This window comes from Centroberyx gerrardi, chromosome 13 (genome assembly GCF_048128805.1).
Source record: "Centroberyx gerrardi isolate f3 chromosome 13, fCenGer3.hap1.cur.20231027, whole genome shotgun sequence".
NCBI classification, from domain to species: domain Eukaryota; kingdom Metazoa; phylum Chordata; class Actinopteri; order Beryciformes; family Berycidae; genus Centroberyx; species Centroberyx gerrardi.
In genome coordinates this window covers 18,277,319-18,349,407 of record NC_136009.1, presented here as the reverse complement: position 1 = coordinate 18,349,407, position 72,089 = coordinate 18,277,319, and the positions used below count along the sequence as shown (strand labels likewise).

The following is a 72,089-nucleotide window of genomic DNA, read 5'->3' as shown; positions in this document are numbered from 1 at the left end:
AGTTGTTATTGTGGCAAAATAGTCACAGCATTAAATTGTTTCCATTTGAAAGAAGCCATATAACTTCAAATAGTCTCTAAATTCAAAAGGCAAATGCGTGTTTAAGTGATGTAATCATTTGTTGAATATAATGTTCTTCTGACTTAAATCAAGTCCAACAGTATGACACTGGACACGTCCTTGCTATGTGGTTTTGGAAAATACCAGGCTGGTATGGAAATGCTTGTAAAACTAGCACAGCTGAAGTAATTGTAGTGGCCATTGTACATGAGTTGTAGCTGCGGTTAACTTGAGCAGGAAAACATTTTTAATGTCAGAAATAATATAATTTGTGTTATGGCACAGGTTTCCAATGTGATTTTGAAAATTTAGAAATACAATAGATTTTAAATTTTCATTTTCGGAATGTCTTTCTCGACTGCACTGTCAAAAACCTGCCCCCCATAAGGATTGAATGGTGTTTGCTCTACATGCCTATATTTCTTAAGTGTTGTAAATGAGACACCAACTTGCTTCTCTTAGCTCTTGGAAATAAATGTGTCAGTTTGCTATTGTACCACTTAAGCCCTATTCGGATGGGATTAGTTTTACAGGGGAGACGGGGTAATGTAATCATGTTTGTAATTTAGTCCAATCCGAATCTGCCATGTCAGTAATTTGTACGGACTGTGTGCCTGCGGCAGTAAAAATCCACCTCCTACAAAATGCCCAGTAGAAGTAGCCTCAGGTAAAACTAGTCCAGTCCAAACTGACATCCTTGAGGTTGTTTGCAAATATTGTGTCATTTACTTTGGGAAAGGACTCTTGACATTCAGACCTAAAGTTTTAACTGGTCCAGAAGCGACTTGTCTTTGCTCTTGCAGCCGAACTGTATTGTTATTGTTCGAGCACATCACCGTCAATAGCAGAAGTTACGTATGATGCATGGTACATTTTTGGTGTGATGACAATGTGTAAATGAACACACTCCTCATCTCTGTAACTTTGGAGACTGATTACACCCACCTTTTATCCCATGGCCATTCACATTACACATGTCCTGTGTTAACAGTTACTTCACGCACATTTACTGAAAACTAATCCTGTCCAAATTGGGTTACAGTGTGTAGGCTTTTTACATCATGCCATTGCATTTTCCCTTGGTAGGTGTGAACGTCAGCACATCGCCCGGAGGCAATGAAACAGTCCTTGCCCTTGAAATGTGTTTACATGATCATTGAATGAGTGAATGACACTTGTATGTTCCTCTTGTTGTGAATTTGGATGTGGGTGAGGTTGCCAAGCCAATCACAATTTCCTTTGTAAATTGTGATTAAATATTTGAGTGAGCTGGGAGTGGGCAGTGTTTGTGTGTCTGTGTGTGGTGTGTGTGTGTCTGTGTGTGTGTCTGAGGGCCGGTGGATGAAGAGCATGCAGAGTGCTAGAATTATGCGCGGAGGAGGCGAGGAGTGAGGCTTTCAGTAAAGATGCGAGGAGACTGATTGAAAGAAGAATCTGTCTGTTCCATGTCAGTGTTGAGCTGCTCTCTGCTCCTCTCTGGTGACCCTACTGCTTAACCAACTGCTCTAAGGTCAGCCTATTCATTTCACTGCCAAGCAGAGACAGCTACTGAGCTCCGAGAGGAGAGGAGCCCGTAGCCTAATATTGCTAAATGAAACTGACATTTTGATCACTTTTTTTCCCCCACCCATTCAAATTTGTAGTCCAGGTTTTGCAGAATACATTTGGGCTCATTAAGCCCCAAGTAACCTTTACAAATTGGCATAGTGGAGAGCCAAAAATGGGTGTGCTACTGTAAGAGTGAGTTTCATGCAGTTTCCACAGTAACCCATTGGTTTGAGTGACATCAAGGCAGGTAACAAAGTTAGTAATAAAGTAGGTAATGCTAATTCTTATGGATGATCTCGGTGACGGAGATAATAATGATGATTATTATGGTTATGCAGATCAAATATTTTAGGCAGGTTTCACTTTTATCAGATGACGTTATGTCAGACAGAAACCCTTCACATCCACTTTAACCCTTTTTACACTTGTCTGCTCCTTCATACGGCTCTTTTCAAGACTACACACCAACCTCTCTTTATTTTGCTTGACACTAACCTGGTTGTTCAGCCTGGGCCTTCTTTGTTCTATTCACTTTTCTAAGCCTCTTTGCTCACCCCTCTCTGTTTCACCGTGTCCATCTGCCCGCTGGCACTCTATCTTATCTACTGCCTCAATCATTTGGCCAAGAGCCTTGGAACACACCAACTGTTGTACGCTCTCAACAAAAATAGTGAAACATAGCACCTTTAAGGGTTTCTTCGGTTTTGCCCCTGGATCTGTGAGTACAGTGAAGAACGTCGCAACGTAGAAGCATTTTTTTGTCAGAGGTCTCGGTTCCAGCTAGAACCATTTCCACATAAGGAAACAAGACATGGACGCTACAAACATTTCGTTTGCCAATATTTCTTGGCATCGAATGCTACACCTTTTTTTTAGTGAACTGCTTCATGTGAATTTTGTATTTTTAAGTGTTACTGTTGTTCTGACCCGAATATAAACAGAGGATCTTGTTATAAGTTTTATGTTGTATTTTTTACCATCTTAAAACATTACTATCTTGAACTAGCAAATTTCATTTTCTGAAAGGTACTGGAACAAGCAATGATAATGATGGGCTAAGTAGCATACACTGGCTCATATGTTTTAATTAAGTAACTAATGAACTAAAGCTAAAATTTCCTTCCTAAGCATAGTCTCATAGTCACATCAGAATATTTTAAACATGATGCAAACTCAAGCAAAGATCATCATCATTTTCACTTACTGATTCTTAGAAATGCCATTGCTATGAATCTCTCAGCAAAAACATTGTAAAAAGTTAATTTTTGGGAACCATAATTGTTTTAGTGTGTTCAACTCCAAACCATAGCCTGCTACCAGTTCTTCCTCATTCATTTCTGTCCCATCCCAATATATCTTATCAGCTCTGTGATGAGCAAACACGCTCTCCTGAAGACTATTCCTGGTATTCGCCCATCTCTGTCACTGGCAGTTGATGACAAGTGCTCTACTTCACTGGTGGAGCCAAGGAAATGACATCATGTCCCTAAAGGGGTTGAAAGCGCAGCCCTGACAGGACTGTCATGACAAAAGGGTTCCTTGGGAACATCAGGGTGCACCGAGGACGAAAAAAAAAGAAGTGTCTGGAGGCTGTATTTTCTTAGTTCCTGTAGTTCCCAACTCCCACTCTTAGACCATCAACCATCTCCTCGTGTTTGAAATTCCCTTCTCACATGTTTGTGTTTTTTCGTCCTGAATGTAGGGCATGGGGGTGGGGTAGAAAGTTCTCCAAATTAGCAGTTATTCAGAGAGTGGAAGACAAATCATTGTGTTGGCAAGGTCTAGCTCAACAGACCCACATCTCTATTTCACTTGTAGGTTTTCAGCTTACACTTGGACTTGTGCATTAGTTTTGTTCCAGTCTTACTTGATATGTATGTATGCACTCTTTATCTCTCTCTTCTCTACACTGACAATTGAAAATAAATTAACATTCCTGGGCTTTATTTTTTCTTCTCTAAGCCTGTGGAGAAAACTTGGAGGCGAACCCAGGAGGTCAAGCCATACTCACAGGCTGTCAATCCTCCTCAGTGACCCTACCGCCCCTTTCTTTCTCCTCCCTTCCATTCTTCTCCTCTTCTGCTCTCCCTCTCCCATCCATTCAGTTCCTCCCGGCTTAGAAACCCCAAACTCCCTCCCTCTCCCTCACTCTCTCTTTCACTGGACGCCTCTCCAGCTTGAGTGAGGCAGGCACAAGCTTTGTCAAAGGAGCCTCACATTCATTCAGCCGGCTGTTGCACACAGCCTTGTATTTCATGCTAAGACATGTGGGCTGTCTCTTTCTATCCATTTATTGTAATTATATTTTAATTGCTTGCCTTCCTTCTTAAATGCTTGCTTATTATTTCTATCATTCTGATGTGAAAAATTTGCTTTGGACTGTGATTTTCTCCATTATCTTAACTGATGATAGATTTGTCTCCTTGGGTTTCCACTGTGTATGGATGGGGAGAGAAAGAAAAACAGATGTTGTGAATGTTTGCATATCATTATTCATTTCTTTGGTAGATTTTTTTTTTTTTGTTTCCAGAATGATATACTGTTAATAGAAAGTGCAAACCTGAGGGAATATGCATGCTTGTATTTTCTTAGGGAAAAGAGGAGCCCTCAAGGTACAGATGAAAATGAATAAGTTTTATTCAGTCTGTGGTCCTCTGGTATATTATACATCTGAGCTCATTAGATTTAGTGTAGGTGGTGACAGTTAGTCATAACTATGTACCCTTTTTTCATATCTGCCTCGGTGGAACACGATGTGAACGTTATGTGAATATTATTGGCCGAGTAACAAGTAATCTCAACTCCCATGCTTCAGGGGGTCTGGTGCAGATAATTTCTCAGTACAATCTCTGAGGGGTTAACGATGCCTCACTTACCTCTTTAAATCATTTTCTGCTTGAGAACATCTCACCCCCCCCACCACCACCCACCCACCCCCACAACCATCACACCCCCCCCGTCTCCTGATGTAAAATTATGATACGTCTGTCAGCACTTGTACAAAGCATCTTAATGTTAATCAGTTAATCCTTTTATCTCAAGTCCGACCAAATTCAGTCCAGAAATCCCACCAAACAAAACGGTGTTTAGGAGGATGAGCACGCCCGGGTCCTCCGCCGGCTTAAGGGAGAAAGGAGACGTGTTCTACTCAGCGGGTCAACAATGCGGGTGGGGGCCGATCAGGAGGAAGAGCCTCGAGGCGGTTAGGGCAGGCCGGACCCCCGGGTCCCGGCAGGCTCTCGCCCCCTGGTGTCTGGAGGGGCGGAGTGGCTCAGTGGGCCCAGCAGGCCAGAAGGGCAGGGGGAAGTCGCCCCCAACAGTGTCCAATCTCCTCCTGTCAACCACCGTTATGGTCACCCCATGGCTCCAGGGCTCGTATTTGAGGATGATAAATGGCTGAGCACAGAGTGAGGATGAAGCCACGTGCGTCTGGAGATTTGAATGAAAAACATTTTTGGTCTCCTGCCCAATATGAGGCTGGTGACAGCCTTGTTGGAGGACTTGGGATTATTAACAGCAGCAGTAGACGTGGTGTGGGAGTTCCAATGCAGGGGAGCCTGTATAAGCCGCAGTTTGGCCTTATCTGATCTGGTGGTGCACTACTGCTAGATAAACAACTGGAAGACAAATAAAACCACAAGTTCTATAAAACCACCTAAGTTTAACTGATAAATTATACGTTGTTTTCTTGGCATAGACTGTGCAGTACAAGTGCCCGGCCAGGGTGACCTCAAATCAAAATAAATACCATTAGCCCGCGTCAGGCAAGGTGCAGACCCAGTTGGCATTTTTTCAACTGTTATTCCCCTGCCAGACGTAGGTCATTTAAAGAGTGGATCCAAAAGTGACTTAAATTATGACTCTGTATGCTAATGTGAAAGCTTCCCATGTTTTGTGGGTTTTCATGTTGCCAAAAATATCCAAGCGCATTAGTGGGGCCTGGAGAGCGATCAGAGCTGAGTGCTCTGCTGCTCAAATTTAGGTTCATTATAAAATAATCAGGGTAGTTGACGGGTGGCTCTGGAGGAGCGCAGACAGAAAGTGGAATCATTCTCTCCTCTGCATAGCATCCGCTTCCAAGTGAGCGATCCTGCGTAATATGTGGATGAATGTGTGTGCACAGAGGACATGCTGGATGGTAACCACATGGGAAGAGATACTGGTGTGTGTGCATGTGTGTGTGTGTGTGTGCGTGTGAGTGTGTTGTGTCTGTGTGTATGTATGTGTCTGTGGATGCGTTCTCTGCATGTGTGTGTGTCCACATTAGCAGGCATGTGCGTGTGTGTGGCTGCGTGCGTGTTTGTGCAGGCATGCATATGCAAGTGTTTGTGTGTGTGTGTGGTATTTCACATATGACACAACATATCATCCCTCCTCAGTGTTTGACTTTGGTAAGCAGCTTATCTGTCTGCCGTGTTATGTCTCAGACTCTAACCTTTCGCTGCTTTTGCAGACAAAGGACTGTTTTTGCCACCCCTTGATAAGGAAGGAGACAAAAGTAGCTCACAAAGAAGCTGTGTCTCTAATGGCGTCCTGTGTGAACGTGTCGCCTGAGCGACAAGCCTTTTCCCCCGGGGATCTGGTAGTAAATGGGGAAGGTGGAATAGGGAAGAGTGGGAGAATGAGGCAGTGTAAACATTCAGTTGTAACATGGCGAGGAGTGCCGCATGTGAACCAAGCACCACACTGTCCGCTGCGCTCTCATGTTGGTCTGCTCTCAGGCATAAAACATAGACAACAAAGAGAGTTGTACCATTGCTGTGAAACTCCTTGCTTTTTGAATCATTCCTTTGTTTACTCACTCAAACTGACAGCAGTCATGAATTTTGTGTATTTCACATACAAATTCACATGTGATTTTTTTTATGGCAATGCCCATGTGTAGATGTCAGATTAAGAATGACACTAGTAATGGCAAAGCAAAGGCAATGATGATGATGGTGATGATGATGATGATGATGATGTCTTGCAGTATCCATTCCCCCCCCATTCTTACGCTGTCTCTCCTCGTTCTTTCAGATGAGAAGATGACTGGTGATGCATCTCCAAGAACTACTGATCGTTGACATTCCTCCAGCTTTCTGCTCTCTCACTGCAACACATTGAACCCACTATTATTAGCCAGCAGGCGCCTGGAAACGTTTGCATACTGCACACAATGGCCTCTGCACTGTGGAGGTGTCCAATGTTCCACTGCCTCTTGCTCCTACTCTTTCACTTTCATTGTTTGCAAGGTAAGTTACCATGGAGTTGCATGGCGGAAAGTAGTGTTTATGTGCTTCTAGTCAACCTTTGAATAAGCCGCGATGCAGTTATTATTCAGCTTATAAATGTGTTGAATGTATTAGCACACATTGTTGCGGCCTCACAAAAGGAAGTGAAGAGCTGTTATGCAGCAAGGTTGCTGAATTCTCCTTCAGAGGTTTTTACCCTTGGAGTTTCAAACACTTCATACTGAACTCACTGAATATTCCTTGCAGCCCATGGACACTTTTACTGACACATTTCTTCACTTCCAGAATTTCATTCAGAAAGCATGTGGGTGTTCTGCACCGTTGTTGGCCCTAAAGTTTGGTAATTGCACCATTGCTGCATGATGAGCTTTATAACAGAATGTCTCAATGTACTTCCATGCATTGGAGCCTGAGAGAATAGATGTGTTTTTATGTGCAGTTAGGTCAGATCGTTCTGAGCAGCCAATATACCTGGTCCCATCTAAGCAGGGCCCTTGGTTCATTGCCAAATTCAGGAATTAGGAAAAATGTGCCAGTGTTTTTAATCGTCTGCAAAGACATCCCATGGCTCCTTTTTTAATCTTTCCTCACTTTTGATTTGTACGTTTGGCTGTAATTACAAGTATTGTCACAAAACACTCCCGTCTGTTACAGGCCCATCAAAACCACTGATGTCGGTATGTCTGCTTAATGACGATCATTACAGTTTTTTCCCTTTCAGTCCCATTGTACCAGGAAACAAAGTAACCCAAAATCACATGCTTGTGTGCCAAGCATTGATTACAGATAAATGTTGAAGCACGTTATTTGGGGGCTTTTCTTCAATTTGGGTTTTTGTAATTTTTTTTTCTCTTTCTCTCTATTTTATTCTGTAATAGATTTCCCTTCCAGTTTTATTTAGGTCTGGCTGTGGTATGTGATTTGTTAACAAAGAGAGATTGCAATGGAGCAGTCTATCCCGACAGTCTTTCATGCAGAGATACACTTTCTTTGTAGATTAGCAATTTTAGATAATATGGAAGACATCACTGAGTCTGACTCAGACAGAAATGTTTCTAAGGCATTTGAAGAATAGACCTCTGATTTGGTCGGGCTTAGGAACTGTCTGAGCTGAACAGTCCTGTTGAATTTCTTTAAGGGGAATACTGCTTTGGTATGCAGAAAGTCAAGGTTTTGGATTTCAGTTGATGCGAGGGCTCTCAGCCCTAAGAATGCATATTTGCCCATCCATCAATAAAGGAATGTGTGTGGGTCCCTCTGAAAACAATGTCTGATTCTATCCACATGCCACTCACCTTCAGCCTGTCCAGCCCCGAGCGCCTGCTGTTCTGGCCTCAGGATCTACATTTCCACCAGTGTCCCTAAAAAAAAAAAAAGCTCTACTTTATAATTACTCCTTTCCCTCACCAGGAGATAGTATCGTCAGCTTATCGTTTTCACCCTAAATATTCCTCTACGCTTTGAAATCCTCAGTGACATACTTATAAAGAAAATGATTTTTCTCGTGTCTTTTCTCGACTGCCCTAGCCATTGTTGTTGCAAGAGGATTGGTGCAGCACCAGCCAGTTCTCTATTTTGATACGCTTAATTAATCTATTTGTGCAAAATGAAATGGAATTTCATCACTACCTGAGAAGTTGTAGTAAATGCGTGCAGTCAAGCATGGATTATTTCAGCATATGTTATAAAATGACATTCAGTTAAATTATGTCACAATTTTATGGGCTTAATATTTTTTAATTGGGTGCAGAGAAGTGGTGAACACATTTCACTCTGCACTCTTTGCACTGCACATGATACAAAGTCTCTGTATAAGCTACTCTTAAATAGTCTCTCTGCTCTCATTATTTGTGCTCAATTTCTTCCATATCCTTGTCCCATTATATAAGTGATCTATAAATTGACACTCCTAGAAGAGTAAACTAGGTCACGGAGGTATCAGGTTTGTTAGAGATGCTTTAGACCGCCCAGTCTGCAGATATGAAAGAGGACGACCAAATTCACAGTGAGCAGCCACAAAGGTGGGGCAAGTGCACAGGCACATACCTGCCGAGACTGAATAAAAGCGGTAATCTTAGTCTTTAAAGTAAAGAAGCCCAGATTTAGGGGGATTATGTCTCGCAGTCTGTGTCAACATTTTAGTTGGCTGTTGTGTTTAAATGCCAGGAGTAGAACAGGCACCTCGGCCAAAATATCTTAATATTCTGCAAGAGGGAAATGTAAAGGATTAAGTGATTTGTTTTTGATAGTTATATCATATCTGAGGAGACAGGGATCAGGATAACTTAAGAAACAGTGTTTAATTCTTAGCAAGTGTTAGGATGACAGTTGCAAGTGTTGTTACAGCTCAGGCAGTGTATAAATGAGACATTAATACTCAGCTTTTTGAATTACCACCAGGAGACACAAGCATGATCTATGATAAAAATGTAACTGTTTTAACGTATTTGGGCAATGTAATCCTACCATATTTATAAGCTTTTCCACTCAGTTTTTTCTACTGAAACTGTGCATTCTGCCAGGCTTTTATGAGCCGTCCATTGCTCTGGATAGTACGCTGTACATTGCTCTCTAAGGGAGATTTTCTTGATTGTGAAATATTCCCGTGGTTGAGCATACCAGCATGCTTGTGTTTCTACCCAGAACGTTGTAAAGGTCAACAATACGTCTCAGCACAACATTTGTCTCAAGCAGTGCCATACATTGTACTGATGGAAAAGCCTCCCTTGTGCCACACTGGTATTTCCAGTCCTGGGGTTGAATGAATGGGGAAGCTATTGTGCTCTAACTCCACTCTGGCCCCGGGCCATAGACATCCAGTCTGTCATCCATTGATATGCTTGGCTTGGTGTTTTATAATTCATATTGAATGCTGAGGGTCTATGGCAGGGCGATCATGAATTATCAGCTGAGCCATGGGAGATTCACAGATGACTGGTCAATCTGTGTGGTGAGAACAAGCGTGGAGAAAAAAAAATCCGATATATCAGTCTTGCATGGACTTTCTGCCCCATTGGAAGTATTTCATGAAGCGAGGGAGGGGTTCATCATCTGGACTGGATTCTGTCCATGATGGACTTTCCTGGCGAATGGGAGCCATATTTAGAGACAGATAACTCACATTTCTCACTTTCATTTTTGTCTTTTTGACTTACTAATGACAGTTCTGTCAGCACTTTGCCACAGTATCTGCAGTGTGTAGCTTTTTAATTTCATAGTCAATACCAATAAGATTTATTTTTACATATAACAGTATGCTGTTTTAATGATAACTGAGAACCGGGAAAATTTGGTATTATAAGACAACATGAAATTGAAATGAGCCAGAGTCCAATGAATAGCCAGGATCAGTATTTCACCCAGAGGAAATGAAATACAATATGACCCTTGATAGGGTCATCCTAGATTTATTGCAACAGCGATTTCCTGAGTGAGTTTTTGGTAAAGTAAAAGCAGCAAGAATGTTCCCATTCGAGATGCGGATTTAAGAGAGCGCGCCATTGGGAAGGAGGCCTGCTTTAAAACTGTATTTAGATGTGATTGTAAAACTCCCTGTTATATGGGCAGCTGATGAACAGACACTTAATCTAATGGGCTAGGAGCTACAGTTTCTGACAGTTTGATTTCATTCGTTAAGCATGCCTTAAATCTAACTTGCTGGCAGCATCACAAAGCACTTCAATTCACACCCCTTATGGTCACAAGTTGTATAAACACTGGACCAGATGCCTACCTCACTCTTTCCGTTCTTATGCATGGCCTGTACTTGTTTTTTTCTTCAGGCAGCCTAATTCAAATAATAGATGAGTCCGGCTTACAACCCCAAAGTAGTTCGCCTCAGAATCTAAACTTTTGGATTTGCTCTGCACAAGTCACTTCTTCATAGGAGGTTTCAGCTGTCATAACAAAGTAATGCATTTGATCTTGAGAGGAAGCAGACGGGTTTTTAGTAAAATCAAGTCTACAGTATAGAACGCTGTTATAATATTGTTTTTTTTTTGTTTGCTAACAGTATAAATCAGGTTTGGAACAGAGACAAAAGTATACAAGTGAAGGCAACGAGACCATGTCAGATTTGGGTCTTGTTTAATTTCTACCTAATATGATTAAATAGCTCAGAGGCATGTCAAAATTAATTTGAAATGAACGAAACGATATCAGAGATAAACAACAAACACAAACAAAAGGCGCACATACAAGGTTTAACATTAAATGAACGTTATGGTGAGGCAATCAGAGTAGATTCTAGCTCGGACTGAGTACCTGCGGCAGTGAATTTTAAACGCAGCCACCTCAGCTGTTTTCAGCTTCATCATGACATACATTTTAAGCATTAACGTGTTAGAGAGAGTTCGGTTTCAGAGACTTATCCCGTTTGTAAAAGAACATGAAGGCCCTTAGAACAAAAAGCCCTTTGCTGATAGAAAAAAGAAGCGAGGCTACAATTATATTCACCCGGTAGAGGCTGTGTGAAAATTGTTCAAAAATTATCTACCACTTTGTGATGCATTTGTCTGTGGCAATCTTCCTCGCCCTGTATCAGAAATGTCATAAAGGATCTGGCACCGCATTTTTGTCAGTGCTAGGTATGATTTACACAGTAAATGCTGGTGCTAAAACTAATGTTGACAGTGCGGGAGAGGATGGCAATCAATAAAAGAAATTATGATGGATTTAGTAAATGTGCTTTTGTGTGCCTTCTGTGAAGTGAGCGAGCGTGTGTGTGTGTGTGTGTGTGTGTGTGTGCCAATGTGTCCGAGTGTTAGAAGCTAAGAGTGGGAGAAAAAAAGAAGAGCAGAGACAAATATAGGATGAAACTGGCTCCACGTCAGTCATGCGTAGCCTAGCTATAGCTCCTTGCTCATTTTACCTGTGAGCTTTTTTGTGTGGCTGCTGGTCGCATGTGATTCGAATGAGTGTATCGATGTGTGTTGGGGCGCTCTCTCTCCCTCTCTGTCCGCTGGCTAGCTCTGTCTACAGGGCATGAATGCAGCTCTGTTGCATTCACTGTATTAGTAATCTCCTCAGGCTGAGAGTCTGTGCCATAGAGCATGACCACACTTTTTTTTTGGGGCCAGGAATTAAATGTCACCTCAGGGTGGGTCACCTGCAAACAAAAGGCCACCAGCCGATTTGCAGGTATAAACAGTCAGAGATAAGGAAGCCCTCTCCCGCTGTGCAGGAAATTGAATAAGTACGCAGCGAGGAAAAAAAGTCAGAGAAACAGTGAAGCACAAAGAGCGTTTTTGTTTGCCTTACGTTATCGGTATTGACCTCCTCTTGTAGTGTATTCCCCCGCCGAGTTCGCGAGGCACAATGGCTTCATCGGAGACAAGGGCAGGAAACTGTCTGTCACCAAGGTCTCCCCATCTGCGCATCTCTTATCACCCGTCCTGTTTTCTGGCCGTATTGACCGGAATGCCGGTGGAAGGGAATGGGGCAAGGTCATCACGCTCAAGTCAATCAAAGTGGTCAGTGTTCCAGAGATAGCAGGGGGTTATTGCCCAGGAATGTGCCTGGATTTTGTTTTTCACTCACTTTCTTGGCAAAGAGACTCCAAATAGGGCCGTATCAAAGTCTGACTCCACACAGACCCTCTGTCTTTACATATACATTGTTCTTTTTTTAGAGGTTTGTGGATATACTGTGCAGCATGTATAGTACGCATGCATAGTGTGCTGTGTATGCTCTGTATGCATATATATATATATGTCTCCTATCACTTTTGTCTTTTCATTACAGTCTCAAGGCGCTGATCTCTGTTCCTAGTCATCCTTGTAGTCCCAGGCTCATTATTCATGTAATCCGTGTTCCAGTTGCAGCTTCTCCTGACACCCTGTCTGTGTGACGTACAGAGCGAGCCTCCTGGGCTCGGCTCTGTATGTACGGGGGTGGAGTGGGGTGGGGCGGGGTGGAGAGGGGTTGAGGCGGGGGGCGAGGGGGGGCGAGGGGGGTCTCTGCCCCAGCAAGCAAGCACAGAGACGCAAGCATGTGATGGAGACAACCCCACATCCTCCACCTCATCTCATTCTCCTCTTCTCTCCCTCCGCCCCCACCCTCTGGGAGGCACCTGACTTATTCTGAGACGTTTTCCTGAGCGGAAAATCCTGCAGGGGTTTAAGTGCAGGGGTAAAATATGGGCTTTAAGGGGAGTTAAGCATCACTCAGGGTAGATCAAACCTGTGAAACAATGCCCCTGCTACACTTGGGGGGAGAGTTTCTTCAACTCACCTCTTTCTGTGCGTTTCATCAACTCCACTGCAAAAGAAGGCGTGCAACAATATGCTAGACATTGAACAAGCAGTGAACTAATTCTGTCAAAATGACGCTCTCCCAGGAGCATATAGGTTTTTTCATCTTGCAAGTTGAACATTTTTTTCCTTTCAAATGTTTAGCCTCTGTGACAGTTATTTGTATCTTTCTGAAGGGGTTGTTTTCTCAGCAGACTATACAAGGTGTTGAACTGTACTGTGCTTTAATCCAAAAGATGTGACGATTGGAATTAACAACAGGAGGCATTAGATACAGTAATGTCTCCTCAACAGAATTATTCTTGTCATGACTCATATTAAGCACTGACCCCCTTTGCCTTTTGAGGATTATATGTATTAGTAATGTAATGATGCTCCCTTCTTTTTTCGCTGGGCTTCTTTGATGTGCATCAACAGGGTCAGGGATCAGCCAACCCATCGACAGAGAAGACCTTGATTTTGGCAGCCACATTAAAACATAGTCATTATAACCTCCAGTTTGCGCTTGTTTCTTTAGTTCTCACTCCCATGGGAGAAATTCTTCATCTGAAGTCTTAGGCTGCGGCTGAGGCGGCTGCTCTGTAGAACCAAAACAATCCTCCATGTAGAGACTGCATATCAGTTCTGGCAGAACTTAAACATTTCTGTGTGTTTTGCAATCCCAGACAACGATTTTTACAACGTCAAAATAGAGCGGTCCGTGCATTTCAAATATCTTTTGTATGTAGTGGGGTTGTTTGGTCTGTTTTAAGGGGATTTGCATGTTAAAATTCTCTGCGTTTACCTAAAACAGAAAAGCGGATGAAAAATAGCACCGAAGCATGTGGCATGATAGGATCTACTTCCTTCTAAATGGCCCCACCTGAGCAGTTAAGAGACAATACCAGGGGGGCTTGGGTCTATCATGCTTAACCTTCGCAATATGACAAATCCTCCCCCTTAAACCCCTTCTACGAGACATGCATCAACATGCAACCCATGTGATTCTCTCCTGCTCCCCACCCACTGTTTTTCAAAGCCAAGAAAACATTCAGGAGATGAACTGGAGAAAATGCCATGGCCATGAATACAAATAGTGGTTTTTGGAATTTGAAGTGCCAACCTGTACTCTTGTATCGCAAGAAAGAGAAAAGGGATATGACTCAGAGCGCTTCTTCTAACCACAAATGGACTCAGTTCTATATCGCCGGTTCTATTTTCGAATACTTATATCGGAATCAAGAGTGTCTGATAGCAGTTGTCTGGGAAAGGCGGGTGTAGCCCCGGGGTTTGTGGTCTTGTCTGACACTGTCTTTAGAAACAATTCCCAGCAAGGTGGACCAGAGAGAGGGCTAAGTGTCATGGGAAATGGTGCCATATGTCCAACTAGATTTTCAATGTTTAACCGCATCTTGGCGGTTGAAATGAAATACAAGCAGTTGCGCCATGGTCAAGAGTTCTCAGGGTATCATCTGTATTTGAAAAGCAGGTGTTATTTTGCAAATCCCAAATCTCTTTTCTCATCTCCCACCTCAGTCCTGTGTGTCTCTCACATCTGATGGGTGGCCATGTACTGCATTTGTGAAGTTGTATCGCACATTTTAGGCAACAACACATGGGTGTCTGGTATTTATATTGAGGGATATGGAAATGATAAATTGGAGTCTCTTTGTACAACACAGGTTGAACTAGTTCAAGAATTTACTTTAGTCTGTTTAAAGACATGTGAATGTACAGTGAAATGTACTTATGTTTTATTTAAAGTCGAGATGAAACGGCATTTCGAGAGTATCTAACTTCCGTATTGTGACGTATTTCTGAGTGAAACAGGAAAGACAGGCGGGACATAATGTTGGGAGGAATTTGATTTGAATGTTGAAAAGTGGGTGTGCTGTTGCTAGCTAGCTAACTAATGAATCTTAGCCTCTCTGTGCGCTAAAAGTTGAAGATTGATTGATGGGTGGATGTCATGATATTATTGGTTGAAATTAGTTACGGGCATGCTTACGTAAGCACACGGCATATTTTGTTTTACAGGAAGAAAACATGATTGAATTTTGATATGGATACATATCAACATATCATACAAGAATACAATGACATTGATTTTTGGTATTTTTTTTGGCATATATTGTTAAATAGGTGCACAGTATGACCGGGGATGTGATCTAAAAGGGTTAAAAAGGCATTTTTCTTTTCATCTCGTCTTTAATATAAAAAGAGGTTAACTGCAATGATCTCTTGAATCCTTCATGAATTTTTCGTGTTTACTTCTAAAGTAAGCTATTTTTTATTCTTTGGCCAGAAGTCAAGAAGTTCCACTGAACAGATTAGAAATACTGCAGTGAAGAACAAAGAGGCTGGAAAAAAAGAAGCAAAACCTTGATGGTGCTTTGTTCTCCAATATTAAGTATTCAAATATGCTTTTCATTTTTTTTCTCCTATTTTCTAATTCCCATTGGAAATCTTGACTTCATCGTTGGAAAACATGCCGTATGACCGCTCTCTCACTCCGGATATTGGATTATAGAGGCATCCACGCTGTTGGAGGAAAGCTTGACTCTGAGATCCGCTCTTTCTTCCAAAGATGTTGGCTACCAGTAATATTGGGAATAAAACAACATAAAAAGACAAACAATCTTGAAGCACTCCTGCTGTGACCACGGTGGGGGCACTCTTATTTGACTAAAGGCTACACCCTCCTTTATGCTGCAGAGAAAGCGTCCCTGTCAAACCCAAGCCCAGAACAATGGGGGCCAGCCTGGGGAAACAGGCCCATTTGCATGCAGCTGTTTGCCGTTTCCAGGACCACAAAGGCCAATCAAAGGAGTCTTAATGGAGGATGACAAGCGTCAACCAACGCCTTTGCTCTCTGTCTGTGCCAGCCCTCGCCACTCTGTCTCCCCTCCAAAAATGGCCCAGTTTTTTTTTAGCCTGATCAAACATTCCACTAGTGTTTTTTTTTTTCCTCCCTTCTTCTGATGTCCTGATGGCGGGGAGTTTTTAAGGTTAAAGGTTGGTTAGGGCAGGACCTCTCGAGAACAAAACAAATCTTGGGAAAGTACAGCAGATGAGTCTAAACATGACTGTATGTGTCATGGTCTGGTGCCTTCAGTTGCCACATGCCAATATCTTTATACCAAACCTCCATTATCTTTCATTTCATCTCCAGGGTTTTAAAAGCCTCAGACTGTATTTGCGTGGATCTGTTCGGATGCACCCATCTGAGCCACAGTGCCACTTCCAATTTCAAGGGTGTTGATAGAAAACAAAATATGTATTATGAGGGGGGGATTGTCGCCAGTGAATTATAGGCTGTCAACTGGAGAAGAAGAGAAACTCCCAGAATGCAACACATTGAGAGGCGGTCTTGGCCCTAGCTTTGCTCTCTTGAGCTCAATAGAGAGCTTAGCAGGCAGGTCAGGGGGAGGAATCTGAAAAGCTACTTTCCCCACAGTCACTCGCTGACCAGAATGCATGATAAGGCGTCGTGTCAACAAGGCCAGGAATAGGGATCACAGCCAATTATGGCAAAGTCAAAGTAGTTACCATGGCGACTTGATTCTATATAATGGATTATTTACTTGGCTTGGATTCACCCATAGTATAATTTTAGGTTAGTCTGAGATTCCGATAAAGAGAGAGCAGCCTGTTTTTTACACATACGGATTGTGTTATGGATTTTTCCTGCAGTTTTCTTGACACCGTTTTCTCTGCAGCTGGTGCCCTTCTGTCGCAGTCTTCGGCTGCTGCAAAGTTGAGCAGTCAAACAAAGCACGGAGCGCAAGATGAAAAGCTTTTCACACTTCCTTAAGACATCGACACTTGTGCACACAAACAATTTTATCTCTTGCCAAAACCTCGCGAGCTTGTTCTAACTTAAGAATCAACACAGAAGAATACCTGCATCAAAAAAAAACTTTTGTTGTCACAAGGGTTTTCCATCTGACGACAAAAAAAAATCTTAAGATCTTAAGCAACATCCAAAATGTCAGCCAAAAATATAGTGCCTTGAATGCAGTCCTCCTCCCACTGGCTGAAAAAAACTCCTTTATATACATTTAAACTTTTTAGACAGATTTGTCATTACCTGCGCAATTACAAATTGGCAAGATAGTCATTAATAAGACCAAGACTATCTGCAGTTTGGAGAAGAGGCAATTTGTTCTTTTGGGCCGCCGGTACAGTCTAGATACTCCCCTTAATTGATGTAGTGTTAGCCTATGACCAGAGAGATCTATACCGGCTAGGGAGGAGGAGGCTGGCAAGGCACAGGCCTAATCAATCGCTAGGCCTGTGTTGACAGCAGCATGCGATCATGCCATAGTGGTCTGATAGATGGCCAGAGTCGCCAGTGGACAGTGGGAGAAAGGAGGTTATGAAGGCTGATGTGTGTGTGTGCATGTGTCTGTGTGTCTGCGTGTCGTCCAAAGAAGGTTTCTCCATTCAGAATTTTAAAATCCCATGAAACGCATTCTTTCTGTCTGCTCTCTGTAGCTGGTGTGATAAACCCGTCACTCCTTCCATGAGGAATGGCAGGCGGGACGATCATTAGTCTTTGCAGTGAATCCAGGGACTCACTCTGTGTTTTATCATCCACTATTCTGGACAGGTTTTCTGAAAGGTATGGGTAATTGTCGTGGTTATTTCACTTATTGGAATAGATGGAGTGACCCTACAGCCCTCCACTTATGGCCAGGCTAGGCTGACATCTCTTAATGAGGTGATAAACAGCCCGGCTAAGCAGAATCTACTGGCCATTAGATAGATCACGGTATTATATGGTAATGAAATGTCTAGTGGTCTAATGTAAGTGAATTTATACTATTAGCTTCATATTTTCTGATATGACTACTAGTGAGTGCAGAAGATTCTCCTGATATGAAATGACTTGAACACGATATTTTGGACAGTTGAGACAGATGTCTATGTTTTTTTCCATGTTTGCCTGTGTGACATATGTAGACTGACATAGAATATCATTATAATTGAGCTAGGCGCAGCAGGCTGAAATGACTAGCAGACATGTGGGTCGGAGTTTCAGGGAAGGTATTTCAAGCCGGGATCACTTCAACTTTGAACAGTTCAAGCAATGCTAATTGCGTCAGGCCCCGACTGTCAAAAGTGTGAGGATAATTAGCGTGAGGGTGCGAAGCGAACCCGGGGTGGTAAGTGTTAGTACATGACAATGTTTGGGAGCCAATGGGAACATGAAAAAGGTAACAGGCTGAAAGGAGGGCTAATTAGGAGAGAGCAGCGCAGAAAATACAAATGGTAGCTCCCCCCTCAGGGACCCACTATAGCTGCAAACAACAGCGATTATTGACAGTTCATGCAGTGCTCTGCCTTGCATTTCTTAAACGGAGCACATTTGCATGTTCTACTTGGACTTAATTGTTTTCTCAGAACTGCAGACATTGTTACTTTTTTTTACTTTTAATCATTATTTCAACCTGTGATAATGGGTTTTCTTTCTTTCTTAATGTCTTTCTTCCTTCCTTTTTCCCAATCTTTCTTTCTTTCTTTCTTTCTTTCTTTCTTTCTTTCTTTCTTTCAAATCCCCGCTTTGCTTTGTGTTTATCTCCTTATCTGAAATTCCAGGTTATTTGTGACTTGAGATTTGATTGCTTGGGAAAGGGGAATACAAAGGAATAACCTTTTCATTGTAATTTGTTGAAAGGGGGGGGCGGGGGGGGGGGGGGGGGGGGGGCTGCAGACTTGAGCGAAATAGTTAATTTTCCCCCAAAGCAGAGCTATTTGGCTGCGCTCCCATCTGCTGTGTTCCATGTATAGATTTTTCCTCCTGTGTGGACTCCAGACAGTCCCCTCTTCGATCGCCGACACTGTAAAATGGATTAAATTACACTTCATTCTGCTGGGATTCTGCCTTTTTCTCTGTCTTACTTTACAGTGCAAGTAAAGCAAAAGAAACAAACGAGGGGACTTGTACCACTGTAAAACAAACCCTTCTCAGTCAAGCTACGTTTGGCTTTGTGGTGGATGTAGGTGGAGGGCTTTGTGTCGTACTGTAGCCTTTATATTTGCTCAAGGTTTTATGAGGTTACCACTGGTCTCTTATGACTTAGATTGGATGTCTTAGCCAACATCCAAGACCACAGAGAAATGGAGGAATTGAATTGTTTCGTCTCCCCCCCGCCCCTGTATCGTGTGCAACGGCCCGTCTGTTTAAAACTGTGGTAAACATTGGACTGCTGTTGCCTAGTTATTTCATGGCAATGGATTTTTACAGCATAATGTGTGGTCTTATTGTATTGGACCAGCGATCCTTTTAACTCATTAATTTTCTTTGCTTAAAGTTTCCCTCTGTCTTTGTCCTCTGTCAGGGTTCAGCCGTGCAGCCTTGCCGTTCGGGCTGGTCAGGAGAGAGCTCTCATGTGAAGGATATGCAATTGATGTGCGCTGCCCGGGGAGTGATGTCATTATGATCGAGACGGCCAACTACGGCCGGACTGACGACAAGATCTGTGACGCTGACCCATTCCAGATGGAGAACGTCAACTGCTACCTCCCCGACGCCTACAAGATTATATCACAAAGGTAAAAGGCTAGGGGATCTCGTTTCACAAACAGAACCAGGAGCCGGGGAGGTAAGGCACGGACCTCAGGGTGACGGGGGGGGGGTTGCTCTGCCCCTCCTCTCCTGCATACAGAAAAAAAATCATGTTTTCCACACTTTTTTTTTTAAACATTATATAAAAAAAAATAATCACCTTCCTTGTGCGACCACCTACATACTGGACAATTAATCAACATCTCACACCTTTGAAATGCTTTATTTTTTTGTTCATTGACTAGATTATGTAGGTGGCGTTTTGAAATTCAGAAAACTAGGGCACAGATTAGTTCTTGGCGGTTAGGAGTCGACATCCTTACACCAGGTTCTTCACACCAACTGTGCGTTGTTGCTGGTGTTTGAGTCATAATCAGTGTAGCTCAAAGAGACTGCGAGTCACATGAACACGCTCTTAATTCCCCGTCTGAAACATTGGGCTTGTTTTGTTAAAACACTGCACTGAGGTGGTTTTGCCTCGGGTATTGAGCGATGCCCCTCATCATACCTTTTATACTGGTGACACTCTCACGGGACGCCGCTTTGCTGTCAAAAGACAGCGCACAACACTTCAGCTCGGCTTCTGCTTACCCCCAGAGGTGTGTGTATTTTTAAACGGCACTAGATGAACCACTCAGAAATAGTAACCGGCCTGAGTTCATCTGTTAATGTACTTCTCTGTCCTAACCTGCCCCACCCACCCAAGCCCAGCTACTACATCATCACCCACCATCTTCCACCCTTGGGTTTTTCCGCGTTACATCCGCTTCTATATTTGCTCCCATGAGATGTGGCACTGCAGAATAGCTAATCACGTCTTCCCGTCTTACACTGTCTTGCCACATTTACAGCAGAGTCTCAGTACTCTCCTACAGTGATACACCACTGACAGTGGCCATGTCCCACAGTTTGACTGCAAACCACTTCAGTCTGCAGCAGATGTGTTGACAAGTCGCTCCCCGACTTGCTGGAGAGGCAATATGTGAGTGGGAGCTTTGAGATGCGCCACCAGCCCTTAACCAGAATTATTCTAATGATTCAGATCAGAGGAAGTGGGATCCTGACCATAATTAGGGTTGATGTGATAACCAGGGATGTTGCAGCAGTCACAAAGCCTTGGGAGAGCCTGATCAGTCCTCCTCCTGTCTGCAGCACACTCAAACCAGGAGGGTGTTCTAAGTGTGTCGCATTAAGAGACAATACACCACCACTACTGGGAAGTTTAACAAAAGAGGCAGTAGCACCGCAGACACATAAACAAACATATTAAACAAGATAGGGGAGAGGAAAACAGTGGGAAATCTATTGCAGACAGTGGCAGTTCTGTTGGTTTTGAAATTGTGACAAAAAAGCATTTATCAGGAACCCGTTTTTTCACAACACAAACAAGATGAAAATCAGACGGCATGCTTTCCAACAACGTCTAGATCAAAGTGTTTTGTCAACTAAAATGTTTTGTTGTTGATGAAAAAGTGGCTTGATAAAAGATTTATGGAGAAACTGATGGAAACTCAGGTCACTGGGCCTGTTTAATATTCAGGTGTTTGTTCTCTCAGAGAAATGTATGTAGACGGCATGACCTCTCTCTGCTGCCTCGCTCCCTCCACCTCGCTCACTTTTCACTGTTGTAGGTGTGAACGCTATTCACACAAAAGAAGAGATAATCTAAATTAGGTTCTTTTGCTGACTTGCATTAGCTTATTGCCACAGCCACCTATTTCCTGACCCAGTAAAACTAACTGAATAAATCTTTTACTTGGTCAGAGGGGCAGCCTTTTAGTTGGAAAGCAGGCAGGATTGCAGCACTTTTCTACCATAAGTGTGCGTTTCGACTGTTAACCGAATTGGAAAAAATAGTGCAATAGAGTTTGCCTGCAGTGATAGCTACCCATTTCATTTCAGCAACCGACAGTTTCAAGCAGACAAACCGTTTCTGCCAATGAAACATTTGACTTTTGAACATTAGAGTTCAGGTTTCCATCGTCTGATCGTCTCACAAATGTCGCATTCCAAAGGACAACGTATTATTTTTGAGATAGAGTCTCCCCAGATAGTTTCCATCATTGTTTCCGTCATACAGTATGTCAATAAAAACAAGCAGACATAATGACATCACATCTAAAAACCCCACCGATGTGCTAAAACTGACAATGTCAAATAGAAATGAATTGGTATTATAGATCCAGTGCAGTGATTCTAGTTCAGTCATGAAGAGCTTGCTATGGATTTCTCATGCAAGAAGTGTCATTTTTTCAATGTTTGATGGTTCATCTAATATGTTAAAACTGCTTCAGTGCCCCTCTCTCCATGCTCAGCTGATTCCCAGTAGGTTGTGGGGGTTTCCCATTTTACATTTAACATTTACAGTACAATCGGTGCTAAAATAAATTCTTACCACTGAAAAGAACGTGTCAGTTGTGATAATCTGATAAATCTTGCATTGATTTGAGTGGAATATCTTTTTTTGTTGCGCTCTTCTGCTGTCAGTCATTTTAAACTCTGAGGCAGTAACCAGTCTACTTTATAGCTAGCAGCGAGTCTCTTGAGCATTCGCTGCAGCCAAGCCATAACAGTAAATCTCTTAAGCACAAGTACAGCTGGCACCGCATCATCAGTTGTGTTAAAACCATAGCTGCTGCTGCTGCTGCTAATTGTCAACTTTCTAATGGATTTCTCTCCCTTTTATTCAAATAATCTTTGTTTGATAATCCATTAGTTTCAAAGGAAGGGTTTTTCTTTTTTTTGTTCATTTGAAATAGCTGGACTTAGAGTGCAGCTTGAAAAGCTTTGCTGTCCCTTTCTGGTTAATGAACATTTACCTTTTTATTCATTCCTCAAAGTTCCTGCATAGTTAAAACGCACAGTCGAGGTTGTATTTGAACTTGGTTGTGGTGCAACACATTTCCATTTTGCAGCGACAGAAAGCCTCTTGAATTACTAATGATTCTTTGAAAGACATGTCCAATGTTGAAATATATGTCCATCTTGCACGACTTTGCTTTTGACCTTCTGAAATATTTATCTCAGGCTTGCAAATTGTTGAATGTCCTATTTTGGTATCATTTTTTTCTTTGACGGATATCTGTTTGCCTCTGTTACTGCTGACAGCATTCTCAATCCCTCGGCCTCAAGAGAGCTTGATTGAAGTGGAGCCAATTTCATCCTATATTTACACAAAATCAGTCCTCTGCTGTCCTTTTTTTCTTCCCTCTCTTACTTGAACTTTCTAACACTCAGACACATCTGCAAACACGCACGCAAATGCACACACACACTAACTCACGCATCAGACTTTTAATTCAAAAGGGACTCACGTTCATCAGCCAGGCCATTTCATACTGCAAGCCGAAATATATATCTCTCGCAGAAATGACACATTCACATTGTGTTTGCTGCGCACATGCAGAGGATTCTCACTGTTTACCAGAGAGAGCCATTCCAGTCAACTGCATGTCACAGCCACCTGTTGTGTGTATTTTAATGAATGTCTTCCCTTTCAATAGCGGTATGAAGACGCTGTTAAAGGAGATAAATTCACCTTGGCTGGAGAAGTCCACATGCCATCATTAATCCCTGACATGCCATTACCACATTCACTCACATTCATTTACTCTTTCTTTCGTATTTCGTGTATTTAATGCTTTCATTCCCTTCTCTGTTTGCCAACTAGAATGCATATAGTAAGGGTCCTGGCTGGGATTTTCACCATTTTCATTGTAGCCGTACGGTGACATTTTTTTCCCTTTTGTGTTATGAATGTTGTCTTATCCTAATTTTCTTGCCATGGGTAGTGCTTTAAGTCATGCTGAAATCTCTGGTCAATCTTTTTTTCTAGGTGCAACAACCGTACCCAGTGTGTGGTTGTCACTGGCTCTGATGTCTTTCCCGATCCATGTCCTGGCACCTACAAGTACTTAGAGGTCCAGTATGAGTGTGTTCCCTATAGTAAGTATCCCCCATCCAAATCTCATATTGAACTCTTTTTTTTGTGAATGTGTTTTAAATGTGTTTTTTTTTTTTAGATTAGACAGACATGTGCTATAACTACAGCCTCTCCTCTTCCCTCCTTCATAATGGATAAGGTTGATTTTATAATCTGCTTGCAAGTGTCGGGGCTTGGTTCACAGACGATGCTTCGTTAAATTAAGGTGGAAGGATATGGAATGAGATTAGTGTAAATAATAACAAAATATATTGAAGTAGGCCTTAATTTTGAGTAGTCAAAAGTCATTTAAATGGCTTTAATTAAAATGACTCAAAATTTGTTTTTGTTACCTCTGAATTATTTACCTTTTTTTCATTCCTCAAAGTTCCTGCATAGTTAAAACGCACAACCGAGGTTGTATTTGAACTTGGTTGTGGTGCAACACATTTCCATTTTGCTGCGACAGAAAGCCTCTTGAATTACTAATGATGCTTTGAAAGACATGTCCACTGTTGAAATATATTTCACTGAAGTAATCCAAAACCCCTAACCCTAACCCTATTACTAGGTATTAGTTTTTTGTTTTTTTTCTTCTGTGGAAATGGAGTGAGATATCAAAATCAACGTATTACAGAAGATATTAGACAGCATCAGACAAAGTGATTGAAATCCTAAAATTGTTACACTGTTCTGAAGAATCAAAACTCTAGTGTGACTTTTTGAATGTGCCTGTGCTAAAACCTTTACAAAATCCCTGGATTTGATCGTGGATCAACTCTAGCCGTCCCGTGAGAAACTGGTTTAATTAAATGTAGAGTTGGCTAAACCTGCCACTGTTGTAAACTATGTCTCTGATATCTGATTTGAGTCATTCTACCTTAAAAGGGTATTTTAGAGTAGGACTTGACTTTATCCGTGCCTATGAAACCAGCACTTAGGTTTTTAATTTGATGAATTGTAAACTTTTTTTTTTTCTGAAATATTCACTCTTCTTTTCTTCTTTCAAACAGACCTCCCTTCCTCCTTCAGTCTTGTTCCCAACTAACCTCTTTGCTCTCGTTTTTTTTAAACTTCCAATCTTTCACATTGTCTCTAGACTCCCTTCTTCCCACTGTATGCAGCTTCAACGATCCGCTAAAGAAGCCCCATATTAGGCAGACTGTTCATCAGTCATTGCTCATTTGCCATTGCACTCTTTGGCTCATTAAAGAGTTTGGTCTGTAACATTAGCACCAAGTTATGTTTTTGTGTGTGTGGGCGAGCGTGCTTGGAATCGAGTTGTGATTTGTGTTTATAAAGTTTGAACAAAATTCCACCCCCAGTCAATACATGCCAAAAATAACTCTTGTACTGTTTCTCTAAGAATGTTATCTGTCTAAATATGCCGAGGATTTTGAGAAAAGTGTTTCTCTCTGTCATGCCATGTAGGAGAAGCATATTTAGAGGGTTATATTGTGCTTTTATAGTGGCCAATTTGTTATTTTGTTGGCAGTTTAAGAAGTTAGGAATGAACATTTTAATCCTCTGAAGAGCATGGCACATAGTTTGTCTCCGGTCTTAACGTGTGTGTTTTTACATCCTAGGGCGAGAGATCATTCACTAATAAACATTCTCTCTCCTAGCTCTTAACCCTAAAACAGTCCCGCAGTTCATCTCTTGGTCATATCCTCCAACATATTCTTCTTTTGTACCTGGTAGTTGACTCATGATAACCTTTCTCTCCCTTTTGCACTCTTTTTGCTTTCTTTTCCAATGCCTGAAATAGAAGTGGAGCAAAAAGGTAAATGAGTGGTCTGGTCCTTTCCCCCCCTCCGGCTCCTTGTTCTGTGGTGTTGAGTACAGCTCCCCTCACGTCTCCTCCCCCTTGATTGCCTCTCTTGTCAAATGCTAAACCCATAGGGGGATTGTTTGCAACACTGGAGTCCAAATGAATTTCAAAACCGAATTTCAAAAAGAAATCCAGGGTCATCGGATATAATTTTTTCTCAGACATGCAAACACAATGTGAAATGAATCACCAACTGAGCTGTGGTGATTTTTTCAGGGACTCTTGATTAGCGCGCTGTATTAACCCTTGAAGAATGAGTAGTTATTAGAATTGTGTATATTGCCCTTTGGCTCAGTCGTAGTTTGCTTGGCCCAACTTCTGCTGCACCCATAGCACGTGATGTGAGATAGCAGTGATGGCTGAGTGAGATTGGCAAAGACCAAAACGCTTGAAAAGAAAACACGAATTCTCTGTGTCCCTTTCATCCAGAACCAATTAATTTAAACCATCTAAATGGGAACCTTGCCTTGGCCTCCCTCACCCATCAGTGGTTACTCTTGTCTTTCGCCACAGAAGTAGTAAAAATCCTTTACCACTGTTGTTCGGTCTATTCCCCAACCTCCACTTTCATTTTACCTCTGCTTTGCTGCCGCCACCACCATTGACAACCTGTTGTTCACTCCCTCCACAAGATGTGAAGCCTTTTCCCTTTTCATTTTGGTTTAAGACCCAAGTCATGTGAGTGTGCATGTGCAGTGTGTCCATTTACCCAGCCGTTAGTGTGGCATTTGACGTCAGAGAGAGTCTGGTATTTAAAAAAAAAAAAAAAAAAAAAAAAAAAAGATGTGTGAACTCTACTTCTGCCATTTCCCATGTCTTCCATTTGCAGGATTTTACCCTTTTTTTGTTCACCTTTTATTTTGTTTTGTCCCTGTTAGGGTGTAGCAGCCGACCCTTGAGATGCAAGTTCTCTCCGCCTCGCATTTCTCGTTCTGAATAATCATTCTGGCATATTCATTTATTTTCTTTTTTCCCTATTCATTAGCAATAGTACAAAACAGTAGTTGAAATGTTCCTCCAGTCCCTGATCTTTTTGTCCTGCACTTGATTTGTACAGCAGCAAGAATGATGATGCGTGTTAGCGAAATGTATTATGTTTGAAATATTTTGCCTTATTATGTTTTGTTTCACTTTCCTCTCTGTCACTAGTTTTCATTTGTCCTGGGACTCTGAAGGGTATAGGAGGCCCCACCTTCATATTTGAGGCAGAGCAGCAAGCGGGGGCGTGGTGCAAAGACCCCCTGCAGGCTGGAGACAAGGTCTTCTTCATGCCCTGGACGCCGTACCGCACCGACACCCTCATCGAGTACGCCTCTCTGGAGGACTTCAAGAACGCCCGCCAGACAACCAGCTATAAACTCCCACATCGCGTTGACGGGACGGGCTTCGTAGCCTATGATGGTGCCATCTTCTTTAACAAGGAACGCACACGCAACATTGTCAAGTTTGACCTGCGCACGCGCATCAAGAGCGGCGAGGCTATTGTGAATAACGCCAACTATCACGACACCTCGCCGTACCGCTGGGGCGGGAAGACGGACATTGACCTGGCAGTAGACGAGAGGGGCTTATGGGTAATCTACGCCACAGAGCAGAACAACGGGCGCATTGTGGTGAGCCAGCTCAACCCATACACGCTACGCTTTGAAGCCACCTGGGAGACGGCGTATGACAAGCGCTCTGCCTCCAACGCCTTCATGGTATGCGGCGTGCTACATGTGGTGCGCTCGACCTACGAAGAGAACGAGAGCGAGGCCAGCAGGAGCCACATCGATTACATCTACAACACCAAGCTGAGCCAGGGCGAGTACACCGACATCCTCTTTCCCAACCAGTACCAGTACATCGCCGCTGTGGATTACAACCCCAGGGACAACCAGCTATACGTGTGGAATAACTTTTACATCCTGCGCTATGACCTGGACTTCGGCCCGCCGGATCCTGCAGAAGGTAAGACCGCCCGCTCCGTTTTGTTCAGCACATTGTCTTTGTGTAATGCGATGAGCTTCTGTTGTGTGGTTGTAGTGTGGGATGTCACAGATGACTGCCTTTTAATTTTGGATGCAGTTCAGGTGTGATATAGAAAAGAGGGTTGTGTTAGTCTTGGGGAAAGGGCTCATTTGCAGACAGAAATTACAGATTCACCTTGGAATGAGGGATAGCTCCCACCGGGATCTCACCGCTACAACGCCTGCTTCTTTATTACCATGAGGCAAGCTGAGGCACTCACTCTAGCTGAAGCCTGGACCCTATCAAATTCTTTAATCTTAGGCCTTATCCCAAACCATTATGAACACTGCCCTCGTGAACCTCCCTCTAATGCTTGGAATGGGATTCAGAAATATTGTGCACAGCATGACAAAGGCTGTCTCCTCTTCCTTGCCCTTGGATTTGAACTTGTGTTGCCATGGCTACCTCATCAACTTCTCAAAGGCCATTTTTTTACAATAGGAGAGACAATCACCAATAGGGAGGCAATCACCATAATATTGTGGCATAATATTGTTTATATGTGTGTGTGATTTAGGTGGCCGCATGGTGAATCAAGGCAGATGACAAGGTTAGAAGAATGACTCTATGGTGGAAAGAGAGATCAATTACAGTGAAGCATCTTGTCAGGCGGTTAGGGGGCTTAAATTAATCTGCGAAGCGCTGAGGGGAGACATACGTGTCATCAGACAGGGCCCTTACATCACGCTGATAATGGGCGTAATTACCTGACTGCAGCCACCTTATCCCAGAGAGCCGGGCTAAGTCCCTGTGCGAACGGGGGAAGCAAGGATCTCAACCCGACTCCACATTATGCTAGAGGCTCAAGTTGCCCCTGGAGCACTGGTCCAGATTAAGTTATGATTTCTAACTTCTGGATGTTCGGGAGGGGTTGGCAGGGGGAAATCTGATTCTTGACCTGTGTTGTTGGGGGGGAGGCTGATGTCTCAATGGAGGCTGTGTGCTCCTGAACTCTGGCCTCTTGTCAACACGTCTGTTTGTTTTCCTGCTGTTCCCTGGAATCTCTCCGGCATGAAATCTTGACACCCGCGGGGCTCCGAGTTTGTGTCTGTTTTGCAGAACAACCAGATCCTCAATTAAGACTATGTTAGAGGAGATATGAAATGCTCAAACTTTAATGAGTTCTCCATGCATGCAAACTGCCTGCTCTACTGTTCACGTCCTGATGTATGTAAATGTAATTAACAACTGAATTATCATAATTACCCTCCTTGTCTCAAAAGAGCCTCACGGAAAGGAGAAAAGTGGCCATCACAGTGCATTTCCAATGAAGGGTTTAATGTGCTCTCTCAGCTACTGTAATGCCTCGGTAAACAAAAATGCCACATAGTCTCTAATGCCACTTGCAGCAGGAACAGTGTATGTAATCAAGGAAACCAACAGCACATAGTTGTTGATTTCACCCATTATTTTTAGCACCCGTTTCCACCACTGTTCTGCCATTGGGATCCAATCAAGAATGCGTACTTGCCACTGTGGATCATTAAGTGTATTTTATGAGAACATTTTGAAATGTTGCCGGCTTAAAGAGGGAGAGAAAGCAGCTGAGATGCCGAGGCCAGCAGCAGTACCCTGGGTTTTGTGAATGGCACATGAAAATAATTGGTTCATGTTTATTAGGTTTTCCAGATCTACACCTTTAACTTCTTTACTATGTAGCTATTTGGATTTATTGCTGCCCGCGATATAGCGTTGAATTAAACAACCAATTCTGCAGGGTAATCTAATGGTGCTGAAATAATGTCTCTCTCACTGAAACAGGGGCACTTGAGGCATAGAGGAAATTAATTGTGCCCATTAAGATTCATCGACCACAAACTGAAGTTACCTCAAACACCAAACGAGTGTATTTCTCTCCTTTGCAGAACGCACGTAGCACAATGAGAGTGAGTCTCCTCTTCTGTCAAAAGCATCAACCTTGACTGTAATGCTCATCCTAGAGAGGCATGGAAGTGCCAACCGGATTATGGTCTATATTTAAGATGTTTTAGCAAAGTGATCAAAGCAGAAAATAATTGACCTTAGCAAGTTGTCTGAGTTCCCTTTATCTTGTGTGAAGTGTTTTTAAAACTTCAGGTCTCCGAACACCGATCCTGGTTGAAGGGGATTCACTAAGATTATTCCCCCTATTGATTGTTCCTGTTATTGTCCCAACCAATTTACACACAATTCAACAAAATGTCTATGCTCCGCTAATGCTTTGTGAACACAAAACACCAATGATCAATACTTAGCCGGTCCACCTCCTTAGAAGCCTCACTAAAAGAGGTGCATGCCAATAAAACGCACACCTAAGTGCTCGCCATTACAAAACTTGCAGGGACACTAGTGATGTATTTTCTGTGATGTGCAAAGACATCAACTGATTCCAGTCCAATGAATTCAAAAAACCAATCAGAACAGCCAGTAATTGCCAAGAGCATTTCAAACTAACAAGGAGAGAAAGGAGAAAATTAATTTGTCTTTGAGGTAGCATTGATCTGAGGCCTAAAGACGAGAAGCATAAAATGAATGGCTTTGTCCGAAAGGCTTAGCCACTTGGAGTAATCTGGTAACAGTGAACAGGAGTGGGCTCTGCATAGAATTGAAATGTCAAGCTAGCCAGACTTTCACACATATCTGTGTGCCTAACATATCTGCCATCACAAAGCCTATATGCTTTTGCGCGGTCATTTTGTGGCGAAAACCAGCTGCACACATTGGTGCACATAGGTTTACTTTTATATCACTGAACACCGCCTCCAGGTGAGCCTTCAAAACAGAGGACATTTATAGATGGATCATGCACTAAGCCTGTGTTCCACCCTCTGAAGCATGATGTTAAGCAACAGAAATAGAGGGAGGCTGAAGTAAAGGAGCCAGGAGATTTTGGAACAGCTCTAATTGTTCTGCTTGTTGCCATGGCTCAACGCTGGCTTCACGACTGAAGGAATATGGGACTTGTTCAAGTGGACATTATAGGCGCGGAAGAAAGAGAGTTTTTAGATAGAGTGAGGATGAAAAGAGAACACTATTGTTTTTACAGTGTGCGTGTGTGTGTGTGTGTCTGTGTGGCTGTATTTCTTCCTGTCTGTCTGTGTGTGCCTTTGTGTGTCTTGGGTGCCGTTTTGCCACCTCCCTCTCACTCAGAGTGTGTACTTGTGACCGCACTAAGTCTGCTGCCTCACAGGCTTCAGTTTCAGCCCCCATAAATTACCGCACATAGATACAGGATATGTCCGGCAGAGCTTTTTCTGTCTGCTGCTCTTTAAAGAACGAGTGTCAATAATTCAATCAGCCCCGCACCAACTGGCTTTAGTTTTGTCAATGGCAAAAATAATGATATATTCATGAGTGGTGGATGACAAACCACACTTGGCTGTTTTTTTGTCCCTTACCTTCCATGCCAAGCTATGTGACCAGATGGTTCAGGCCCATTACATTACGCAGGACTGATGCTCACGTCATACAGGCTTGGATAGAGCAGCATGGGTGCATATAAGCAGCCTACTGTAAAATTCATATCTTGTGGGATTTGTTGTTTCTCTATTATTATTTACCAGCACTGGCTCTTCAAAAGAGGCAAAAAGACTAACTGTAGCTCTTACACAGTTCTTATCCACTGAGACTGTCTTATTGAGTCGAGCTGAAATGCTCGAGAAAACAAACGAACAAAGACACATCAATATATTAAAACACACACATACACACGCGCACACACGCAGCGAGAGAAAGTCACACTACCCCTTGTTCATTTTTGCATTGGTAGTATGGCAATGTGCCCATTAGTTTGGTTAAGTGCTGGCTGGTTCTCTCTTATTTTGTCCTTGCATTTGGCCATGCTCACAGTGAGACAACTGGTATGAGAATAAAAATAATATCGCAGCCATCCCATGTTTTTACATTTCAACTGGATTGGCATTTAGAAGTTTGTTCATAATTTCATATGGTTTGGAAATGGATTCCTGCAGATGTAGGGATGATTTTAACTGAACTCCTGTATTTGAGATTTTATTTCTACAGTGTGTTTTTTTTGTTTTTTTGTTATTGTACTTGGAAGATTAGCCTTGTAAGAGATTCATCCTCAGAATTTAAACCAATTAAAACAGCTTGATTTGGCTGTGAGTTGTCATTGCTCTTCCTAATAGCAGGTATTAGGCAGCTTATTATCCATTTATCCTGGAGCCTATATGGACAGGTACTGTAGATAGTTTGGGCTCTTTTGACTAAGTGTGTATAATTAGAGATAAAAACCTTTTTGTATTGGTGTAAGCAGTAAAGGCAAAGACAGACAGAATTTCTAGACCCCTGATTATCTGATTATGGTTTTATTTAATTATTTTTTCATTTTCCAAGCTGATAAATGGCTCTGGGGTGCTGTTATAATGTCTTATATGCCTTGATTGATGATCTTGCATAATGGTTTTCTTTCCTTTCAGCACTATTTTAATTTACTCCATTCTGTTCAGAGCCTGCTGCTGTCGTCCATTTTTCAAGTGTTCAATCTCAAACTCTGTAATATTATTTACAACGGGCATTATTCAACATATGGCAACAATATGCCCTGCCTATCAGATTGGCCATCAAGAGTGACTTGACTGCCTCTTGAGAGAAATAGTAGCTAATTGGGACAGCCCTCTCTTGGCTGAGTGCTATCAGAGGATCTTACTGGTGGGGAAATTGCTCATTGCAATCAAAAGAAAATTGTAGCGCGCATGGTGCAGAGACATCAAAGAAGCATACACAGCAACACAGGCATCTGAAAAGTAGTTTACTTTCTGCTGCAATGATTTGGTTATATATTTGTTGTCGTTGATGTTGTTGTTGCAATCACACCCTAATATAAAATCCAAAGGCCTTTGACTACAAACATCCAAAAACATATGCTTCTCTTTAAATTAAAAACGTCAACTTCACGTATGAATGCCTCTCTTAAAGCGGTGAGATTTTGTGATTTTGCTGGAGAGAGGGAAAGTGAGAGAGAGAGAAAGAGCAAGTGCCTCATAGCATGAAATCAGTCATGAATGTTTGTAATTATGGAAACAATACAAATTTGGTGCTACTTTTATACAGGAGAAAATAATAAGCGTTCTCAATGTTCCTAACATGCTAAAAGCTCATATCTCTGCAGGATGTTTGGAGAGCTTGAGAGGAAATTCAAGTTGCTAAAAAATGGCAGTTTAGGACAGATAATCATTTAAAAATGTATGTATGTATGCACAATAGATGTGTGCAGAGGCTATAAATATGAGAATACTACGAATTATGCATGGTTTTGTGGTTTTGAAAGATTTAGATGAAGTGGTCATGGTTGATGCAGACAATTCAGTATATATTTTTCATTTTTCTTTATTCGGTAGCCCATATTCTCATATCCTCAGTATCTCTGAATTCATTCAGTTACTAATGGTAACGTATGGTTTTAGAAATACAATTTGCATTACCTAGGATGACAAAGAACCACCTGTAACAAATATAAAGACCAAACATACTGTATGTGCGTATTGAAATTGTGTGATATTGTGAGCTGAGATCTGGAAGGTAGGGCTTTGGATCCTTGACTTGGAGCAATATGGTCTCAAGAGCGAGTTAATTAGGCGATGCAAGCATGCAGTTACAGGCAGAGGCATATTAAGGTCTATATTTGCCTATGGAAAAGCAGATGTTTGCTCAGGTGTGGAGAGGTTTAATATTCTGAAACACAATTACATGCGTCCTTTTAGATTGCAGTTGAATTTTATTGCATTATAGGCGCATATTGAATCAGGCGAGTCAGCCTATGAATCATCTCACTTAGGTCAACAAAATTTCTTCACAAGCAATACATAACTTCTTATTTGTTATGTATTGCTTTTCATTTTTTTCTTTTTTTCCCCTTTAAATGTTATATTGTTATACTGTTGTGTTATATCATAGCCTGTTAAGTGTTTGTTGGATTTCACTTGACATTTTAGGAAAAAAATACATATACTGTATGTATACTGTAATAATGTACTTTATAGTACTACTATTATCTTCTCTGATCCTTGACTATTTGTCACGTACACTCATACTTTTACCTCAATTCCTAGGAGTAATTCTGAGAACCTTGATAGCTCTCTGCTCTAAAAGATGGCCCTGACCTCTCCATATCATCTGTTCATGACAATAACCGAACATGTCAGCTGTCAGTTTTGCAGCCACACTGGCCAGAAACATGTGAACGAGTGAGTGGGTGACAGACATACAATGACTGAATGAGCGTGAGGTAATTAGCCAGGGCTCCTTGCAGGGGAAAAGGGCAGGGAGTGAAATGTCACAATGCAGCCGCTCTGCAGGGTTATCCAGGCTTTTTTTTTTAATAGCGAGCATCACAAGAATATTGTCCCCTTCCTGCTGTGGGCTCCTGACCACATCCCCCGAGATCGGCTTTGTAATAAACTCAGATATTTCACTGGAATGGAAAAGCACAGATTCCCCTGATTGGCTGATTAGCTCCAGAGGTAAAATGTGGGCTTTGTCACCATTCACTGTCAGGAAATGGAGATATGTGTCTGATGATGGGGTGTCAGATAGCATGATATTGCATTTTCCCAGATGCACCCGGAGCCCCCGAAGACAACACAGCAGAGCCTTTCACAAAGGCAGACCTTATTGTGGGAAGCTGCTTTTATCTCCACAAACAATCAGCTGGCCGTGGGTAAAATGTATGATCATTCATGCAGGAGACAAGTAGTGTATCCATGTACACACACGCACACACACACACACACACACACACACAAGCATTTCTTGTGCTTTCTTTTTATTTATATTGGCTATTCATACTGTATTAAATTTATATTTATAGATTTCCTATTTCTCCTCTCTCGTTTCCTAGTTATCTCCAGGCTCTCTCCAGCAGATATCCATCTGTATACACAGCGATTTTAAGCACACATGTAGGAACACACCTGTGCAGTAGAGCATACACATACACTCATGCACATGTGCATGGGCACACTCACACATAGATTTGCTCTGCAGGGTAGGCGGGGATTGAATACAGTGGAATCGCATTATTGCTGATGTATGGCTTTTGCCTGGAGCAGTGCAATTCTCCTTCCTCACCCCAGCTTTATCAAAGTGAGAGAGATGAACTAGGCAGAAAAAAGTAAAATGCAGGCAGGCTTTGTCTTCCCTGCTGACATTTAATCAACCCAAGGTTCCAACTCTCTTGAGAAGAAATCACTCCCATCCATGCAGAAGGATGCTCCACCACCAGTCCTTTCCTTATTTGTGGGCTTAAGTAAACTGAAACTAGCAGAGATAGTGTGGCATTTGCAGGTTTGCCTTGATTCTGTGCAGTGAAGGAGCAGAACAGAGGTGGAGTTACGGCCGAATGCTGCACGAAGCCTTTTATTTCCGAGAATTATGAGCAGCAGTAACTCCAAGCAATACCTACAAACCGTGGGACTCAAAACAGTTAACGTTTCCCCACCGACAGGAGTGATGGGAGTTCAGGGCAAGGACATTTATTGACTCGAGCTCTAACAGCTTCACTCTTCTCTTGCTCTAGTGCCAACTATCGAAGATTTCTCCGTCTCGCCATCCATTCCCGACACCACCGCGATGATCACCACTACTGCTGCGGCTACAGGGAAGGGACAGGTGAACACGACTGCAGCGGCAGCAGACCCCAGGGACGGGAGAGACCCGTTCGAGGACTCCCGCGGCTCAGCTACAGCAGAACCCACCGTCCCGGAGCTGCCTCCCACACCCAGGCGCTTCTGTGAGGCAACCAGGAGGAGAGCCATCGACTGGCCCCAGACCCACACTGGAACCACTGTGGACCGGCCCTGCCCCAAAGGAACCAGAGGTAGGCCTACCGTATGGGGGTGTAGTGTGTGTGCGGTGTGTGTATGTGGGCGTGTGTGTGCGACAAGCTTTGATAACCATTATGCCACAATGTAAACCTGTTCTTTAAATTTGCATTATTCAAAGATGCATGTAGGATTTTCCTATTTATATATTGCTGTGAAATTAGTTGTGACAATGCATTCAAATGCTAACAATAAACCATGGTTAGTCCTCACAGCTACTGAGAAGAACCAGTGATGTGCTTTGCAATTTAATTTGGTACAATTTGGGCGTTTGGGGCTCGATTTCCCATAAAATCCCTTCCGGTAATGTAGTAAGTTAGGCATCAAAAGCAGCAGTGAAGGAGAATCGTGATACATGACAATAGAAAGCCGCTCACAGGGACTATGGAACATGCTGCTCATGGTTATTATGCCAATTCATTTGACAATGACATCAGCTCTCCAGAAAAATAAAAAATCTTACACAAGTTACCTTTGAAAACCCCATCACAGATACTGACAGAACTGTCATAATATAAAGCATGGCTATTGGGGGATAAAAGCAAGAAAGAGACAATGTTTTGACTGTGGGGGTGAAATGGTGATGAGTCTTGGATTACATACGCTGTTGCTCTTGTCAGTGAAGCGGCAGTCATTAGATATAATCTTGTATTTAATTTAGACATGCATAATATGGGAGCATATAAATTGTTTACAATTCTGAAATGTGTCTATTTACCAACAATGACAAACTAGGGTATTGCTTGCCAATTAGGACTAAGCTATTATATATGTAAGAACCTGAAAGTCTATTGCTATCCCCTCTACCATTAAATTTCCCTTGTTCCTTTAGACTATGCAAAGCTGACAGGCTTTGAAATTGTTTTGAAATGGTTTTTCCTGCTGACCAGTTAGTTTCCCGCACTAGAGAGTCTGGCTGAATGGAGGATCAGCAGGAGAAACAGTATCTGAGAAAGGTTTTGGCTTCCCTCCAACTGGTGTGTTTGTTCTGTGGTACTGCAGGCATCGCCTCCTTCCTCTGCACCATGGCGGGGACCTGGTGCTCCAAAGGACCGGACCTCAGCAACTGCACCTCCCACTGGGTGACTCAAGTCGCACAAAAGGTAACCTGGAAATGTGTTAATTGTAAAATACAGTGGGGAATGAACAAAAAACTCTGCTCTCTTTCCTGTGTGTCTCTGAGGAACAACTTGGCCCTTAAAGGAAAAATCCACACTAAAACACTTTAACACTGTTTAAAAAAAAAAAAAAACGTGTTTCACAGTGTAGGTATTTCTGGGCCCATTTTGTTGTTTGTATTGTTATTATTCCCGCAGATAACTGGCCAAAGGTAGACGATGCGACATCACATTGAGAAATTTGCAGCACAGCTACAATGAACTTTAATAGCAGAAAAATTTGAGCTATCTAAAACATCAATGGTAAACGTCAGGTTTTTGTGTCAGCCCTTCAGAATTGAAGAGCAAGGGCTTCTGTCTAGACACGCCATTTTCAACAATCATACAGGGAGAAATCCATCATAGAAGAAGAAAAGGTACCAATTTCTACACTGACAGTAGCCTCAATAGACCAGAATACAATGCAGTCACAAGTTGTATTTCAAGTAAGGGGCACAACTCTTGCTTTTTTCTCAACTGGAAAAACACGCTCTCTTGCTCTTACTATGCTATCGCTATTGCTCTCTCCAGCTACATGTACTGAATGCCACAAGGGGGTTGTCAAAAGGCATTCTGGGAAATGTAGGAAATCACTAACAGCAGGTTGGGGGAAAGTGGGTATGCCAAAAACATAACTCCTGCAATGCATTGAACATCACAGATTGATCATATATAACAGTGAAGGTGGAATTTTTCTTTCTTTTCTTTAAATCTGTTCTTATCTACTGCACAAGCTCATTGCAGACTACTTGTGGTTTTCTCACACTAAGCTTATGTGTCACACTTAAAGTATTGTCTTCCCGACTACACATTCAATGCCTGTGTTTACATTCATTCTGCCCACAATGAATTGTTCCTGGTGAACGAGCACTGTTATTATTGATTCTAACTCTGAGAGGTATACAAGATACATTATATCAGCTTCACATTGCAGAACCATCATCTAAGGCCTGTTTCATTGACCCGCCCCCGCTTTGCTTGTTGTTGCTTCTTTAGATCCGGAGCGGTGAAAACGCAGCTAATTTAGCCAACGAGCTGGCGCGCCACACGCAGGGCCCGGTGTTTGCCGGTGACGTCAGCTCCTCGGTGCGTCTGATGGAGCAGCTCGTCGACATCCTGGACGCCCAGCTGCAGGAGCTCAGGCCCAGCGAGAAGGACTCAGCTGGACGCAGCTTCAACAAGGTACTGTGGAAACCCTGCCTGCCCCATTGTGGCCTCTCATTAAACTTTGTCCCCCCTTTGCTCCAACTCTGGCTCAACACAGCTCAGGACATTCATTAGAAGGACCCCTACTGCCACGCACAAACACAAACCCGCGCACACACTTACATGTATGGTAACACACACTCACACACACAGACACACAGAGACTCAGGTGAGGGGGCTAGGGAGGCAGGCCTTGCCCAGAGGGGAAGCTCATTCCTCTCCAGCTCCCTGGTAATTACTGGCTTTGGAAACGCAGCCTCACCTGGCAGTTCCAGCTTAAAGGAGCTAATGGCCATGAGCCCCCCACCAACACAAAGAATAACTCTTCCGTACTGACAAGTATGGTACTGCCCTCCCCTGGAGCTCCTACCAGTACTCTGAGAGAAAAGAGTAGGCCAAGACATACCTACATCGCTCACCTGTTGACAGTCCCACGGAGAGATGAGTGACAGTTTGAGAAATTACATTGTTATTCAGACTTTTCCGACAACAGCTTCTCTGTAAACAAGGTGATTTGCACTAAAATGACATCCGTCATTTGTATCCTTATGTGCAGACTGCCAGCAGCTACATTGTCATGCTATTGTTTATTTGCAGGTAAGAGCTAACAGGTTGCTCACTGCAGTGCCAACAGTGTTGCAGTGATTGGAAGGACATAGCAACACTAGCACATGATTGACTGCTGACAAGCAACATTGCCAAAAGTTGTAGGCAACTTTTACCCAGCAGTAAACAAGGAAATGATGGCAGTCTACAATCCATGGGAGCAGTCTTTTCTTGGTTGATTTGTCTTGGTCCAGAGAAAATAGATTGGCTCCCTGTGTGAGTTACACACAGTGTGCTGAAACCATTAGGTTGTCATTTAGAAAAAAATAACATTTTACCTCTGTGTTTTCTAATTATGTGTGAGAGCTGCTGTATTCTCTGTGATTTTCTCCAGTCTTGACTAACATAGGAGGGGAATGCAACTTAATTTGTACCAAGAGTCCAACAAAGGGCTTAAAAGAGCTGGCACAATATTACAATCTCTATGCCATGAAGTACAAATGACTCCATCCTGCATTGTTTATTGCCTCAATATATTTTAAAGCATCACTAATGCAGAGCATCAGAGTCTAGTCTCAGTGTTTTTCCTCCACAGTGCTGTGCATTTCTCATTTCTACCCCCCACTATTATGTAATCCATATTCATATTAGGAATTCAAATACCATTCCCCCAAAGCATTTGGAGCTGTCGCATTATTTTAGGGTTATATTTCATGGACCTGAGCTTTTTCTTCTTTTATTAATTCCTGTAATTTATGGTAAGTGGCATGAATTAATGGTCCCTGTTTTTGAGCTGTAACCTCTTTTCTTGCAACCTCTTTGCTACCTAATGTCTGTCTGTTGTTCTTGATCCTCTTTTTGTGTGGGAAAGCTTCAAAAAAGAGAGAAGACATGCAGGGCATATATGAAGGTATACTACTGGGATTTCAAAGTTGCTTTTTCCCTGATCCCTACTGCTTGACCGGCAGCATGCAGCACTGTCCGTCTGTATGTCCTTGATTGTGTTGTTTTGTCCCCGGTGGCCTGCTTGTATAAGTGTCAGTATGGCTGCTGCTTCCTCATCTGACTCACTGTCTGTATATCTGTTAGCCTATCAATCTGTCCATCCTTGGAAATCATTGCCAATATCGCTCTGCCTTTGCACCTATCCTATTCCTTTTCTCTCTCATATCACTTATACATCTTTTTTCTGTCAGATATCTTTTTCTCTCCTTTTCTCTCTCCTCCTCTCTTCCTCCCCCACTCTTTCTCTCCCTCCCTCTCTTGTCGGCTCTTTGTGCGTTGTGTGAGTAATTGCCTTCCCACGGTCGTAATTGCACCTCCCTGTCAGCCAGAAGTGTGATCAAAGTGGCAGTGTGCTCAATTTTCACTTGCTTACATTGTACAATTTCCAGTATCCCTTGTCCCCTTAGCAAAAAATTATCTTCTCTCCCATTGCAGTTCTTTTTTATCTGCGGGATTAATTTCTAAACCCATTTATGTGTTTGTGTTGCAATCTGATTTTTCAGCCTCTCCCTCAGTCATTTTTGCTTTCTTCTTCTGTGGCATGGTTTATTTCTACGAGCTGCTTCTGCTGAAAGACACGGCCGTGGCGTAAACACACAAGAAGCGACGCCTCGCATGGCATAAAACAAATGATCACATTTTGTATTTCTTGTCGGCTCGCGGGTGTTCACCATAAGTTGGGGCTGTTTTTACTGAGGTCTTATTTTCCTGTGAGAAATGGGGGATACAATTCCCTCAGTTGATGTAGAACTGTCTTCTCTTTTGCATCACAATTCATCATCTGCTGTTGCTCTTGAAGTCAGCGCCACCCAAGGGTTCGCCGGCTTGCTCGCTGAGCTCTCACCGCAGCTCTCACCACACCATACATTTCTCCAGCTAGCGAGCCATGGGGGCTCTCCTGGTAACACCCCTGTGATTTGTAGAGTGGCGTGACCTCCACCCAGGCGAGAATTAAAGAGGATTCAATCAGAACACAGGTTCTTTCTCTGCTACACAAATTAGAGACAGGGGACTCTTTTTTTTTTTTCCTTTTGGATTCCATGGGCCCTGCGAGGATGGCTCACCAGGGGGGGAAGACCATTTAGTGTCTGTCTGGGTGTAATGGCTCCGGCCCTGTAATCACCACTACTCTGGCTCAGGCTCTCTCCCCCACACACACTTACTCCCATCATAGTCACAGCTCGCAAGCTTCCTCTTGCTCGCAAGGTCAGGGCCACAGAGATTGATTTCCGTGCTCAGACCTGAGACATAAAGACACACTGAGAGGCTCGTGTCTGGATACAGCCATTGCCACTGTAGTTAATGTGAGCTCAGTGGTTAAATGCTGTGGTTAATCATAGATTGGTGCAGACTTTGGTTGATCCCCATTCTTGTTATTCCAGGCAAATGGATAATCCTGCCTATGGTCAATTAGTGTTTTGGATAATCACAGCTGTAGCTAATTGGTACAGTGAGCAAGGGCTTGTTGTGGTTAATTACCGTTATTGTGGAGGGCCTTGCTGTGGTTAATGGCACCTATGGTTAAATTGTCACTCTGATTTATCACGCCATGGGCTGCTCTAGATTTGTTATCATTTTACAACTGTCTGTCTTTAGCTGTAGTATTGGAAGATGTGAGCGTGCTGAGCCAGGCAGAAGTCATGAACTCAGCCTTGCAGGGTCAAAGGAAACTCTTGTTTTATCAACATATGATACTTTTCTTGTGTGGGTTTTGTACTGGAATGTTTTGCTTACTTACTGCTTATCAGAAACCAGGAAATGAAAGGATCGCCATTGAAAACAAGCAGAATTATCCCCATCTTGACTCAGACTGCCACTCAGACATGGATTCCATGAAACTGCCCTTTTCCTTCAGGAGAAAAGTATGTTTCAAGGCCATTACAGGCAGATCCTGTTATGGAAATGGAAAGACTATTGTGAGTGAAGATAATTGTTCTTTGGAAAATAGTTGCTGAAGAACAGGAACTGAGAATACAGCATTGTAGGAGACGGCTCCATTCAGCAAAAAAAAAGAAAAAAGAAACATTTGGTTTGTGTTTCTGTTTCCCCTCAAGCATTGTTGCTTTATTATTCAAAAAAGAAATGAGTCCAAACTGCGAAGACCAAAGAAAGCTTCCTCAGATATGGCCTATGTTCAGCAAACAGAATATTAAATAATACATATTGCATTTTTTATCATTATTATTATTTTAGTTAGTCTTTTTAGTTTGACTGTCTTGCAACCTCATGTCCTCAATTTGAGTGACCTTGATATTTCTGTTTCAGTTGTTGTTGCTGTTACTGTTGGCCATGCATGCCCTTTATATTATTTGCTGCCCATTGCTCCTCTGTGTGATTAAACTGAAGTTATGATGGGAGAAAACAATAAGCTGACATTTCACTTGTCTCCATGGATACAGGCAATTGTGGACACCGTTGACAACCTCCTGAGGCCGGAAGCCCTGAAATCCTGGGAAGACATGAATTCCACAGAACAAACGCATGCCGCCACCATGTTACTGGATACCCTGGAGGAAGGGGCGTTTGTCCTTGCAGACAACCTGATTGAGCCAGCTATAGTTAAAGTGCCTGCGGAGAATATCAGTAAGTTCCCCCTCCAATCAACAGTAAAACAGAGACACAAGATGGACACGTGTGCCGGTCACAATCTGCGCTATTAGTGGTTGTTTTCCTTTTCCGCTATCTCCTGCGTCTCGGTAAAATTGCTTCAAACTGAGTAGTAAAATTGGCTGTTTTTACTGTGGCTGGTTATGTTAGAGGAAGCAACCATTCAATTTAAGCCCTCTGTGAAAGCCCTCAAGGCGATGTTTGTTGGTCTTATTCATTCTACACACAGGTAAAGAACTTGGACAGCTATTCCTCAAGCCGAAGGTAAAGTGGTTTTAAAAAGGGATGAATTTTGTTGAGGTCACTGTAGGAGATTCGGGGTCAGCTCAACACAGCCAAGCTAATACGTCCCTCACAGGCGGTTTATTAGCAACGTGATCTCATTCATTTAGGTCAGCTTTGTGCAGTGAACTGTCATATTTCTACACATGGCTCTTTGTTGCTATGGTTATGGTCTCCCGCTCACCCTTTTTGTCTTATACTTCATTGATTTCTAATCTATTTCTCGCATAGTAAATTAGCCCGATTGAATGTATGCCGCGAGATGAACTGTCCAGACCTCTGGGGGGAAAACAAAGAAACCAATTGAATAGTATTGTTCCATTCACGCAGCACTGTATCTGTTCTCTTCGAGCCTTTCCCATTAAATGATAGTTAGCTAAGCTGATAAGGCCTGGCTGCACTGTCTACCAAAGCACTGATTAATACGTCATGTAATATGCTGTATATAGGCTAGTTAATCACTGCATGCAGGCAGTTTTTATGAGGTTGTCAAGCTCTCACTTTTCTGCACTATAGAGATTATGTGCCAGCGGTGACACAGAAATAAAGCCGGCCCTGGTTGCCTTTTAGTTGCTATATGAAGAACTAGGCAACTTAAATCTCAGAGATGAAATCTGCCCTGAGCTCGCTTGATGACTTGGGGAAAAAAAAGAGTGAAAATGATCCTTGCTCCTAATTAACATAGTTTGCCGAAGCCCAAATGGCACCTCCAGGCGAGCATCAAGGGCAGGAGGAGGGGAAAGGGAGGGGAGAGCAGAGAGGGAAGGGGGGTTTAAAACCAGACAGAAGGGGAGAGCAGTCGGAGAACAATTCCTCATCTCCGTCTGTCAGAAGCCATCTATCTGAGGAAGTGAGGCCGTTTCTGACGGGGGGGAGTGTGCTGATACGTGTGTCCTCCTGACCCCTCAGTAATTTCACACATCAAAGGGAGCACCACCCGGCAGCTGGCATACCGGAGAGAGGGGCTACAGGAATTTGGAGGCTTTTCAGAGATTTGCTCGTCGAGCCCAGAGTTATCTGAACCCACAGGGGAAAGAAAAAGTAAAAGCCCAATGATATTTTTGATCCTATGAATATTTGACATTCATGCTGCAGCAGGTTGTGTGCCTGCATTCGCTCTTCCTCTATCGCCGCCCTGCTTCGTGTTTTTCTTTTTCTCTTCCTGTGGAGACGCTCACAATGCAGGCAACCGAGAGCTAAGTGGCCTTTTTTTATAAGTAAACGAGACTCTGTGGGGTATTGGCATTAGGTTTGGTTTCCATCACTGGAACACTGGACCTCACGTCTTTACTCTGGATCTCAGGTCGCTCTGCTCAGCCTTAATGTTGGAGCTCTATTAAACACCCTGTATTGCTTTTGAAGTGTGACCTATGAGTAATGCATCGCTCTCTCTCTCTCTCTCTCTCCCTTTTTTTTCCCTCTCCTCCCACCTCTGTCAGTGCTTGATGTGTATGTGTTGAGCACTGATGGTCAAGTGCAAGACTTCAGGTTTCCCCAGACAAGCAAGGGTGGAGCATCCATTCAGCTTTCCTCCAACACGGTCAAAGTCAACAGTAAGAATGGTGAGAACAAAACAACTGCCCCAAAACATTTAACTATGAGCACTACGAGTCATTTCTTCTGGGTTTTCTTTGATTTTGTGAGTCATTGGGGTTATTGACAGTATGTGAAATCATTTGCTGAAACTTTGAGGGATGTTGCATCTTTGCACTGTGTCCCATCGTTTAAAAAAATACACTGATTGGTCTAATGGGGGCGCTGTATTTAAAGGTCAAAATCTTGAACTCAAATGTAATATCCCAGACACCACTGGTCTAATTTTGACGAAACTTGGATTGATGAAGCATCTTATCACTGCGTTCTGGCATTTGAAAATATACAATGATTGGCATAATGGAGGCGCAATAATTAAAGGTCAAAATTTCACACTTTGAAAGGTCATCACTTCTATACCACCGGACCAATATTGATAAAACTTCCATGATGATGATTGCCTATCATTCATGAGGAACATGCATTGTTTGTTTTAGTTTGAAATAAATAATATATAACGATAATACATGTATTCATTCATATATGTACAGTATAATATATGGATAATTGGTACATACTCATTTGTATATATTCCCTTCATATGTCTGATTATTTTGTTATTGCTGCTTGCAGGAGTGGCCAAGCTGGTGTTTGTGCTCTACAAGCACCTGGGCCAGTTCCTCAGCACAGAGAATGCTACGCTGAGAGGTGTGGGAGACCCGAGCAGACGCAACCTCTCCCTGACCGTCAACTCCCACATCCTGTCCGCCTCCATCACTAAGGAGTCCAGTCGCGTGTTTGTGGCCGACCCTGTGATCTTCACCCTGGAGCACCTGGATGTAAGCCTCAGATCAACACTGTAGAGCCGGACTGTTAAAGAATTGAAAAGGCAGCTCTGTCTTGTGTCTTGTGAAGGGGAATGCCAGTGCTTTGATATATTGCATTTGTCATTGTTGTAGGAAAATAACAAGCTGCTGGAGTGCTGCTAGTGTCATGGAAAGCAATTAGTACTAATCAAAGATGTGGATAGTGCAATGAGATAAGCAAGTCAAGTTCACCTCTGTGTAGTGCTTGGAAATTAACATAGTAAGAAATTAGTAATATAAAATACAAGAACAAGGAGTGTTGTGCAGTTTGTGTGCAATCATGCATATTGCTTTAATTTATGTTTAACCACTTGCCTCTGTGTTTGTGTTTTGTAGAAGGAGCACTACTACAACCCCAACTGTTCCTTCTGGAATTACTCAGAGAGGAGCATGATGGGATACTGGTCCACTCAAGGCTGTAAACTGCTGGAAACCAACAAGAGCCACACCACTTGCTCCTGCAGTCACTTGACCAACTTTGCCATCCTCATGGCTCATCGGGGAAATGTGGTAAGTGGCCCTTACTGTGGTTGGACTGCCTTTTTCTGTCTCAGTTACTTGTTCTTCCCTCTCACTGATGCATTTATGTAAACACGGCAAGAACAAGAATGGCATTCTGCAGAAGATGATTAGATTATTGTTGGAGGAGAAGGTCGGGGTGGGGCAGGAGAGGATTAGTTGAGAAGAGCAGTGAGGTATTGTATGAGGTAGAGAAATGGAAGCAGGCTGTCACTTTGAGAGAGATTGTGGGCTAAGATAGTAAGTGCTATACCATTATAAGAAATAAATTATATTTTACCTATGGTCCGTGACTAATAGTCTTCCATGTAGACATATGTCCCTGGGAATCATGGGAAATAGTATATCCTCAGCTCTAATTTGCATTTCCACTCCACTTGAAGTGGTGTAGGATCCATTTGCTAGCGAAATGCAATTACAATCCAATTACATGATAAATATCATGTGCAGCAAGCATCTACCCAGTAATAAATGTGGGGGATAAGTTTGTGGTTCATTTAATAATATGTCCCAACTCATGAACTCTGTCCCTGTCATCTGTCTTAACCTCAACCTTAACCACAGCTGGAAACCAGAGCCCTGAGGCTAGGTTCAGCCTCACACCAACCCCCTACACATCACCTCAACTACAACTCCTGCCCTCAATAAAATTACAAATATCACAGAGGAGATTGCCTCACTTCCAGGCCGCCATATCCTTGAGTGATATTTTGTACGGTCAAGTCTGCTATTTTCACATGTGCCTCGCGCCCATATTGAAACATGCTCAGTTTCATATCTTTTGACACACACATTGCGATCTGCCCTCGGTGGAGAGAAGCCACATGTGGTTGTCACATCACATGGCCACAGCTCTTTGTGACCGTTTGCTAATGGCTTTACATGTTGCAACACGGGCCACATAATGTGATTTAAACAAGTTCGCGCATGAGTGCTAGATGTTGTCAGCTATGATCAGGTTAAGGACAGAACAGCCAATGTGTAGCCAGGAAAATCTCATTTTCATAATAACATTACAGATTATGGTTTTCAGCAGGTCAGCATTCATGTAGACACTTAAAACAACTAAAGCAACAACCATTATGAACTTAAATGCCAGCAGCCATTATGAATGGCATTTCTCCTTAACAAGTCTGGAGTTGACTTTGCCGTCTCTTTCTCTCCTCCAGGCGGATGGGAGCGTCCATGAGCTTCTTCTCACGGTCATCACCAGGATGGGCATTGCCGTGTCTCTGGTCTGCCTCGCCATCAGCCTCTTCACCTTCTGCTTCTTTAGAGGCCTGCAAAGTGACCGCAACACCATCCACAAAAACCTCTGCCTCAACCTCTTCATTGGCGAGCTGGTCTTCCTCGTGGGCATCAACATGACTGAACCCAAGGTACAATCCATATTATGCTGCACAGAGTAGGGATGGGATAATACGCTTATCTCACGATACGATTCGATACGCGATATAGGGTTCATGATTCAATACAACCACGATACAGTGTAATAAATAAAAGCTCAATGACAACAAAGTCTGACTGTGCAGAATTATGTTTATTTCTGAGAGACAGATCTTCCTAGTAATGGCACTGGCTTACTAGAATAGTAGAATGTAAACAACAATTTAAAAATGTTACTACAAAGTGCAGATAATCTCATTTTGATGGAGAGCTTGTGAAATTGCAGCAGAATAAAATGTAGCTAATATCGCGATTCATTTTTCTGCCCCACATATTGTCACATTTTTGTACTGTGATATATTGAATTTTGATATACCGGTCCATCCCTAGTACAGGGTAGAGCTTTCATATTTTCCCTTTAATACTGCTGATGAACGGTCTGATCTGGCATGATAAAAAAAAAAAAAAAAAAATCCTCACCTTTGTGTACAACCTGTGTCCTCCTGTCAGATTGTGTGCTCCATCATCGCCGGGGTTCTCCACTTCTGCTTCCTGGCTGCATTCGCCTGGATGTGTCTGGAGGGCGTGCAGCTCTACCTCATGCTGGTGGAGGTGTTCGAGAGCGAGTTCTCCCGCAGGAAGTACTACTACGTCTCGGGGTACCTCTTCCCGGCCGTGGTGGTGGGCATCTCGGCGGCCATCGACTACCGCAGCTACGGGACACAGCGGGCGTAAGTGTGGCTTTAGAGAGGCCCCCTTCCCTTTGCAGTGTTAAGAATCACAAGCATTAGTCCTCCCTTCTCCCTATCAAGGCACCCTCACACTGATATGCATGTATGTGCTAATGATAGTAATATCACAGAGAGCAGTCTACCTCTGCCCCCTGGCAAATTTACACCCTGTCACTGCTAAAAGAAGAGGCTGTGAGCAAAAGCCGCAACATTAATGAATTCTCTGGCTAGTTGCTCTGGCCTAGTGGGTTTTTATTCTTTGCGTGTGGATAATTGCCCCCCTTGTCTGCTAAAACTTTACGCACTTCTCCACTGGTCTTCATCCAAGCAGCGAGCTGTATGATTTGTAAGACTGGAATCCTCTAATTTATGGGATTTAAGTAAACTGCCTTTTTCAAACTGTACTTTATAGCCGTAAGTGTTCGCCACATTTCTGTTCTGTGGTGATAAACACAGGCTGAGGTACAATTCATTCTCGGGAACTGTCTTCAATACATTGTTTACTGTTGAGAGTCTTAGGTATACAGAGTCAGACATCGCTCATTTGTAGACATTTGTAGGCATTTGCAGACTGTGAAGTCATGAGTCCAATAACCGCTGCTTTTAGACTCTGGCTTCTCGTGGCACCGGGCCAGAACTCGCTCAAGGTCGGGTTTTCTTCCCTGTGGTCAGGAGGAGTCTCTATTCTGTTGCTGTAGCCTATCATCCATCTAGCTCTGCTGGGCTCTGATCGATGAGATACAACTTTGTTTTGGCAATGAGACGACTTAATGAACTGAATATCACATTTTCTGCCCCGTAGTTGCTGGCTGAGGGTTGATAACCATTTCATCTGGAGCTTCATCGGACCTGTAACCTTCATAATTATGGTAAGCTGTAATTGTGTGTGTGTTTGCGATGACTTTTTTCACAGGGAAGCTTTGAAAACAGTTTATAGATTTTTTTTTTTTTCTTCTTCTCCCTGGGCTGGAGGCCTCTTAGCTCTGCTTTCTCCGATCAATTTGCATGAAAGGAAAGTGGTCCCATTAAAGCTGACACGAGGACATCAGTGTCCATTCAGCTATGAAATCCTCTGAAATCAGAATTGGTGAGCGGCAACAACTTAAAGCTGTTTGGTCCATATAGTGCATCTAGAGTGTACTCCCCTCCTGCAATCAGGAGGAGAAATTGTCTCAGGCATGAAGGTCATTTGGTCAGTGAGAAAACAAGGAGGGGGGGGTGGTGGGGGGACCGACGAACATGGAAGTAATGAGTGGGTGGGCCAGACAGCCATTACCACAGCTCATAGCCCTGCTGAGGATCATGACACGTCCCCAGCCAATCCCAGCACACGGACATCTCCGTCTTCACCTTTTAATATTTCATGTGGTGCACTTGGTGTTCACACTCACACTCGTAAAACACACACACACACACACACACACGTGCACGCCCGCGCCACGAACAAACACATACCGCGCGTATCTTTATAGGCACATATGGTAACATACATGTAAATCTGTCCGTACTCTGCACATACACGCGAACCCTCGGGAAGCGCCGTGTCGGCACTGATGGATTTTTGCGTTGTGTTTGGCGCAGAAGTGCGAGACCTGGATTCGGTAGAGGAGGGCCCCTTGGAGACCGGGTGCGCGGGGGGGGGGGGGGGGGGTAGTCCATCTGCAGTTTTCCTCAGTTTTCTGCAGAGTGCCTGACTGCCCGCCTGTTTGCCTGGCTGGCTGTCTGTCTCATCAGATCTGTGTCATCTCTTGCGGCTGTGTTAAATGCATCTCCAGCCACTCGACTCATGCGGGCGTAAATCGGCCCCGGTGGCTAGGAGACAAAACTCAGCATTACTCTAAGCTGTGATCTAAAAGCCCCCTTTTCCGTCCTCTTAGCCACTCCTTTTTCCTCCGTCTTTCCCTGCTGTTGTTCGTTTCTGTCCCCTCCCGTTTTCCGCTCGCTCTCTTTGTTTCCAGTTAAAGACGCTCTCCGTTGGGTGAATCTTGTAATGTTTCAGAGTGTGTCCATATGGGATAATAGCGAGGATCTTTCATGCTGTTGATTGAGTCAGAAAAGTATTTGATAATCTGGGAACACTATATCTAGATCAGTATGCTTTGCTTTCTTGCCAACCAATGCATTTTTTTTTTTTTTTTTTTGTTATTTATTTTCCGTCATGTAGATTGGTCACGGTTTCAGAATAAGCATGCTTGGGGCAGATGAAGGGTAGAGGCTTTTAATAACATAAAAATCAGGTTATCTTTTTTTTTTTTTTCATTGAATATTTACTGAAGTGCTTTTCAAAGGTTTAATATGGTAGTGAGCCAAATTGAAGTATATCCCCTCCCTTTCCCTTGGTGGCGATGGGCCCTCCAGCGCTTGGAGAGAAACATCCTGAAAGAATGGAAACCTTTCTGGATGTATGGCTTGAATCGGTTTAATGTTTTTCCTGGCCTCAGAAAATTGTTTCTAAAATATTGTACTCTGTTCTGTCCTTTCCTCTCCGTGTTGTTCTGGAGCTCCGTCCGACGTAGATGAGATCTGTTTTGGCTGCATTAGATATACATTCTCATACTCTCGCCCTCTCTGATGAGGATTTAGACTCTGTGTTTGGCCAAGGCTCGGGATTGTGTATAATGTCAGCTAGACGAGAGGAAGGAGAGACTTTCAGTGCCGTTTATCTTGAAGGCCAAAGCTGTGTGAAGTAGACCAAAGCATTAACCTCCCATTGTTTTTTTTCTCTTGGAAGCCAGTGTACTTTGTGATCTGCACTGAGGCATTAAATTTTCATATCCCTCTCGGTAAAGGTATGCCGGTGTTGACGCTCGCTATTGAGCCAAAACCCACTATAGATTAAGCAATATTCCAAAGCCACAGTAAGTCAATGTGAAACATTACTATCGGTGTTAGCATCAGGAATTGGATGCCTTTCTAAGTGCAGTCTGTTAACCCTGATACGCCTCTGTTTTGACAGCTCAATGTCATCTTCCTGGTGGTGACGATGTACAAGATGGTGAAGCATTCCACCTCCATGAAACCCGACTCATCCAGGCTGGGGGGTATCAGGTGAGGGGTGTCGCTCTAGGAGATTAGGTGGCCGGACTGTGGTTGCTCGGTCTGAGATGGGGGGGGGGGGGGGTCGAGGGGGGGTTGGGGAGGTGGGGGAGGGGTGGGAGAGGGGGTCACTTAAATGTGAAAAGAAAAATAATATGCCCCATTACTGCTTTTGCCTCCTTTCTGCAATTTCAAAGGTGCATTTGACCTACACATTTCTTTTCTTTTCTCTTTTCTTAAACTAGACCAGACCAATATCTTTCCTTTCAGATTTTATTTCTGTCCTTAGGTGGTGCCTTTTTAGTTCATTTTATGAGTGCAGTATTTGCACTACGCAGGGTTATATTGCCTCTTTTATTTCTTCATAACGGCATCTCTGACCTCTTGTATCTCTTGCTCCTGTGCTGGCATGGTTTACAGGCTCCCCTGGAAGACAGACTCAACCACATGACTTGTAGATTTAAAGATGGAGAAAATGGAGAAGGGCCCCATCTCCCTGCTTTCAGCAAGCCGGGCCGCTCGATAAAAGACTAAATCCCTGGCCATTTCTATGCCTGAATTCATGTTCAAAAATATGTTTGAGGCGCAGGCCAACACATGTTATTTGGGTGTTCATTTTTGAGGCAGTCACTGTAATTTGTTTCAACCTTTAGTCGTAACTAAAAAAGGCATTCAGTTGGCCTCTGATGTTTGTTATCTGAGTGTTATGAAGTATACAGAAAGCCTGCATGGCTTTCTGAAACACATAATCCAAAGTAGGCAAAACTCATTAAGTATCATTAATTGGGGTCTACCTCAAATTAACCATTTATTTAGTTGCGGTGTCAGATGTGGTAACCTTTCTAAAAGACTTTGAAATAATCCGTTGCATTTGAAGGAAATCATCAAGCAGGGTCTCCTTATATAAATGCCACCAAAGAACGGACATACACTACAACACAAAAGCAAGACTAATCAGCTTCAGCTTCTCCCTCGAGACTGTTGCTCGTGTTTCCTCTGTTCTGTCCATCCTCTCTCAATGACATGCAATAATGTTTTCTCGTTTCGCCTTGGTCTCTTCTCTTTTCCTCCAGACTCGCTATATCTCCCTTGGGGTGGCTCACTTCTCTCTTGTGTATCAATAGCGACCCGGCCGTCGTCATTGGAACTCACTGTTAAGTTATCTGATTTCCTCTAGGCTTTCCTGGAAACCGCCTCGGAAAACCTGCTGTGTTGGCAGTCTCTTTAGCCAACCCCAAGGAAGACCAAGGAAATATTTTTTGACTCAGTGTCAAATACCGTATGCACATTCATTCCAAAACTTTGCATCAGCATTTATACAGTATGTGCTGTTAATGCAACATGTCCAAAAGCAAAATAGCAAATGAGGATATTGCCTCTTTTTCAAGCAAGCTACTGTCTAGGCGCAGAGAAACGCCAAACCAAGCAAAGCTGAAAATCCGGTTAGTGTCCCTATTTCTCCGGCTAATATCAGTGTTCTCCCTCTGTTGCAGGTCTTGGGTGCTGGGAGCATTTGCCCTACTTTGTCTCCTGGGGCTGACATGGTCCTTCGGCTTGTTCTTCCTCAATGAGTCCTCCATTGTTATGGCTTACCTCTTCACCATCTTCAACACTCTGCAAGGGATGTTCATCTTCATCTTCCACTGCCTCCTGCAGAAAAAGGTTGGCTTTTCGACCTTAATGATTGTCATTTAATTCAAATATGGTACAGCTGAGACTGTGCCTTTACAAAGTTACTATGTGCAACGTGAAGGATGCTGTTGCTTTCTAAAAATCTATTTTTCCTACTGCAGGTGTGGATTTTTTTAAACATATCCATTACAAATATTTTTAAATATGACGTGAAGCATTTCAGTGACATTTTAGATAATCCAGAGATTTGAGGAACACCTCTGTCAAAGTGTTGTCCAAAATGTTGCCTCTGTACAATATTTATCATATTTAACATTATCCCTGTGCTCACAGATACGGCATTTGAACCGCTCTCGGCTGGGTGGCATTTGATAAAGATTTTGGATTTGCATCTCTCTTGGGAGGAGCCTGTCACTGTGTGTGTGTGTGTGTGTGTGTGCGCGCTCACTCTGTCCTGATCTCGTGCCCCTCCACAGGTCCGTAAAGAGTACAGCAAATGTTTCCGTCAGTCCCAGTGCTGCGGCGGCCTGCCGTCTGAAGGCTCCCACAGCGCAGCCAAGACCGCCACGTCCCGATCCACTGCCCGCTACTCATCCGCTACACAGGTACATGCAGGAAACCTTCTTAAATGCTATTTTTTTTTTATAACTTTACTCTTAAGAAGAAAATTAAGACAAAAATAACTATCAAAATAGTAAGTATTTTTTAAGTATTTTCTTATCTTATTTATTACTTATTTATTTATAACTTATTTTGCTTCTGAAGAACATACGAATGAATTGGATTCTTGAGAGCAAATTAATGTTAAGATAACCTTTTACTTAAAATTGTTGCATTGAAAAAGTAAGCATGTAAATTCATTCGAAGGTACATTTTAGACAGTTAAATAGGTCTTTCAAAATATTAATAGTTTAACTTACTGTAGCTTACATCACAAGCTTAACAATAAAATGTTAAGCTTAGCTAGCTAGCTGTCAGACTGCAGAGGTTAGTTATTAAAGGTTTGCATTAGTTGATACCGTTTATGCTATTAACATTTTCAAAGGTTGTGCGAGTGGATTTAAATTTTCAAACCAACAAAGATTATATTGCTATAGTTTGCAGGCAGACTGCATTAAACATGGTTATATAAATTACTGAGAATAATCTTTTGGTCCTTTTATGCTTGTTTACATTGCAGTTGCTAGGTAGAACCTAATTGAGAAGTTCCAAAGAAAGAATTTGCGGGAGATAAGACTAATCTTAGAATTTGCAGGAGATAAGACTAATCTTAAGAAAATATTGGGGACTTAAGAACTCAAGGACTTCCTAAAATTTCTTCTCAGGTAACTTCTTAAGCTCTATCTTAAGAGCACAGTGAATCAGCCCCAGCTTCTGTTCCTCCTACTGTGCGGAAGCAGAACCACTCAGAGCCGAGTTCTCCGATTTCACGCTCTAACATTCTCTAACAGTGTTCTCATTTCTGCTCTCGGTTGCATCAATACCTTGTTCGGGCTTTTTTACTGTAGCACTAACATGTACCTAAATTTATTGGTCATCAAGCAGTTGGTTAGTTGAATTATGTTTGCTAGTGTTGGTTAGAATCAAAAGCCCACACAGCCAGTCCAGCCTTAGGGCCAAAAGACTGAATAACAGTGGCACCATGTTGAGTCCTCATCAGTGGTGCCTTTGCTCTCTGCAGAGCCGCATCAGGAGGATGTGGAACGACACTGTGAGGAAGCAGTCGGAGTCCTCCTTCATCTCAGGAGACATAAACAGCACCTCCACACTCAACCAGGGTAAGCAACTGTCTCTTCCCCTAGACGAGACGCATACGCTATTCTCTTTGTGATGGAGCTTGGAATTCACAATGAACACTTCAATGGATGCAGCCGACATGGCACTGCGGCAGTTTGGAATGAGGACGCTCTTCAAGATGAAACTTGATTTAATGGTGCTTTTTCACTTAGCGCTAAGCAATCAAAAACAATGTTAAATGTTCCCTGCGCAACGAAGGTCACAGCATTTTCCAGCAGTTTTTACTTGTTGGGATCATTAAGAGGGAGGGAGAGAAAACATGTGATATTTAGTCTGGCACAGAGTGTTGCTGATGTGGAGCTGGGTTCAACTTTAACAACCCTGACTGGAGATGCTGGCTGTGCGGCAGCCTCCTGACTCATCTTCAGCCTGGAGTGATTGTCAGGCTGAAGGTAGGGGGGCAGATGAGTGAAGTCAGGCTGAGGTCAGTGGAGGTTTTAGAATAGATCCAGGCATCCTGAAGTTCAGGCTCCAGACGCTGCCAGTGCAGATTTGGCTGTGTTTATGAATTAGCTCTGATAAAAAAGAAACGATATGCCAGCGCACACTATCCTGGAGATCCGTCCAAATGAGTGAGGATAGCTATTACATTCTTGAGGATTTACATAACCATGCTGTGGATGATAGGGATACTGTATTATTCATGGCAGGCCACTTAGACATGTTTTGTCTAGTGTCTCGACTGGATGGGTTTGTTTAGATGAATTTTGTTTCACGTAAACACTGTAGCTGATTGTGGCGCAGTGCTTTGGTCAACACTTGTCGCGTTAATATTGTTTGTCAGTTACATCAGCTGACTGTTTGGATAATGCCTTGCTTTAACCAGTGTTAGTATAGTTTTTTTTTTTTTTTTGTCCGTAATAAAAGGCAGACGGATCGTAGGTTGTAAAGCTTTAGTGGTGTCAAATTTTGGACGGCAAATGTAGGTCTTTGTTTATGTCGACAGCTTCCCAGCTAACCACCAAGTGAAGTACCTCAACCTCTGTGGAGATGCCTCTTTTTTTCTCTGCTCTTTTTGCCCTTTTTTCCTCTCGCTGATTCTCTCTCTCTCTCTCTCTCTCTTCCTGTTATTTCAGGGATGACTGGCAACTACCTCCTAACTAACCCTCTCCTCCGAGCCCACGACACTAACCCTTATAACAACCTGCTGGCGGAAACGGTGGTGTGCAACACCCCCTCTCCACCGGCCTTTCACTCCCCAGGTGCACATCCACCCTCGACCTTTATTCTTACATAGATCTGTGTTTGGTTTTGTCTGTGTGCGTGTGTGTGTGTGTGTGTTAGAAATTTATTGAAAACAAGGGAACTCAGGGGTTGTGGCTCCGACACAGCATGTGCGGAAACTAAGTGTTGAGAATCATTACTGTAGATTTACCATTTTGTTCCTCTTCTTCGTCCCCACCTACTCTGTATTTCCAGTAGTTATTATCTACGCAAGCTGCTCCTTTGTAAACACAGCCGGAGATAAGGCTCGGGGAAGTCAATGCTATCTTATCTTGACAACTGAACACTCATGTGGGAATTCCTCTGAGCTGAATACGGACCTTACACGTTCCGACAGATTATTTATACTGTTGCCCTATAACCACAATTGTGGATGATATTTTTTTTTTACAACAGGTCGAAATGTTTAGCTTTCCTCTTGTCAAGTGCAAACTGTATCCAGCTAGATTTAAATCATGTCAGTGTTTACGGTGACCTAGTTCCTCACTGGTAGAGCAAAAGAAAACCAAGCAAAGGGAAGAAAAGAAGAAAAAAAACAGGAGCACATGACGCAATGCGGGCAGAATCATAGCCCTCAGATATTCACAGGCATTTGATGATGAAAGAGAATAGGCGAAAGCAGCTTTATGGCGAAAGTGTGCAAGGAAAGGATATGCAATAACGTATATAGCTTTAACTACTGCAGTCGGCACGCTCTTGATTTGGTGCCTCTGCAGGCTCACTTACAGCACAATGAGAGCACTTCACAGTCAGAGATAATGAAGCAGGGTTGGGACCAAACATTGTCTGCACGGAAATCAAAGACATTTCTGGAATCGCGCTGCCATTTCTGTGTGCTCAGCATCTAAAGCACCTCAAATGAAGAAGTCACAGTGTGCACACAGATTACGCTTTATTGCCCTAAAATGTTTACCTGCACAATCATTATAAGATAATTACATGTTAGCATTTGGCAGCGGAGACAGATAAAAAGAGGCAATATTTAATTAACAGGTAATTTTGAATGTCAGCATAAACATCTCTCCCGTACCTGTAGAAACACTTCCTCTCCTCAGCCAATCTCCCCCCCAGGCGTACTACTTAGCCATGTGGAAACACAGGAGAGACAGCCTGCACCACCAGGGAAATACTACACATACTTATGGCCTAGAATATGTTCATTATTTAAAAGCAGATAAAGAAGCGTTGACAAACAGGAGAATCTCAAAGAGGGTTCAACATATGGAAACTAGTTCGGGGAAAACAGGCTTCAGTATAACATGCGATTGTCAAAACCTGGTGTGAAGATCACCGACCAAGTATGAAATATGCACCGAGAGACTGTCAAGTTTAACATGAGCTTATTTCAAATTTTGTCTGCTACAGTCATCATATTTAGCTGCTGCAAAAGGATGAGCGTGGCTTCTATTATAAGTGTATTAATACTAAGTAATACTCTGCAGATGTTCATTCGATGCAGTAAAAACGGTAAAGAGAACATCTTGGATGAATCTCTGCTGGAATGGTTCCCAGAGTGCAGCTGTCGCGGTGTCCAGTTGAATTCTGTTCACATCATTTCCCCCTCTCCCCGTAGACAATACCTGTCTGCAATAAAATGACTGCCTGTGCATAAACAAATGCAAATTTGGAGTAGGGTGTATTCAGAGAAATTTCTTTCATATTTTTTCTAACCCTCTTTTTGCCCTCTTGCTCTCTCCAATCCGCTCGCTCTTTTTGGAAATGTCTTTGATGTCAGTTTTTACATTTTTTTTCTCAGTGGCGGTATGCAACTGTAGAGCTGCAATTTTTTCAATCTCACACTTTTCATACTAATTTATCTGAAATCGAAGACTTCAGTCTCCCCTCCTCTGTGTGCGAGGCTGAGCAAAGACTCTCTCCCCCCCTTTCATCCATTTTAGCCTTTCATTTACAGGCTCATACTATACCTACACCTAGTCAATCAAATCCTCATATCAAATCAAGCTAGCCCTCCCCATTTTCATCCTGCTACTTGTGGTTAGTCATAGGGCTTCACAAAGGGCTTTCAAAGTAATCTACTGTGAATATTTTCTCCACATAAAATTGATAGATGTTCACTTAAAGAAACCAAATCAAGTCTTATTCAAAAGAGGGAAAGAAATAATTCCTTGAGGAAATTTACCATCATTTACTGTAGACGTTTCAAAAACTGTGCTTGCTGCTGAACCCTTTCACCTGCTGAGTCCAGGATTCAGTTGTCCTTGGTTTGTCCTTTAGCTCTCTAAACGGTTAAAAACACAATTTTGTCATTGTTCTCCATCATCCCCAAAGGCTGCGAACAAGGCATCACATTTGGTCTAAATCCTAATTAATTGTAAGGACATGAACTAAGTTGGACTGACTGAATCCAGGCTGGATTTTACAAGCTTCCACTTTTGTCTTATTTCAGTAATTTTGTTGTTTCTGCTGCAATTGAAAAAAAGCATCTGTTTTACTTTTTTTTGCACATCAGCCGTTCTTAGGCCAGATAGCCTGAGCAGACACACTTGATGTGAGTGGTGGCAAAGTGAGTCATTGCACCGTGCCTGTCTGTAGTGGTGTGGGGGTGTTGCTGTGCTTGTGGGGCCCCAGTGCAGAGAGGTGGCTGGCCATCTGTGTTCCACGTTACTCTTTTGTCTTGCCTTCTTTTTAATGGGTGGAATGCTTTATTCATTCATTTTTAATTTCACAACACTTCCCCGTTGGCTTGTTTTTATTTATGTTTTTTTTTTTTACTCTGGCTCATTTTGTCTGTTGATGTTGTATGCTGCTTTGTTATGACCTGGGCACCAGCCACATATCAGTGTGTTGCTGTATGTTTTAAGTTTTTGTCATCTTTCCTTTCTCATTTGTCCAATATTGTTCAGGATAATCTCTAGATTGGCTATAATGATATTCAACCATAATGAGGATGGGCATGGTTGAGAGCTAATTGAGTTCTACTTTGAACTTTTAAAACTTTTTTGAATATATGAATGCCGTAAAATTTAAATTAGCCCAGAGATCAAAGAGCACAAGAGCGAAGTGTCCTGAGCAGTATCAAGCTGTATGTGGGCGGTGTATTACACACTGTTTTGTCATCATAATAAGCAATAAAATGATATCTCACCCCCTCCTTTTGCCTCTTGTTGCAGGACAGCACTCTCTGACCAACAGCAGGGACATCAGCGCCATGGACACCCTCCCCCTCAATGGCAATTTCAACAACAGCTACTCCCTGCGCGACGATGACTATGAGGACGTGGGAGTCCGAGCCCCGGGTGACCTGGGGGGCCTCAACCTGGACGACGCCGCCTTCGAGAAAATGATCATCTCTGAGCTGGTCCACAACAACCTAAGGCCCCGCGGGGCTCCCAAAGGCCGCGAAGCCCTGAGGGAGCGGGACAGAGCCTTACCCCCCCAGACCAGGGTGACAGTGGACCGAGGAGGGGGCGGGAGCGGCAGCGAGGACGACGCCATAGTGGCGGATCACGCCGAGGCCTCGTCCCCCCAGAGAGGAGGTGGAAGAGCGGGCCACCCCACCCTGGAGCTGCTCCTGCACCCTCACCACAAGGAGGCGCTGGAGGCCCCCCTGCTGCCCCAGAGGACTCACTCCCTGCTCTACAGCGCCCAGAAGGCCCCCAGGCGCTTGGAGGGGGCGGGGGGCCACGGCGCAGAGACTGTCACCGCAGCGGAGGACGCGGGCTCCCAGTCACCCAACAATAACAGAGACTCCCTGTACACCAGCATGCCCAACCTGAGAGACTCGCCCTCGCCCTCGGCTTCACCCTACCCCCCCGAAGAAGAGGAGGACCTGTCCCCGTCCCCTCGAAGCGAGAGTGAGGACGTCTATCACAAAAGCATGCCTGAGCTGGGCGACGGGCCCCAGCCCCTGTCCTACTACCATATAAACCGAGGCACCAGCGACGGGTGCATCATCCCGCCCAGCACTGAGGACTGCGCGCAGGAGGGAGAGGCGCCCAGCGACGGACAAATGCAGCTCATCACCAGCCTCTGAGCAGGTGGATAAGCGTCTTCTGTTTGCACAGGTCTGAACACATGGGTGCTTTTGGTTGATGTCAAGACAGTTGCCAAGTCCGGCTCTGCACTCCACGTACCCTTCCTGTTAGAACGGGAAGTGAAATGTTTATGGGCGGGAGAGGAGGGGAATAAATGACTTTTGCACACAGACCTCGTTAACACACAACATACGTCCGTCCGAGGCCAGACGTCTGTGGACTGCGAAAGCTCTGCTGTCGAACTAAAGAGGTGCAGAGAATAATGCACAGACCGCTCCGTGTCAGAGAGAAGAAGTCTGGCTCCGTCCCTCTCCAGCCTGCATTTCTGTTGTATTGAAAGAAGCGTTGAAGAATAAGGGAAAAAAAACTTACTCTGAGTGAAGAACTATGAAACACTCCTGACATGCTCCTGGGGGGACTTTGCAGAACCAGGCTCTTTTTAGTCCTGAACTACAGAACTAGAACTAGTGCGGCTCCACTACACAGTCAGGACTGTAAAGTTAAGAAACCACTAATTCAGACTCAGGCCTTATATTTTCTCTATTGCACATTTAACTGTTGTCAAAGTAACAGCTAAAGAAAATATATTTTGCTGTACCACTAGTGTAAAAAGTGAACAAAAAAAATAATAAAAAAAAAATGAAATGGCAACCATTCAGTAAATACGCCCTTTCAATGTTAATAAGTTTCATCGGACAAGGTTAATCAAAATGGTGGAAACGTGCTTTTTCCTCTCACACTTGACTCGTTGTAGTATGTTTGAATATGAAAAAGATGTTTTGAGAGATATGAATCCATATGAAGTCATGCTCACGTCTCTGCTTGTGAAGTGCTTTTGCTTTCATGAATGAAGAGTTTTGCCAGTAGTATATTTGTTAACACCAGGCCATGCACAGATTTGGAGTGAATTGGATACTTGTGTAATTTATTTTACTTGAAAGAAATTGTCAGGGTTCAAGAATTTTTTTGTGTCAATGCGATACTGCAGTTTTTGCGAACATATTTCAGCCTTTGACACTAATTAATTTATTAACTAAAAGGAAAAAAAAAAAAGAACATGGTTGAAAAGTGTGACTTGTTTCAGCACTGATTAGGTTCATTTTATTTCTTTTGTAAGAGCCCATCATCAGCTGGTATTTAATTCAACTCTTGTTTGATATCAAATAAATGTGAGATTTTTTCTTGTTCGCAAATGTCTGACTGCTTATTCATAGTTTGCATGAAAATCTGCCGTGAAGGATATATGTAGAAAAAATTATCACACAGCTGCCGCTATATGAATACACTATGACAGTAATTATCCAAGGTTAACAAGATATGCCATGATCGTTTTTGATCAGACTTGGTGTGAAAGTCATTCCATGCACTGAATTCTAGCACATCATTTGAAGGACAGGCTAACATAATCCATCCTCCCTCAGGCCAGACTGCTGCAGCCAGACTGGGTGAGACTCACACCATAGAGTTCACTGATTTATTGCTCAGTGCGACTTTCATCTACGGCTTTCTGCGGAGGTCCCGGTCCAACTGACCACACACAAACTCTCAGCAGACGTCCGTGTAGTCGCTGCAGAATCTGGGCGGCGCTCTTTATTAGCCGGCGCCGGGTGCCAGTTTGCTGTCAGGGGCTGACGAGCGGGCCAAGGCAGAGCTCTAAGTCCACCGTGGCTCTCTGTCTTGTTGTTTGAATGTCAGCCTCTCGGTTTACACAGAGCCATCCAAAAGCCCTGGGAGACACCGAGCAGGTCTGTAAATTATATGGAAACTTGGCTTCCGTTCAGTTATAAATCAAATTAAATGCAAAGCTGATGACCCGCTCGCGGTTCACTGCGAATGGGCCTGCGTTGTCTGTGAAAGCTTCCTTATTATAAACATTAGCATGGCAGCTGGCAGTAGACCTCACATGAAACTCATATGAAAGCCTTAAGGCCATGTGTGATGTCACCGCCAGGCGTGGAAGTTAGAATTCCCCCGTCTGCGTTTTCATAACAGACAAAATCGTGATGAATGAATATGTTGAGCTCCCTTTGCCAAGCATTAGGATCGGTTTTGCATGATGCATATATATTGGTTCATTATCACTGAGTTATCTGTGTGCTGCATTAGCTCTCGCGCCGCGTTACCTTGAAGAACATTGGATTGTGAAATTGAACAATATACAGGTGATCATGTCCTTTTCCCATTATGACTGGGGGTTTCTTGATAGGGATATGGGGTAAAAGATCAGCATATCCCGGTCTTTCCTCATCGTGCAGAGATGATTTCCAGCCATCTATCCTCTTCAAAGATGACCTGCCCTCTGTCTGTTTTGTTGACGAGTCACCGCCATAACCACCTATGATTATATGATTATATTATGATGCAGCATATTAGCCATGCAGTGCTTGCGTTGCAAATGAAAAAGTTGTCAAAGTTTGCCGGAGATGAAAGTGCTTCACTAATCAACTCATCTTTTATCTGTTCACAGTCAAAGCCCAGCTTCCATGGGGCAGCGGCAAATGAAGGCGCAATAAGGCTTAGCCCGAGAAGACATTACCGTGTTTTCATTTGGATCTGTTTGATGTTGCAGCCCCTGGTGATTTGGACATTATTTCATGTCCATCATCAAAAAGACATCAAACAAGATGCTACATTCAAAATCAGATCACAGAGCCTATTCCAAAATGTGGTGCGTCTGTGTCTGTGTGTGTGTCTGTCTGACTGCATGTATAGCCTATACTTGGGCATATATGTGTGTGTATTCAGAAGAGAGGCACAGCTTTTTTTCTCATGAATTATCCTAAACCTATGTCAAAACAGAAATGAACATCATGTTTAGGTGAACAGTTTCCCAACTGATTCCACTAAGGTCTTGCTGAAGGGTCTAAAAAAAAAAAAAAAAAGAGGACAAAAAAAACAGTCATATTAGAATGAAAAGGCGTTCTTGCAGACAAATGTTTACATTCTAGGATAGCAATCTTTAGCCAGTACGGGAACTATGCATAATTACATTAGCACAGGCACAATGCAGGAGGAGTATTATATTTCCTCGGGGCCCCTGTAAATGTACAGCTTACATTCCTCTACATTTCACTCTGCAGCAGTAAGATAAAGAACATCTGAATGTGCCTCTGCACCGCTCCTGCTCTGCTGCCACAGTCCCACCGTACCACACTGCGCCGCCTTGGCCGAGTTTGCCTCTCTGTGTGCATTTCTGGTGGGGAATTAAGGCTCGAGTGAAGAGGAAGAATGCCTGCCTACACAAACAGCAAAACATACTGAAATCTGATTAGCTCACATTTCTATAGCTGTTTTGTCACGCATATTATGGATATTGTACTTATAGGCTGTCTTGTGTTATGTGTTTGTGTCTTGTGTGTGTGTGTGTGTGTGTTGAGGAAAAAAAGCTGCAGTTTTTTCCCATTGCACATACCCATATGGTAACCACAGAACCAGAATCAAATGGTTTTTTCAGTTGTAACCATCAAACCATGCTGCGCTGTTAGAATTAGATTTTGTGTTTTATCTTGTTTCTTAGTTGTCATAGAATCTCCTGATCCAATTACACCAATTCGGCTATGTTGGTAAAATCTGAATTTTTCGTTTTATTGTACTTGCACTTAATGCTTGTTAGGATATCGCCACAACTAGCCCCTCCAAAAGAGAGCTAGTTAGAGAGAAATATGGGATTCTTAGACTTCCACAATGAAGCCTATTATAAGAGATTAAGACCTTAGGCTTGAAATATGCTCAAGAGGCCTCTTTGAGTCCAGCTGAAAATGGCTTGGTATAATTTCGTGCCTCGCTATGTGGTTGTGTGGGTGTGTGTGTGTGTGTGTGAGAGAGTGAGAGAAAGAGAGAGAGGGGGAGAGAGAGAGAGAGAGAGAGAGAGAGAGAAAGAGGAAATGAAAGAAGGAATAAGGAGTATGAGCGCTTCAAAGACAGTAAAAGATGGAGTGAGAGAGACAGAGCCAGAAGGGCAGAGAGAGAGAGAGAGAGACAGAGAGAGAGAGAGAGACAGAGAGAGAGAGAGAGCAGCAGCAGCCTAAAACATGTCAAAAACAATCCAAGTCTGAGCACTTTCGTTGTAAAACTGTCATACCTCGCAGGAAACACCTCCAATGACCTCAAAATTGGGCTGGGGAAGCCTGTCACACCCATTATACAGTAAACACTCTACAGAGGTGTATGTTTTTGTTGGGTTTTCTCTGCTCCAATAACAGCGATGCATTCCCCTGAGACACGAACATAACATATTACTCTTATTAGTCCAGGACTCGAGAGAGGAATTTTCCCCAAATTTCAGCAATCGGTCCCACAGTTTTGGCTATATGAGACAGCCTTGGGGAACGAGAGCAAAACATAATGATTGCAATTTTTAAAAATGTGGGATTGAATAAGACAAAATTGGCTTTAATTGGGGAATCTATGAATAAACTGCATAGCTCCAGTCCAGAATATCAAGCATATGTAACTTCAAACATGTGGAAAGCACATTTGAAAATAAAATATGGTCATTTTTCATTTTTTTCACTTCAAAGTGCCTTTTGAAATGCCGATTGAGAGAGATAGGGTCGTCAAACACATCTATGAGAGAAAAATCTTTCATAAACAAAGGAAGGATTTTTTTTCTCTCGAAACATATATACTTAAGTATGCACAATTTTCAAGAAATAAGCCTCGTTTATGTTTTATTCAGTGGTATTTGAGATTGATAATTACAGATCATTTTCACAGATATTTGTCTATATTTCCTAAGCTGTACAGGCATTATTTACATGAAAACCTCCCCATTATTTCTGCCACGAGTACATAGTTTTCTCAGCGTGTGTAACACAACGACTGAATCAATGAAAGAATCTCACAACAAGTTGAGGATCTGTAGACATAAAAGCACATTTGTACTTCATCTTGCAATTCCTATTTTTCAACTGACAGAAAAGAGACAAAATAAAAATCAAAAGTAAAAATAAATAAATAAAACAACGCACTGCTGGTTTGTTTCTTTTTGTAAATACTGCTTCAAATGTCATACAATGTAAAATGATAAAAAAAATTTAAAAAAAACATTGTAGTTGTAGTCATTGTACAGCTGCTGACAATGTGGCTGTGTGTACTTTCTTCTGTTGCTATAGACTCCACTGTTGGATCAGTGAGAAGGTTTATGGTATTTAACAGCAGGGCGTCTTTGACTAATGCTCTATTTAAAAGGGTCTTATTCACAGCTAATTTACTTACAGTTGCTATAATCAGTCACCCAGGATGTGCCCAGCCACTTCTGAACATGAAATACAGTAGTACAGTAGCATGTGGAGATAATTATGAAGCTAAGAAAATCAATGTCATGGTTGAAGTTGCATTCAAAGGATGCCCAAAGCAAAGTTTTCTTAGGCTATTGGTTTGGAAATCAAAGTGACAGACCAAAAAAAAAAAAAAAAAAAGAATACAAAGAATAAAGGCATGAATAAAGGCAGAGAAATGTTGCGCTTTGATACACTGTATTATGTGGTGACACTTTTCTTGTAGTCACTAAATCACCTCAAATGTAGGCTACTACATTTGAGGTGATTTATTTTCATATTTCTTTGGCTTAGACATTACAACGTTAAAAAAAACCAAACCAAAAAGAATACACAATGACTAAAACATTTCATTGCAAAACAGCATTGTTCTGGAAAAATGTTGCTACCTGACATTTCTGCCAATATTTCCAAAACTATCCTAAAAAAAACAACTATTTATTTAAAGGTCTTCATAATAGTACCTCATAAAGTGCCTTTCTTTGATGCCAACAATCACTTTGGAAGAATAATTGTCTTTTTTTTTTTTTTTATTTAAAAAAAAACAACAGTTAATAACAGTTAAAACAGATAAATGGTGGAGATCTCGTTGGGGAATGAAACTGTTTTAACTTCCTCACCAGCGACTGTCTTTGTGCCCTTGAGCAAGACACTAATCCCCTAGTCGTGAATTTGTGGAACTGAAAGAAAGTGAAGCAGGGCGCTGCTGGAAAAGAGCAAGCGACTTTCCCTGGATAGAAAAGGTTTAAAAAATTAGAATAAAAAAAAATTAATAATATAAAAGAAATGATATATATACAAGGGCAAGTGTTGAATATCTCCCAGTGCATTGTTCGCAAACAATCCTTTCTCTTTTTCTTCTTTTTTTCATTTGTGCCACGGAAGAAAGAAAATCCACTGAAACAGTCGACCGCAGAAGAGACATGATTTCTTACGGAAAAGACACTCACTGAGAGCTCTGGCTCTGTGTTCTCTATTCTGTGAAAGATCAGACAAAAAAGCTTTAGGCAGCCAAAGCAATGCCTAAGTTTTCGCACCATACCTGTATATATACTTCTTTCACATTCCAGTCTATGGTTTTCCATAGAGGGCAGTACTTCTTGCCCAAGTGCAATAAACTGATTGAAGTGATTCTTTTTAAATGATAAACTGTATTTCAAGAACTCACATCTTCAGCTTCAGCAGAGCAAAAAGACCAAAAAGGGTCTTTTCTGTAAATGTATAAAGGAAAATCTCCCACTGCGCTCAGGGCCTGTGTTGTGTGCCCCCTGTTCCTTTCCTTATCACTTTGCTTTTTCTACATCTAGAAAGGTCTTGACTCCAGTCTGTTTTCAGAGTGCCAAGAATGTGAATGTTCTGCATTGTGATGTTAACTGAATAGGCACATTGTGGAAAAAATATGAAAAGCCCATGGTGTGGGCAATGGCATTGCTCTCAGCTCAGAGTGAAAAGCTGTTTACTAGACTATATTCAATGAACTGGATTAGGTTTCTAGCTATAAAAATAAGATGTATATATGTGGCCCTGACAGTGAGCTGTAAGCAAACAACGGTGTTGCCAGTCTTCTCTGCTCTAAAAAACAATGAACCTCATTCAACAGCTGCTTTTTTCCTTTATTTATACAGCACTCTTTTAAACGGATGTTACAAAGTGCTTACACTGATGAAAGCTGAACGCTGAAATGTCTGTATGTCTTCCAAGTAAAAATTATTGCGTATGTGATTCCAAGTTATCTTCTAGTGTGCAACGCCTTTTTTTCTGTTTAGTGTTACAAAGTGCTTCCCACAATATAGGAAATAATACATAACTCATGCTAAATTAACTATAAATGGAGTCCTAAGCATACATTTCTCCAAAAATATATAGCCGTTTTTCAGTGGTGGAAAGAATACTAGAATGTCCTACTCAAGTGCAAGTATTGTTACTTTACTGATATTTTACTTAAGTAGAGGTAAAAGTACTGGTGTAAAAATCTACTCAAGTAAAAGTAAAAAGTAGCTTGTTTAAACTGTACTCAGAGTAAAAGTTAATGAGTTACTTTTTAGAAAAGAGAAAGTTGTTACATGTGATCTTTTCCATGCAATTCTAAAAGGATCAGAGAACAGAGTTCAAGATTCTTTTAATTGGAAAAATTGGAAATTACAAAATAAAGTAAAGCCAGATTACTCTTCTCACTGTGAATTGCTCCGTAATTTGCCAATTTACATTGGTCCAGTTTCTGATGCTTATGTAGAGCTACAAAATTTGCACTCTGTAATGGATGTGATTTAAAGAGTATAATACTTCAGCAAAAACCTACTTAAGTAAAAGTAAAATTACTGACTTTAAAAAAAATACTCAAAAAAAGTACAAGTATGCAAAAAGCTACTCAGTTACAGTAACTGGAGTAAATGTAATTAGTTACTTCCACTCTTGCTGTTTTTTAAGTCAGCATGTGCTTCTTGTTAACATTTACAAAATACAAATAGAAATATGTGCTTCAACATATTCATGTTCTGCCTGTTAACCTCAGGCTGTTTTGAAAGTGCTGAGAACGTAAATGTTCAAAATTGTGATCAGCCTGCTGTGGAAAAAAAAAAAAAAAAAAAGCCCATGGTGACACTTCATTATGTCCAAATGTCTTTATTTGTTTTAGGGTGTCCTTTTTTGGGAGTGAGGGGTGTTGAAATACTTTTTTTTTTCCCCATCTAAGATTGCCTTACAGAAATGTCCAGTTTTTCCCTTAGTCCCGCCACAAGCACCACCACCCCTCTCCTCCCCCAAACACACACACTCACACAAACACACACACACACACACACACACACACACACACCAAAACCATCACCACCGGTCTAAACCCCCCACCACCCCAAGAACGATAGAATATTGCAAATGGATTGTCCTTGACCCTCCCTTGATTTTCAAACGGCATTTCTTGTTTTCCCCGGTGACTTTTTGGGTTTACCGGAGTTTAATGCACCATTAAAAAGCTGCAGCTGGAAAAGTGAACAGGAACATGTTTAACAACCTCGCAAAGCCCCTAAAGCCGGAGCTGTCTCTGACCGCCTCACGCAAAAGAGGAGGCAGTCCCTCAAAACCCCAGATCCCAAATGCTGCACGTCCGTCTTCCATGCATTGCTGGGCAGATGCCACAACCATTTTACCTGTATTATTTTTTTTTTTTAAGAAGCCTATTTCGAAATCATCTCCTGACCACAGTTAAATTGTAGTAAAAAAAATAATCAGATAGGGATTTGGGGTGTGTAAGACATAGCAGTGACCCTGAAGGCATCCAGGAGAAATGGGGAGGACAAGGCTTCTGTTTGAGCTTATTTCCAGAGGGGGGAAAGCAGGATCTGTCCTGAACGTATTGGGCATATATTTTCTGGAGGAACAGCAAATCTTGGAGGAGCAGCCGTAGTCAAAAAAGATTCATTTCATCATAAAGAGGATATACAGCCAGTCCGCATCCTGCAGTTGTGCCGGTCGATAATGTATGTGTCTGAAAAAATCAGTTCCCTTGGAAAAAAAATGAGTTTCCTTAGTTGTCCTTGGGTATTATATGCACATATAATCTTTCTCCGGGACATAGGCCTATGGAATTAAAGACACCTAGAGAATATTGTGCATTAGGAGAGTGAGTGATTGAATGAGTGAGTGAATGAGTGAGTGTGTGAGTGAGAGAGAGAGGGGAAGGGGACTTAACAACACACACCTACAGACACACACAGACTCACAAACACACATTCACACAACTTGAAAAACAAAAGCATTTCTGTTCTCTGCGTATGTATTCGAGTCATCAAAGCAGACAACTGGGTAAATGGCACAACAACGGGTGCCAACCTTCATATTAGATCCAGGGCCCTGGGGTGGCATAGTGTGTTATGAGTTCAGCATTAATTGCTGCCTTTGGGAACGTTTGTTCTTGACGTAATGACTTGTCAGAGGGAACCCTGACTCTCGATGAAGCATGAGCTGCACAGAAGCATCTTTTGTGACAAATAATTAAGGTTTTAACAAGACAGAGCCGGTTTCTAACGCTACTGAGAGCAAACATATCCCTCCACTCATGGTGCTCAGAAACTAATTGCAGCTCCAGAACAGGCTAGGCCTAAAATATGTCTTCTGCAATGATATTTAATACATTGCTGTACATTTATGACACATTCCACTGACTGAAGTGAACCTAAAATTGAACAAAAACAAGTTTTTGACCTGAAATTTCAGTGTTACCTTTCATATTTATTGCTCTGCTTGACCGTTTGACATGCATGCTCACATGCATCAGTACCCTGGAACAGACACTCATGCACATGCACCCACCACACACACACACACACACACACACGCCCTGCTGGACTTTGAAGCCTTGCGACCGTCATGTCCATCTTTTCAAACACTGTCCAGACAGGAGAAAAACCCTGGCCATCAGCTCTCCTCTCCGAACCTGTCCATCACTGTCACTCTGGATCAGTGGTGCAGAACTCATCCTTCCTCTCCCGCTGGTCCCTGCCGGACTGGACTTGCTCAGTCTAGCCCCTCATATCGCTGTCAGGAGTCCCAACTGACAGCCTGCTGCTGCAGCTGATTCCAGTTTGTTGGCCTTGCTATGGGCCGATGCCAGCAATCTGCGCTATGGCAGTAGGTGGCCGTCTGGTAGGGAAAAGCTTTGATAGGTAGGAGTGATGGAGTTATTCAGATGGACATCATAACACCCCAAAAACACAGTCGTACGCATGAAATAGCAGTGTGTTGGAATGGCAATCTCTGATGTGACGTGAGAAGGCTCACATCCCAGAGTTCACAGGGAGAGGTGGAGATGTGGGTAACACGCACACATGCTGCAGCTTCTCAACTACTTGACCAGACCGGACGGCCCACCGGTCCTGTCTGTGCCTGAGCAGAGGCCTTTTCTTTCTCTCTCTGCACCACATGTGTGAATTCTATCGTTATGGCTGGAGTTTCCAGAGAGCGCTGGATCTTTCAAACAAACCACAACAGGCGGCAAACCCGGCTTCTCAACCTCCCACTGAGACAGGGACAGTCAGTGGAGAAGTGAGAGTGGGGATTGGAATTTAATTACAGCCTTAAAGCTTTCAGAGTCCAATATGAGAGAGAGGGATGAGACATAAATCTACAGGGGTGCCTTTGTTTGTACGGTGGCTACAACAAGAAAACCAACCAAAACCCACTGGTGAGACACTAAAGTCTGTTGAACTGTGCTTTAGAGTTGACAGACGAACAACTGGGCCTTCACAGACTGTCAGACTCATTCACTCATTCATTACAGCTTTCTTTCATTAAAGTGTTCATTTCTATTCTGTATAAGCATGAAAGGAGAACTGTGCTCCAATAACAGACTGGAATTGGCTATGACAAATATAGATTTGATTACCCACTCTGGGTGGTATACCAAACTATATATTTGACTGTCTGATACAGCAGTGCATTTCAACAAGTGATAAAAAAAAAAGAGAAATGTTTAAGTTGTTTGCCAGCCAAAGAATGCTGCGGAAGGAAGAGTGTTATCCGTTGTTTTACTACTGTACAGGTTTCGCGAACTATCTATCTGTTTCTTCAGATACATCACTTCGGAACCCAAGATTTGTGGCTAAAATCAATCTGTCTTTTTCCACATTGCTGACCGTAAACGCAATTCCCTTGTGTCTAAGTGAAGGAACATGGATGGACTATTACAAGGGAACCTATGGCCTTATGATTGGATTCAAAGCTGCTTTGGCTGACACATCAAGGGAATTTTCTGGGCTGCGCATTGGCCAAACTGGCGGCAGAGCATAGAATCTGCAGAGTGAGTTAAAAGTCACAGGCCTGCTCCCAATCCATTGTGTTTCAGCCAGGGTGGGGCACCGAGGATGAAAACCAGATTGGGCGCTCATGGAGTTCCACATACCGCATGAGGAACAAGGTCTGAAGGATGGCTTCTTTTACCTTCTCTTACCCTCCACATTTGTAACACAGACACTGCAAGAACAACAGGAAGTGTTGCTCTAGCACTTAGCTGAACTCTACACTGATAGGTGTGACAGAAACGTCGAGGGGTTACATTTACAACGATGTGGGCTGGAGTGTTACTCGCAGAGAGAAAATCAGGCTTGCAGCTCTGTGAGAGGCTGTCAGGGGGTGGGGCACCCTCTAGTGCAGAAATCCAGATGTAGGTCACTGCCAAAAAATTCCAAAATCCTGATGTTCTGGCCGACAGGGAGGCTGCAAAACCTTCCCCATGTAAATAACGTCAGCAAATCACCCCCTACATCCCCTTCATAAAGAATCTGGAGGCATTTAAGCTGAGACAGCCATGAGAATACAAACCGCATGTCTTTTTCTGTTAGGGTTTCTTAAATCACCTCAGCACCGTTAAAACAAAATATCAGGGTCCGTTCTGACAGGGACAAGTCGGGCAATGGACGCGGCGCATGACATTCATACAGCTTAGAAATGAAGGTGGAGTACCCAATGTGTCAGCCGTGATTGGCTTTGGCATCAACATCATGCTAATATAACTCTTCAAACTGGCTGGGTTTTCTCAACAAATTGTTACAAAATACTGCAGTCATTTTGTTTGTCTTGAGGAAAGTCTTCAGGCATCTGTTTATAGAATTGGATAGTGTCCCATACTGAACTTTCCACCTTGGCTCTTCGCTGATATTACTGGCCGGATGCCATGCCTGGATAAAAAAGGTCTCAAGCCCCAGCATTTGATGCAAGGGCTCAACGGTGGAATGAGCCCGGTGTGGGCCACTGCCATGGATACAGTGGGGGAAGCTGCAGGGAGGTTTTGTGGCTAAGTTGGCAAATACGAATTCTTCATCCACAACCAAAAAGAGGGATTCTCCTCTGTCAAAGCTGGCTGGGAAAAAGCCTGCAAAAAATTAACGCTGGTGAAATTGAGTGTCTCTAGTGGGTGCATGCCGATTCCACCTGTTTTCTATTCATTTGTGTAATGGCAGCCCTGCAAGTGTCATCATTCCCTCATTTCAGCTTGGGCTCCATTCCACCAACCTTATATCCATTTTTCTGACACATGCAATCTCTTTCAACAAATGCGATGACTTTTTTTCCCCCCAGGAGCTGTGAGGTGTTATCCGCCAGATGTTCCGTTTTTTTCAGCCCTTTCATAGAGACGTTTTGATTTGGAGACGTAGCTTCTAAAGATCTTGTCGGAATGTGGCTATGTGTAATGGCGGTGGGAAATGTGGAAATGTTCAAAACCAGGAGAACGATCCACATAAATGTTAATGTCGCGTTGTGGACCTGATAGCTACTTTGGGCTGCCGCTTCCCCACTTGAGTTATTCCTCCTCTAGCTCACAGTAGAGGGACATCTGGACTTCATGCAGCAAACCAGTGTAGCACTTCCAAGTACAGGATGGTTTTTTACCACCTATCTCCACTGAATTTGCTTTCCACTAGAGTAACGCAGTCATGTATTCACTCGCTATCTATCCTAGAAGTATGTCAAGATAAGAGGAAGATACACCCAAAATTCAAGTGATGTCATTTGTGTTGCTGAATATAGACTACAATATGTATAATTATCAAACATTAAAAAAAGAAAACCTGGGTTGCAGCGCTATACAAATATCATTCAGCAAACTACCTGAGCTAATTATGGGCCGAGTGACTTCTGGTACGTTTGAATAACACTACGGCTATGTGCCAAATTCGCCATTTTCCCCCCCTTGATGAAAATACCCAGTGAATTCGGCTCTAAACAGAGTGCAAAGGGTGCCAGTACACAGATGACATGTATGAACTGTGACATGTCAACATGACTGGTTGTATTTATCCCGGCACTCATTGCGACTGACCAGCCATGCAAGACCGCTGTGCCAGTCAGTAAGGTTAATTAACTATCTGGAAACTATTTCAGCCCTGCCAAGTTTGTGTCACTTCAGGTATGTCTCCATTTAAAGTCTTCCGTTCTAAGTATAGGTGGCTGGCACTGGCTCAGAATGCTTTTCCGCTGTGTGTAATTATAATGACAGCAGGGAGAATGCAATAGAATGGCAAGGTTTCAAAAAAGGTTTCACTGTGTTTTGCCAAAACATCCCTTGACA

The 72,089-nt window shown here is 42.8% G+C and overlaps 1 protein-coding gene across 1 annotated transcript; it reads left to right on the top strand.

Moving 5' to 3' along the window:
• The first annotated feature begins 14,518 nt into the window (after positions 1-14,518).
• Positions 14,519-59,863, top strand: adgrl2b.1 (adhesion G protein-coupled receptor L2b, tandem duplicate 1). Its single transcript, XM_071926475.2, has 19 exons — positions 14,519-14,537; positions 19,417-19,630; positions 23,479-23,588; positions 26,546-27,346; positions 34,923-35,222; positions 36,229-36,329; positions 37,380-37,565; positions 41,540-41,723; positions 43,469-43,591; positions 44,196-44,401; positions 44,765-44,938; positions 46,117-46,326; positions 46,844-47,064; positions 47,867-47,933; positions 50,021-50,112; positions 51,594-51,762; positions 52,209-52,337; positions 53,414-53,510; positions 57,885-59,863. The coding sequence occupies exons 1-19, from the start codon at positions 14,519-14,521 to the stop codon at positions 58,745-58,747; spliced, it is 4,266 nt and encodes a 1,421-aa protein (XP_071782576.1). The 3' UTR covers positions 58,748-59,863.
• The last annotated feature ends 12,226 nt before the right edge of the window (positions 59,864-72,089 follow it).

What these genes read in the sequence shown, in the direction of transcription:
- adgrl2b.1 (XM_071926475.2), top strand. An exon ending in TGGCTCATCGGGGAAATGTG is followed by an intron (nt 44,939 to 46,116) that starts GTAAGTGGCCCT and finishes TCTCTCCTCCAG; the next exon opens with GCGGATGGGAGCGTCCATGA. An exon ending in CTGTAACCTTCATAATTATG is followed by an intron (nt 47,934 to 50,020) that starts GTAAGCTGTAAT and finishes CTGTTTTGACAG; the next exon opens with CTCAATGTCATCTTCCTGGT.